General features: G+C 49.5%; 4 protein-coding genes across 7 annotated transcripts; 3 read left to right on the forward strand and 1 right to left on the reverse strand.

The window, feature by feature from the left end:
- Positions 1 to 3,848: 3,848 nt before the first annotated feature.
- On the forward strand, positions 3,849 to 19,844 carry ING4 (inhibitor of growth family member 4). 3 transcript variants are annotated; one of them, XM_049824955.1, is made up of 9 exons: positions 3,863 to 3,944; positions 9,873 to 9,972; positions 16,649 to 16,720; positions 16,916 to 17,082; positions 17,272 to 17,386; positions 17,709 to 17,817; positions 18,148 to 18,295; positions 18,703 to 18,764; positions 18,985 to 19,844. In XM_049824955.1, the coding sequence occupies exons 2-9, from the start codon at positions 9,933 to 9,935 to the stop codon at positions 19,022 to 19,024; spliced, it is 753 nt and encodes a 250-aa protein (XP_049680912.1). In that variant the 5' UTR covers positions 3,863 to 3,944; positions 9,873 to 9,932; the 3' UTR covers positions 19,025 to 19,844. The 3 variants fall into 3 exon arrangements, 2 of the variants coding, with proteins under 2 accessions (XP_049680913.1, XP_049680912.1); XR_007509089.1 differs by lacking the exon at positions 3,863 to 3,944 and having other exon boundaries at positions 9,706 to 9,972; positions 18,985 to 19,158; positions 19,252 to 19,844; XM_049824956.1 differs by lacking the exon at positions 9,873 to 9,972 and having other exon boundaries at positions 3,849 to 3,944.
- A 9,904-nt stretch (positions 19,845 to 29,748) lies between these two features.
- Positions 29,749 to 43,941, forward strand: ACRBP (acrosin binding protein). Its single transcript, XM_049824957.1, is given in 10 exon segments — positions 29,749 to 30,029; positions 32,847 to 32,941; positions 33,061 to 33,169; positions 33,297 to 33,714; positions 41,943 to 42,075; positions 42,299 to 42,478; positions 42,557 to 42,724; positions 42,797 to 42,883; positions 43,741 to 43,800; positions 43,802 to 43,941. Coding segments are annotated over 10 exon segments (1,518 nt in total). The 5' UTR covers positions 29,749 to 29,833; the 3' UTR covers positions 43,874 to 43,941.
- Positions 43,942 to 44,456: 515 nt separating this feature from the next.
- LOC126049094 (protein Wnt-4-like) lies at positions 44,457 to 47,330 on the reverse strand. The gene is made up of 5 exons (XM_049824953.1): positions 47,108 to 47,330; positions 46,515 to 46,753; positions 45,929 to 46,060; positions 45,631 to 45,773; positions 44,457 to 44,993 (listed from the first exon to the last, which is right to left on the reverse strand). The coding sequence occupies exons 1-5, from the start codon at positions 47,170 to 47,172 to the stop codon at positions 44,526 to 44,528; spliced, it is 1,047 nt and encodes a 348-aa protein (XP_049680910.1). The 5' UTR covers positions 47,173 to 47,330; the 3' UTR covers positions 44,457 to 44,525.
- LPAR5 (lysophosphatidic acid receptor 5) lies at positions 46,674 to 58,483 on the forward strand. 2 transcript variants are annotated; one of them, XM_049824952.1, is made up of 3 exons: positions 46,674 to 46,749; positions 50,154 to 50,251; positions 56,867 to 58,483. In XM_049824952.1, the coding sequence occupies exon 3, from the start codon at positions 57,189 to 57,191 to the stop codon at positions 58,299 to 58,301; it is 1,113 nt and encodes a 370-aa protein (XP_049680909.1). In that variant the 5' UTR covers positions 46,674 to 46,749; positions 50,154 to 50,251; positions 56,867 to 57,188; the 3' UTR covers positions 58,302 to 58,483. The 2 variants fall into 2 exon arrangements, with proteins under 2 accessions (XP_049680909.1, XP_049680908.1); XM_049824951.1 differs by lacking the exon at positions 46,674 to 46,749 and adding an exon at positions 48,651 to 48,688.
- The last annotated feature ends 10,286 nt before the right edge of the window (positions 58,484 to 68,769 follow it).

The following is a 68,769-nucleotide window of genomic DNA, read 5'->3' on the forward strand; positions in this document are numbered from 1 at the left end:
TCAAGTCACTGTATTCATCTTTCTAAACAGCTAAATTAAACTGAGCTGGCTTAGGTGTCTCACAGTAAGGCTTGGCGCCATCATGTAGTACTTATCTTTTGCCTTTCTTTTTCCTTTATGAATGACCAGGCTGTGTAGTGTGCAGTTTTAAGTCTTGCTACATTAGGCCTAGACAGTTATCTTGAGCCACCAAACCGACATTGCCATAAAACGGTATGTAGTTCTTTTAATGAGATCTTTTTCTTTAAATTAAAACAAATAGCATTATGTTTCTCCTCTTAGTGAAGAAGTGCAACCCGTATCAAATACACTGTGATTTTGCCAAATCAGTGTTAGGTTAACTGCCTTACAGCAACCTGGATTATCCCATTTACTTTTCAAATACTTTTTAAGTAAAAGTATTTGGTGGTCTTCTGGAACACATTCAGAGCTCCCAAGTTGTTTGGAAAAGAAAGCCCATTGCTTCAGTCTGCTTGCCAGATAATTCTTTTAAAATTATTGATTGTCAGTTTCTAGCTATGCAACTTCTAGGATGTTTTATTTAATTGGTAGAACTAAACATCTTCCTAAATCTCATTGGCAATAGGTGATATTTTGTTACTTCACAGATTTGTCTACATCATCCAACTTTCTTCCTAATATAGAATATAATTATGAGATTCTGCTTGTCTTCTATATTTTTATTGATTATTTTATCATCTTTATATCAACTAAAGGATATATATCATGTTTAGGATTTTCTTCTAATATTTTGCAGGTAATGTACCTGAAAGCTGCCCAAGTTTACTAGTGCAGTTTCAGAACATAGAATGAAATTGCTCTGTACACTTCCTTAACTACAAGATAGGTACCTGTTCAATCGTCATTTCAGGTACAACAGATTAAATTTGTGTGCATGGTTTCTTGTTTCTGTATAGTAGAACACCAAAATACTAGAGAGATGTAGTAACTTGGTCCAACAAACATTTCGATTTCATGTAGTGTCTATGTAATGAATGAAAAAAAAAAAAAAACCTGCAAGAAAAGAAATCATGACACCAAAGAACTAGAGTCTATGCCTAGTTTTGCTGCTGAATTAGGGTATGTTTTTGGAATGCGGACACAGCTATAATTGGGGGCCTTTGGCATCCTCTTTCATTGGTGAAGCTGATTAACTGGGGGGGGGCAAGTGCTGCAGATCAATTGTTTGATGTTTGAGAGAATGAAGTGTGGGTACATCTAGTCTTTCCTGAAGAGAAGGAAATGCAGAGCAGGGACCTCTGAACCGAGAACGTTAAGGAGTGAGAAGAGCTGAATGTGTACCTCTACAGCAGAAAGGGAACCAAACAAGACTCTGAAGTTGTAGGCCTCCTGCTGAGGTATGCATAAGGATCCCTCTCAAGCACTGGCCTTCACCTTGTGGGTCTTCGGGCAACTTTTAAGAGGTAACTGTAAGGTAACTGAAAAGCTGGAGGCTTAAATTTGGTTATACAGATGTTTACATTTCCGAGGGAAAATACACAGGCATCTGTAGATCAATAAAGGTTGAGAACCACTACTCTAGACTACTTCAGTAGGCTGTTTAGCTTCCCTTTGCAAGATGCGTAGGCCTTCTGGGCAGTACGCCCACTCATCAGTCAGGTCCTTCATCTAACTAGGAGGTATTTACCAGTTTAACCATAGGATGTAATGGAAGTAGCAAACTCCGGGGTGGGCGGATGGTGTGTGATAACCATTGGGGTTAGCATATGTGGCTTTGTTACTACAATAGTTACCAGAGTATCAATATATGAGGCTGGGTGAGGGATAGACAGAAGCAGTCATGTACCTCTAGAGCATATTCCAGTTGGGGAAGCATCTTCCTATAAAATCATCTGCGCCCACACTAGGACTTTACTTGCAGAAGTGTTTACTCTGAAAAATATTGCACCTCTCACCAAATAACTACCGAGGTAACACTCCATCTGCAGGTGAGGATGCTTCTGGAACCCCGAGTGATGCACTTCTCCATGAACCTCAGTGCCTCGGCTTTCTAAAGAAAGCAAAAATAGAGACAGCAAACTTTTCTAGATCGAGCTCAGGAGTGGGTTTTGCTGGATTGGAAGAGTTGCTACTGCCATGAGTCAACACAGGTACACAAAACTGCCTCTCCCCTTTGTTTTCCAACTTCACAGTGTCAGTTAATGAAGATAAAATTGTACACTAATAAGGCTTACCGTTTAGATTTTGGACAACTGTCTCCTCTTTTCACTGTCTTTTGTATCAGCAGTGGCAACAAGTCCAGAGGGAGCTTGTCTTTCCATCTCAGTGGTCTAGTATTTTGACATCTCCCTACCCTGGGCTTGGAGGATAAGATAGGATTCCCAGGTGGTCTGTTAACCAAATTGGTGATCTCTAAGGATGCCTGTTTCTTAACATCAGCTCCATTCAGCCTGGTAGCTCCAAGCAGGATGCATTTGGGGGATTCTGGAATAATACTGTGACAGGGTACAGGGAGCAGATTTTTTATTTTTTTTTATAACAGCCACATCCTTCCCCTTAATTAAGAGTGTAAGGTGATTTATACAAGAATTTCGAAGTACTTTAAAAACAAACTGAGGCTTAACAATAATGTTCAGCTAACTGAAGCCAGCTGCTTCACATAGGAACTGAAAAGAATAAGAAATGTTTTTGGAATAATTAAAAATATGTCATAAATAACTTAAATTACTATAGGAATAGGACTGGAAAACACTGCAGGCTGCTGGAAGACTTAATCCGAGTGTAGCTATATAAATAGAGGCATGGTGTCTTGGAAGATCTTTGAGAGGAAGAGAAGAAACAACTCTGATTACTTTTCCTCGTGGCCAGAATCTACCAGCACGCAGTCCTGAGCAATGATTGTTATTATACAGTCTATGAGGAAAAAAACAGAACAAGGTAGGTGAGTGGGTGGGGGAAAGGCGGATGAAATGTAACATTTGCCAGACTAACCCAGTGTGTCCTCAACAGTATAGGATGCTAAATTAATGCTGACCTCTTGAATCAATGATCCTGAATATTATTATATACAATAAGGATCAACAAAAATAAGGTAATTTTGTCTCAGTTCCTTTGTAATCACACAGGTGACCTCACTCTCTTGACCTAGCACAATACCATACCATGTCAGGTGCAATTACTAGCAAAGGACAGTCTGGGGAAGGGCTCCTGAACTTTGTAGGAAGAGGATCTCTTAACCTCGAGCTGACTTGTGGTATACAGTCATGAAAGAGAGTCTGGCAAGATGGAGAAGAGAGAGCACAGTCCCACGTTTAACTTAATTGCTTTGTTGGTTTGTTAGCTATGTTACGTTTGTGCCATAACTGTTTTACAGTAAAGGCAGGGTGTAGCACAGCAGCAGCTACTCGTCACTGGCAAATTATAGGGTGAATGGAAAGATACAGTGCCATAACAAACTAAACAGCACTTCTTCACCCAAACTATCTGGCGGGAGCGCCCAGCCAGGCTTCTGAAAATTCTGTGAAGCCAGGAAAGACGAAGCCTGTTTCTTTTGGCGCGGAGATGAAGGCAGCAGGTACTTGGCTCTCCCGCAGCTCAGGGACTCGGACCCAAGCAGCCTCGGGGCCTGCTACCCCCGTGCCCTAGGGCCGGGGCCCTCCTCCAGCCGCCTCCTCCCCGCAACCAGTAGCGGAACGGGCCGCGTCGATCCCGCAGGGCACCCTCCCTCCGTCAGCCCGGGGGCCGGTGCCGCTGAGGGACCTGAGGCGGCGGGCGGGCAGGAGAAGAGACCGCCCCGCCCGCCGCCGTCCTTCTCCGAGGACGCGGACAGCCCCCTCAGAGCCCAAAATGGCGGCAGGAAGCGGGAAGGCGGGCGGAAGCGGCTTCCGCAGCCTGGCAGCGCCACTTCCGGCTCCCGCCGGAAGCGCCCGTGTGTGCGGGGCCCAAGATGGCGGCGGGGATGTACCTGGAGCACTACCTGGATAGTAAGAGCCGACGGGGACGGGGGGCCGGCGCGGTCACGGACGGACCGACCGACCGACGGCGGCTCGGGGCGGGTCCCCGCGGGGACCGAGCTCTGCCCGGGGGCCTACCGGTCCCCGGGGAACCCGCGGCCTGTTCCCAGCCTCTCGGGCGGCAGCGTTGCCCGCCTGTCCCCCGGCCCAGCCGTGAGGGGTCCCGTCGCCGCCCCGTCCTGCGGCCGCGCTGGGAGGCCCCGTCCGCCGCGTAGAAGGCGTCTCGGGGCCGTTTAGAAACGGCAGCGGTCTGCGGCGGAGCGCCGGTAACGGGCTGACCCTCCGCCGTAGGATCTCCTGCCGGGAGCCCGGCTCCCGGCCGGTTGTCCCCGGGAGAAGGAGGCGGTGCTGGTCCAGCCGCCTTTGGGGAGCGGCAGCTTGGCTGTCGGTGGCTTTCCCGGGATGAACGGCGGGGCCAGTGAAATAAAGCCAAAGATGACTTTTTGTATCTGTAGGGAGGCGGTTTTGATAGCTTCCTTCGCTGTCGTTTTACAATTGCGGTCCTGTTTTGCTGGTCGAAGAAGAGCTCTGTAAATACTAAGGGAGTTGGTAACGTTATCGGAGCCCTCCTATGATGTCGGCCTGCCTTAAGGTGCTTATAACTTGGTCAAACTCTGCCCTTTGGGGATAAGGCTTTCAATGCGTGTTTTACCCCTGCGTGCTTAAAACAGCCAAGTAGACTAATCAGAGGGGTTGTTTTTGGAAGAATGTACTAATGAGTAAAGATGTAGTAACCTGTTCTTTTGTGAATGCTCTCTTCCTGTGTTCCTTCTGATCTGTGTGTCAGCACAGGGGAGCATGTTGATGGGGTGGTGTGTTTAAAGCGTGGTAGTTCTGGTAACATGTCTTTTACTTCACTATACCTGGCCAAGTTAAATCTCTTGGTCTCTTTTTGCATATGCTTGGAAACATTGGAGCTTGGTTCTTCAGCAGTTTTGCTGCACTAGGTTTCCTCCAGCACAGAGCTGATAAGGTGTTGATATGGAGACAAGGGGTCTCATTCCTCGTGTCTGCCGTGCTCCTTTTGTCAGTAGGAAAGGAAACTTCTTGTGAATTAAGTTAACAAAGTTCAAGAACCATAATAAATTTCAGCAAAAGCTGGAAAGAAGCTGGAAGTGAACTGGCAAGGGTCTAGGAGCTGTGAGGAAGGACAATGCAGAAGCCAGGAAGAAGAGTTGGATGAGGAGGCAGGTTGTTAGAGAGGAGCAAGGATTGCTGAGCAAAGATGTATGTTCTGCTCTTCTCATTCTGTTGTGGGAGACTGCAGTTGACTGAGGCTCCTCAGCAAAGATGGCCGAGAGTTGGGAGGATGGGGGCTAGACAAGAGGAGAAAGAAGCAGATGGACAAGGAGTAAGTGCATGGGTAAGGATGCAGGGTTTTCCTACTGGGAGAGCACAAGTGTATTTTGAATAAGAGCTGTGGTGTGAAGATGAAGGAGTGAAAGACTGGGATTTGCAGATGGTAGGCAAAGATGACAAAGATGCAGTACTGAGTGTGCAAAGGTATGGCAGATACTAAGTTGGAGAGAAAGGAAGCTGTAGAAGAGCTTTGTGGCTAGACAGTGCTTCCACCAAAGTGAAACACTTCTGGATCTTGTTGTTACTGTCAGCTAAAATCAATGAAACTCCTCTGTTCCACTGAAGTACAAGTGTGCAGAGAAAATGACAAACTCTTTATTTTCTCTCTCAGCTGAGGTGTGTGATCCAATTAGACATTCTCATCCTGTTGAAGGTAGATATTAATATGGTGGTGTAGACTGTCATTTTTAAGGTATCTTGCTTAAAAAAAAGTAATGTGCACAATCTAAAAGTACTTAAATCTGGCTACAAAGTTGTTAGGAAGCAATCTTGGCTGCAATGGTTTAGCCTTTTTTGCATACCCTGAGAGCTCTTACAGCCTTCTTCAGTTTTGTCTGGTGTCCTGTATAGTATATGCAACATTAGTTCCCTTTGTTAGCTAATTGTAAGACAGTTGCTGTGCTTAATCTAGAGTTTCTTTCAAAAAAGCACATCATATGAATTGTAATACTTACAGTCAAAGAGCATCCATCTCAGTCTTCAGTAAGTTAGTTTGCTGATAGGCTTTCCTGTCTTGGTTTTGTGACTTTTGTCTGTGGTTAATTTTCACAGTTCCAATATTTAGTCATTGCACCTGTAAAACCTCTTACTGCCATGTTGAAGTGTCCCCTTATTAAAAGTTTATTCCCTCTGTTTGATTAAATCTTAACCTTCTTTCTGGTAACTTAGAGAAAAAAAAAAGGCCTGTGATAACATATTTTTCAGTTTTCTCATTACCCATATTGTTCTTCTGTAAGCCTGCTCTAATCTTTTGACATCCTACTTGAACTTCTGACTCTCTGAAAATGCATACAGTCCTTTAGTAACCAGTCTTCTTCATGATACTAACTAAAGAAGTCAGGTTACCGTTCTTCTGTTGGGTGTGCCCTTATCCCTGTTTGCCATTGCATTTCAGCTGGCAGCTCATATTTGGGTAACTCTCTACCATGATACTGATATGATACAGTCTTTCTGTTTCTTAGAAATATGGTCCAGCATCCTTTATTCATCACTTATATTGCTCATTCCTAACTGTATTACACTCTGTAAGACCTGGTGGAGAGTATCAGTTTGCCGTCAGGTTGTTTCTTGCTGTCCCGGTGGTCTGTACCTTCTGTTCTCATTCTTCCAGTCTGCATGTCACTTCCAAGTGACTAACTTTTCTTTTGTTGGATTGAGAATGGCTTCTGTGTGATTTGCATGAGTGGTGCAGCCACTGCTAATAGTTCTCTGTATTGCGTTCTAAAGCCTTATGTAGCTGTTAAAGTACTTTTAATATATCTTGTGTTTGCTTTTTCCTTATTCTAGCTTTTTACACAAGATACTTTCTGATACTACACCAAGTATTTGGTGCAAGTTGTAGTTTAATCACTTCAAAAAATGATTTTCACTAATGAAGTGTATACTCTTACCAAAAAATGTCCAGTCTGGCAAGTTTAACACTTAATCTATATTTTCACCCTCATTTAATTCTTTGAGGTTATCTCAGATCAGCTATTCTATTTCTTTTCATGCCTGCCTGACAGCATTCAGTTTTCCCCTCACTCCTTCCTCCCCCTTGCTTTTTTTTTTTTTTAACATTATTTCAGTATTTTAAAAACATTCAGTTCATTTTTGAAGTAGTTCACTAATGTTCCAAAACTTCCTGAAAATTTATACAAATAGTCCAGAACCTTTGGTCAGCTCTTTTAAAAATGTCTAATATTTACATTTACTTCTTGGAATGGAATTCTTTTCATATTATAGTGCTAATGCAGACACGGTTTTCAGTTGAAATTTTTTTTTTTCCTCCCACAGAGATTCTCTTTCATATGGTTTACTGGCTGGATCTGCTCAGGGAATGAATGAGGAGTGTGTGATGAAAGAGGGCAGTTGTTTGTAGGACCTCTTCATGTCTTTGAAGAAAGGAAGGTGTATAATGAATTAAGTGAAGACTGTAGGAAGAAAAAAGGTGGCCTCATGTTTGAGGCAGTTGAATACCACTCTGACAAAGTGAATTTGATGTTTGTGTTTATTTTGGGGGTCACACTTTTTACAGGTTTTCCTTGCACAGATTGTGCTTTCCTCAAATAATGAGTAAAAATTTGTAGTCAGAGGAGCAGATGTGCAGAATGCTCATAGCTGCAAAGGAAGTCTGCTTTGAACAGATAATTCTGAAAAGTCAGGCTATGTAGCATTTTTAGACATTTCAAGAGATGTGTTTGTAATTAGCTGGTCTTCTTGGCTTTAATCTCTTTGCCTCAGTAAATCTCTTGACCTTCATTTTATTGGTAAGGGAAGTGGGCTACTCCACAGCAGCATTGTGAAGAAGCATTCTAATGTCACAGTAATGAACACCCTGAAAAGCTGATTACCAAGTCAATTTTTCAGATCGGGTTTTGGGTCGTTATGTGTGACTCTGTATTGAGCAAAGAGAAGAAAATAAAACTTTGAATCACTGCTCAGTCACTGGGAATGAGAAATGCGTTGTATTAAAATCTCATGCGGTTAGGTAATTAAAAACTGTGTTAAAATGCGCGAACAGTCTGACAAAGCTATGCATACAGCCTCAGTTGGTTTGCTTCATGAATTTTGAGTCCTCTGCTTCGGACATCTAAAGTTCTTTTCCAGGAGATTTTTGTGGAATAGCCAAGTTAACAGTTCTCTTAGTAAGAGGTGTTGGGCAGCTTCTTAGGTCTGGTATTTCAGTAGCTTTCAAGTCATTGCTGTAATTTGAAACTGGGTTTAGACCTAAGATTAGACGTGCCCTTGCCTTTGCTCTAAGCTGTTAACTGGAAAGCATATCTGTCTGAAATGTGCTATGCTCCTAGCAGATGTTTTTGCAGCAGAAAAATACACACGTTCCTTCTGTGCTGAATGTCCTGACAGAGGGAGTCCGTATCTTGTCTACTGATCACCTTCCTTCTTTCATCCAACTGAAGCTGCCCCTTCAATGACTACTGAGCCAAAGGATTTGGGGAAGGGGAAGAGGAGGGATATTTCTTGTTCCAGTTCTCTTCCCAAGTGTTCTACTTTGAGCATGGCTCTTTCCTCAGTTCTCTCCAGTGGCTGAAGTTAAGCATGAAAAGATTTCCATCTCTTCAAATATTGTCCTCCTCCTGGTCTGTCAGCCATTTTATGCCTGCTTCTGAGGGGAGAGAGCAAGATGCTGAAGTGCTTTCCTTCATGCCAAGAAAGCCATGCAGCTTTAGTAGGGGAAAAACTACAGGTGCAAAGGAGTTAGAGATGTAGTAAGGAATGGGGGAAGAATAAGAAGGAAGAAAACATAGTGTTTTGCGATGAGAACATTGAATGTGCATGAAGACTCATTAGAGGAGCTTGTGCTTGCTCAAACTTGAGTTACTGTGCTTGGCTCAGTATTTGTGCTCATACTGGGTTAGAAATACTGTAGTGGAGGCTTTGAGGGGGAGAAAGGAAGGGTGACTAATAAGATTTTCCAGCAGATGAGATGCAAACACTGAGTCTTCTTCATGTTTGGAATTTTCGAGAGTATTGCAGAGCTTCTTTGCAATAGGCATCATTGAAGTACACATATTCAGAAAACAGTCCCAAATAGTTTTCTACACGTCTCTGTTTATATGTGAATGTGCCATGAGTGTAGGGATTGTCTTTTTAGTAGAGGGAACTGCTGGGCAACCACATGTATTTTCTACCGTCAGTGCTTCCCTGTTTACCCACCTAGTGGGTATCAGAATAAAGTAAGTATACTTAGTGACAACATGCAAATTTATCTTTTATGGCAACGGAACCAAGGCATGTGCCTCTTCTCAACTGTCTGGTGCCTGAATTTATTATGAAATGGCCTCTCTGCTCACCTACCTATGCTTTACTGGTGAGGACATGTCTGCCCCATTGCTCAGCTGGCTGAGGTGAATGGAAGGGTCATGTTTGTGGGTGTGCTTTCTGAAGCAATCAGACAGCACCTTCCCTGCTGGTTCTTGCTGTCACTGTCCACCATGTATGTTCCTGCCTGGACTGATGAAGCTGTTGCTTTATTTGTCTTGCCAAATGGGGAGCACACGTTGTTCCATTTGGGAAGTGTGTGCCAGACTGGAAGGAAGTTCGGATTTCCATGTGGTTGAACTGGTCTGTTACTGAATAAATGTCAGCATAAAATGTTGGCAAGGAATGGTAACAAAACAATAAAAAGTGTTTCCATCTTCCCCCACCCCAGACCTCTGAGGAACTAGGTTCTGCCAGCATTTGGTCTAAATTAGACCTAAACGCTTGGGAGACTCATCAGCAGAGGGCTAGTAACCTTGGTGATCTTGAGAGGTAGAAGGATGTCACTGGCCTGTCTACTCAGATGGCTGCTTGATATTAATTCCATTGTCTTGGAAGCCACCAGTCAGGACCTGTTCCAGGAGCAGACACTAGGACATATCTGCCTCAGTGAAGAGGATGATGGAGACAACAGACTTAGATGAGGAGACTTCAGCTGGTAAGTTAACATGGTACTGTGTAGTTGTTTTCTTTTGGGGATTTACCCTTTTTTATACTGATTAGGGAGGCATGAAGTTTCCTTTTCTCCTTCTGTTTGCATATGTCAGCAGGCACATAGAATTGCACCAGTTGAGGGTTTGTCAATACTAGAAAACTTATGCCAGCATAAGCACAGAGCAACGGAAGCAGCATATGCCCTCTTGAAAGTCATCTTTCTCCTACAACTGACATGGGAATGTCCTTTCGTTCCTTGATAACATTAGTTAACCCAGTAAAATAGGATTATTCTTTCAGAATAGCTACATCTGTCTGGATTTTCCTCTGTATAGCTTCATCAAATGAGGGTATGATGTGTATTGACATCTTAATACTCTGAGAGGGCATGGGTGTGATGTCAGAACTTGCTGTAGGCTAGCCCATGATTCCTTCTCAGTCCTGGCTGCATTCCACATTCCCCAGCAGTTCTTTTATCTCTCACTTTACCTACCATGATTACTCTTATCCTGTCCCCAATGTAGCATGCACCCATACCCTCCTGTTCTTGCCTCTAAAGTTTCTCACGTCATACTTCAGATACGCAAATCTCTTAAAAAATTATTTCTATATTCAATGCCATTTTAGCGAAAGATGCCTTTCACCTCACTGGGACTTTGGATTAGTTGCATCTGTTATACAGCACACGTGATCTGTGGAAAATTACAACAGATCTCATGCAGGGGAGAGAATTTGGTGATTCATAGGCATCATTTGTTCCTGTGTGATAGCTGCTGGCACAGCCCACACTAAGCTAATACATTTATTATTATTAATGACCAGTTCATTTAGAATTGATTTTGTTGTTGACCAGTATTTTTATCAGAGTTGATACAAGATGGCTTTACAAGACAAAGCATACTGCATTTTCTCCACATTTCTTCACTTACCCAACAGCAAATCTGATGTGACCTTTTTGGCAAACAGCTCTGTGATCTCTTTGGTGGTGGTCCTTGCCTTTGAAGACCTGTGACAGGCTCAAAATGCCTGCAGTGGTGCGAGTATCATTTGATACGTCTGTCTTCCAAGTTGTCATGGTTTAACCCCAGCCAGCAACTAAGCGCCACGCAGCTGCTTGCTCAGTCCCCACCCACCCAGTGATGGGGGAGAAAATCAGAAAATAAAGACAGTTTAATAGGACAGAAAGGAAGAAAATAATGATGATCATGATAATAATAATAATATGACAAGAATAAAAGAATTGGAATATACAAAACAAGTGATGCATGATGCAATTGCTCACCACTCACCAACCGATGCCCAGTTAGTCCCCTAGCAGTGATCCACCTCCTCCCAGCCAGCTCCCCCCAGTTTATATACTGGGCCTGACATCACGTGGTATGGAATATTCCTCTGGCCAGTTTGGGTCAGCTGTCCCGGCTGTGTCCCCTCCCAGCTTCTTGTGCCCCTCCAGCCTTCTTGCTGGCTGGACATGAGAAGCTGAAAAATCCTTGACTTGGTATAAACACTGCTTAGCAACAACTGAAAACATCAGTGTGTTATCAACATTCATCTCATACTAAATCCAAACCACACTGTACCAGCTACTAAGAAGAAAATTAACTCTATCCCAACAGAAACCAGGACACAAGTCCTCCAAGCTTCTGAAATCAGGGTTGATCTTTAATGCAGCAATAAAGATCCCTTTTCTGAGACTTGGCAACATTGCCTACTATCTTGGCTGTGGATGCTGTAGCACTGAACTAATGTAATAAGAAGACAAAAAGAGCCCTCCCTCCCCAAGAAAAGGGTCCACTCTTTGGGGGAGTATTAGGTTTCCGTGGCTGTTACATTGACTTTCATTGCTGACTGGTGTCTGTTTCTTTGGACAGTACCTGAAGTAGATGTGCCTGGGTGGACTAGTGTGCAGTGCACTGGCCCAGGGCTTGGGGTATATGACGTGGGCACAGAATTTCTGGGTGCTTGCGGCTAAATCAGCCTACCACGCACCCGAGTACCCCATTTGTAAAAATGTAGGTAGTATTATCCCTTACAGAGCTGTTGTGAGGATAATGTTACAGGGTTAGGATGCATATAATGCAGTAGGGCTGAGCCATATAGGAATAGAGAGAAAGGTATATATTATGCTCATGCACCAATTTCAATAAACTGTGTAGGAAGATAAATAATTAGCTGAGAAGAAAGGACTGAGTAGAAGCAGCAGTTTAAAAGGGTTATACCCTCTAAAAGGAGGCATGGAGGGTTATAAAAGACATCCTTCCCCCTAATAAGATCCTGAAGACTGCTATATGTCAGTTGACCTGCAGTATACTTCAAATGCTACAGAATTATGAGAATCACAAAGTACCAAAAAGTCCTATGCACTTCCAGTGTAAGATCCCAGCCAATTTCCTATCTCAGGGAGCAAGGAACTTACCCTCTGATTGTGGCAGTCCCTGGCACAAGCAGGATTTTTTTTTTTAATTACCTTCAGCAATGTGATGTTTAAAGTGTTTGCTGAAATCTGTACCATTCAATAAAGCGACCATGGTTAAGTTTAAAAATGTATTTTCACTTTTTTTTTTTAATAAATTTAAACATGCATCTGAACATGGTAGGTGAACAGTTTTCTCAGGAAAGGCAGCTTGTGTTTGTATGGTGCTTGGTGCAATGGATCTCTTTCTAGGAATTCAGACATTGTTACAGTAGCTGAGTTTAGATATCAGTTGTCTACACTTGGCACCCCACATGTGTTTCTAAAAAGAAATAAATAAAATTATAATAATTGGAGGGGAAGAAGGGTGGTGGTGGATTCTGACTTTCGGAAAGTGAGAGTCCATGGTTCTTAAGGGACAAGATGGCATGCTTGTGGGAAGGAATTAAAAGGGAACAGGAGAATAAAAGAGATGAAAGAAGAAGGGATAAGAATTGAGAAAAGGAAAGATGTAAGTAGACTTTTAACTTGTGATAAGAAATGAAAACAAGGTAAGAAAAGGAAGGGGTGGGAAAAACTTAATGAGAGACCTGTGCCAATGATTTTCAGGGTGATGGTACTGTGACAGGAACGAATGGGGCACGGTGGGGCTGCACATGGCTCTGAGTGGATCTGTGCAGATGGACACAGTTGTGTTAATGCCAGCCCACGCTTTGGGCCAAGCTGCTGGCCTTGCTACCACTTTCTTCACTGTACATCTTCACCATCCCTCTCTTTCTGCTATGCCATTTGTGTCAAAAGATACCCTTGCTTTTTCTTTGTTTTTCGGTCAGACTATTGCCTGTCTGGGACAGAGTGACTGCCATTCACTGCCCTCCTCTCTAGTGTTTGAGGATGCCTCTAGAGTGTTTTTTCTTTACTATGGTCCATTTCAGAATCTGACAATTATTTGGGTATTTTACAACAGATAGCATTTAGTTGTGAAAAGTTTAGGTGCTTCTTACAATAAGAAGAAAGAGCGAGTGAAGTGTAAAGGAAAAAAGAGAAATTCAGGAGGAAACGAAGTTACATAAATAACACGAACATTTTTAGAAAGACTGAGGGAAAGTGTGTTGTGTTAGTGGGAATGAGGAAATGGAAACTTAAATCTTAGATATTTTTTATTTATTTATTTATTAACGGGACTCTTAGGGTAGTGATGTCTGATAGCCAGCATAGCACAGGCCAAGCAATTTCAGCAAGTGTTCTGACTACTGCGATAAATTCTGTGATCCAAAGCATCACTTTTGTTTAAGGGTACGCCAGAGTTTTTGAGTTAAGCTGCAGAAAGTAGAAAACTTCCCCGTAGTTAGATTAAACTATATACCATACAAATAGTTGGATGCTCAGTTATAATTTGCTTAGCTGCAGCTTTATCTGTTATGTATTCTTGCCAAACTCTCTCTGGGTCATAATTTGTAATGGTGTACTCAGCTTCTTTCCACTTCCAGTTGACTAGATAAAGCATCTTTATAACAGTTCTGATTATAAAGTCGTTGTACTGTCACTTGTTTCGTTTTCTTCCGATTTATTAATGAAGCAATTGGAGAATGTTGGTCCGATAATAGACTTGCAGAGTGAAACATTTTGCTGGGGTTTTAAGAAATTATTTTGCTGGTTTTAGCAGGGAAGGAATTCAAATGACGGGGGCTTGTCTCGTCAGTCCCGGTGGAAACCTGCCCAGCTAATGAGCCTCTGGAAGATCATTGCTCATACATGCTTGACTGGTAAACAATTTGCCGATTGCGTCTGTGCTGAGCATCTGCCAGGCCAGCGCCAGAGCTGGATAACGCTTCTCCCTGCGCTGCTGGGAGCAGGGAGCTCCGCACGTGCGGAGGCAGGTAACGAGGCAGGGGAGCTGCTGACCTGGCTGAGAGGCTGGCATTGAGGGGAGGAGGCACTGGGAAGAGAGACTTTCCGAAGGATAGATGACATGGGCTGAAAAGGTGAGACCAGGCACGTAGAGGCAAAGGGAAGAGAGAGGCTTTCCAGACCAGGGCATGTGCTGGCATTAGCGGTAGTGGCAGATTTTTACAGTAATGGCTGTAAAAACTAGAGCACAGTCCCTTTCAGGTTCTGTAGCAGAAACAAACTGCCGCACGAGTTTCTCCTGCTGCGAGAACATCGCTGTGAAATGTGGCCGTAACCTCGTGTGGGGTTGTTCTGCCCGGAGAATAGCATCCTACTGGTTTTTGTGCTAGCTCAGGTACTCGCTCTATCTAAAGGTTTCTAGCCCTGCTGAGGCAAAACTGACTGTACCCGGTGGATTTTGTGCTTTTACCGACTTTCCTTTTTAGAAGAGAAAAAGAAATTACGTTAATCTTTTTTTAAAACTACAAAGTCAAGAATTTAGAAGTCGAGATCTTCCAGGATTAGTAAACTCGGTGTAAATTTGACATAATGTGTGCAGTGCAAGAACAGATACTGTTTTCCTCTGGAGGATACCTGTCTTATCTTCTGCAGGCAATGCTTTGGAGAGGAATGAAAAGTAGCGTGCTGCAGTATGACCTGTGTTTCATTTGCTGTATAAATTGAAAGGTTTGGATTTGACGAGGCTGGGGATTGCAGGAAGGAAAAAGGCATGGTCTTGAGATTCCCAAGCTGGATTTCATCCCTGCCTTAAGTTCCCTTTGTAAGCAACGATAATTTTCAGCAATGTGTCCCGGTTGTCTTCTGACATGCTTTTTGAGCCGTAGGGATATAATCTGGTAGTGGCTGCTTGAACCTTGTGTGAAGTCCCTCATGCTGGACAAACATGGAAGTACCAAATTCAGGAATGTGCAGACAGCCTTAATTTTGCCACTTACTAATTTTTTGAGAATTTGATTTTGCACTCTTAACTGTCCTTGAATGCAGGGGGGTGATGTGTGTGTGCTGTGTGATTATGTATCTAGGTACTCAAGGACACCTACCATCTGAGCATTTCTCAGATATTTAAATTAGAAACAGCAACAGAAATCTATTGAAGCAATAGCTTGCTTACTTATAAGGATTCTGTATGTAACTTCCTATATTCTGTTTGTGCAAAAAAATAAGTTAAAGGAACAGTATTGGAGCACAGTAAGGCCCACAGTTGTTTTTACCTCTTAAAGGAATTAATTTCATGGCCCATGTGTAGTACTTGTTAAAAGCTGCCTCTTGCACACAGGCCTTCCCTGCCGGCTGGTTGCTTTTCAGGGAAATGTCTCTGCTGTAGAAACATGTGGCACTGAAAAGAGAGGCTGCTGCCAGGACTGATGTGTTAGTTTTGATTTTGGGTAGGCACACCTTCATTTACAGTCCCTGTGTGTTGGAGAGTGGGTTCAGGAAGCAGACATGCTTATGGTGTGTTTCTGAAGAGCATTTCTCCCCACCCTTTTTTTTTTTTTTTTTAAACCTGCAAGAGATATATATTTTTTTATAAGGTATAAAGGTGGACTTCAGGTTAATGCAATGACACTAGATCTCAGTTTGATTAGACAGGCATGGAAAAATGAGAATTGTTTTTATCAGCTTTGTCAGTTGAGCATCTGGTGATGCCTAGGGGGTGAGTAGCATAGTGCATTGAAAATTAATTGACTATCAACTTCACATTGCTCATTCAGAGCCCCACAAACGTTTATTATTCATGATGTATAGCATCCTTCCAGGTGTTGGCCAGACCCCACTGAGATTACGGTGCAGAAGGCAGGACAAGGAACACGTGACGGGGGTTAAGACTGCTGTTGACTGCTCGCCGTCCTGTCTCAGACTTGCTCTTTGGCTCTGCACAAAGTGTCTCCTGTCCTTTATATGTAAAATGGATGCACTAAAACAGACTCACTTTTCAGTGAATTAGCATTTGATCAAATTTAATGTTTACATCCTTGTGTAGAAATAACTAAATGGCATTATTTACCAGCTGTTGTACTATTTTTTCATTACTGAATGCAGTTCTTGGATGGATATGTTGTATTATAATGACTGACTTTATTACAAATTTTGGTTTTCTGCTTTCTTAATGTAGGCCTTTCTGCATGGCAGCAGTTTTCTGTTAACTAGTATGTATTATAGAACTATGCTTCTGGATTAAATGTATCGCGTTTTTATAGTCCGTCTCCTTTGGAGTTGACAAGAAATGGAAGCACGTTGATGTGCACCAGGAAAGGGCGTTGGGAATCGCTGGACTGGTGTTACCGGTTAGCTTTGTTCCTGCCTTGCGATTGTGGACAGGAGCCTGACTTCTCCATGCATCCTCCTTTCCCTGCAGGTATTGAGAACTTGCCATTTGAATTGCAGAGAAACTTCCAGCTCATGCGAGATCTGGATCAGAGGACGGAAGGTGAGGATTAGAGATGGTTTTGTTGACAAGACAGGAAGGATGCAGCTTGACCAGCTTTTCTTTCCTTTGCCTTTATCAGGGGGATCTCGGGGCAGGGGAGGAAGCTTTGATCCTTCAGTCTCTCTTAATGGAGGGCACTGTAGTGTGTGTGTATATGTATGTGTGTTTATGTATTTAATGGTAAACTTGTTTCAGACCTCAAGTCAGAGATCGATAAGTTGGCCACGGAGTATATCAGCAATGCGCGGACTTTGTCTTCGGAGGAGAAACTGGGGCTTCTCAAGCAAATCCAGGAGGCCTATGGGAAATGCAAGGAGTTTGGCGACGACAAGGTTCAGCTGGCTATGCAGACCTACGAGATGGTATGAAGGGAAGTGTCTAGTGCTTATCGCATGAAAGGCGGTACTAAAGCCCCCAGTTTTGGAAGGCCCCGATCCCTCTTTTTAGGCCCTATCCACTCCTGCTTCTCAGCACGCAAGCCCCGTGCCCTCTCCTCTTTGCCCTCTTGGGCTCTGTTCTGTGGTAACTCCTGGTCACTGTCATTTTTGCAGGTTGATAAGCACATCCGTCGGCTGGACACAGACCTCGCTCGCTTTGAAGCAGACCTGAAGGAGAAGCAGATAGAGTCGAGTGACTATGACAGTTCTTCCAGCAAGGGCAAGAAGAGTGAGTACCACCACTGGGCTGCAGATTGATACAGGAGGCAGCCAAGTGACTATGGAAGTGGTGGGGATGAAGGCAGGCACTGGAGTGGTACAGATCAAAGACTGTTACGCTGGAATCTGAAGGACAGGTAAAAAGATGGTGACCTGGGCTCTTCTTGTGTGAGCATATTCAAGGCCGCTAGATAAAATTAAGATGGGGTGCACGGCCCAAAGCCAATATACACTCCGAAGTTGGAGTGTATTTTAGTGCTGGAGAGGTTGTTACTATCAGGTGTCTGTTTTGATGGGGTGGCAGATGCAACACCTTTTTCTCTTCTTACCAGAGGGCCGAGCCCAAAAAGAGAAGAAAGCTGCCCGTGCTCGTTCGAAAGGGAAGAACTCTGATGAGGAAGCACCAAAAACTGCCCAAAAGAAGCTGAAGCTTGTCCGCACGTAAGTGTTTATGAGATTTGTGGGAATGAGGAGCAGCACTACAAATCAGACCAAGGGAGGCCTAGCCGGACTTCCCTGCGAAGGATCTGATACCCACGCAGCCTAGACGGTGTCCCCCCCTGTCCCTTCTTGGGAAACAAGGAGGAAGGAGACCTTTTAATTCTTTCAGGGGAGTGTGGCATGAAGGGGAAAGCAGGTCACTTCAGTGGGGTGTATGTGCTTAAAAAAAAGAGAAGTGGCTGTCTCTGGCAAAGAAGGGCATTGTCTTGGGAGACATGAAGGGACTTGAAGACAGTTATTTTGCTGACCTACTTTATTCCTGTCCTGCAGTAGCACAGAGTATGGGATGCCTTCAGTCACCTTTGGAAACGTGCACCCTTCGGATGTATTGGATATGCCCGTGGACCCCAATGAGCCTACTTACTGCCTCTGCCACCAGGTCTCCTATGGGGAGATGATTGGCTGCGACAACCCAGATGTAAGAGCCTGCGCTTGATGGAAATGGGGGAGAAGGGAGTGGAGGGAGCCTTGGTATGGAAAGTCTTGTCCTGCGTGGGTGGGGCCTGATACAGCAAGCAGTGACAAGAAGGCGGCTTACCTCCAATAGTTTGGAAGGGCAGAGGGGTGGCTTGCTAGGGCCTGTTAAGTGCATTGTTCTTCAGGGTTTTCCTTAAAAGGACAGGTTGTTTTCTTGCCCCCACAGTTAGCAAGGGGGGAGGGGAGTTCTCCTTGCTAACAATGTGTAGGTTGGGTGTGAGTCTGCATTCCCTGATCGCTGCTAGGGATTTAGGAGTTTGTGATCAAATGTTGGGAAACTCCGGTAGCCCAGAAGCAATGATTTCAAAAGAAAGCTGCTCTTCAACTGACTGCTTTCCATCCCAACAGTGTTCCATTGAATGGTTTCATTTTGCCTGCGTGGGTCTGACAACAAAACCAAGAGGAAAATGGTGAGTGAACAAGCAACCTGGAGGGCCCATTGGTCTTTGGAAAAGGGAGGTCCCGGGTGGCAGAAGGGAGAGTACTGTATATACACACTTAGAAGACCTCTTAAAAAAGAAAATTTGAATTAAGGCTTTGTCTGGGACCTTGGAAAAGGTCCATTGGGACTGTATGTTCAAGGTTCATGTCATGCCCTAAATGCTGGCTTTTTGCTTCCCTTTCTACCAGGTTCTGCCCTCGCTGTTCCCAGGAGAGGAAGAAGAAGTAAAATCCCGTGAGCCCTCAGTACTGCTGCAGGAGCTCTCTTCCCCCTGCCAGGGCTTCGTCCCAGCTCCCCCAGCCCTTGGGGCCTTGGCTGGGGGGAGTCTTGCCCTGTTTGTGGTTTGGGCCATCCCTGGAATGGTGTGTACCCTCACAGCGGTTCCTGTGTGTTCTGTGTCCCTGGTTGCTTCCGAATCCCTAAGGGAGGCCCTCTCTGTGTACTATTCCAAACAGGTCTCTGAACCTCAAAGGGAATGAATGAGGGCACCAGGGTAGCCACCAGATTCCCAGGGATTCAGGTAGCCCCTGATTTTCCTTGGCTTTCCCTCAGCCTCCTCAGAGTTCATTGCCTACTCTCTGCTTAGAGAACAAGGCTATGGGATGGGGGAAGGAAAGGAGGTAAGTCTTCAGCATTTTAGGTCTTTGATTTTCCTGGATCTTGTTCAGGAGAGAGGGAGTAGCCAGGCCACTTCTTAATCTAGTGGGCTGGTTGAGAGACTGAAAACCTAATGTACTCCCTATCTTTAACCATTCCACTACTGGCATTGAGTGGCCTCTTTTGTTGGGGAGAGGAGGAGGAGGGAGTGTTTAGAGCTAGCTTTGTCTCTCTTATTCCTGGGGTAAACCTGCTGGTCTGGGAAGCACATTGTATGAAGGAGGAAGAATTTCTGACCATGTGGGGAGAAATGGCTTGACCTAGCCTGTCTTCCGGCTCCAAAATTCTGCCTTCCTTTTGTGTGGTGGTGCTTCTCCATTATGTTGATGATGGGAAGTTTGGGGATTCAGATCCCGCTTGTATAATACGGAATTAAATAAAGTTCATTGAAACAAAAACTCTGTTTGCCTTGCTGTCACCACCAAAGTAAACTGCAGCAATTGGTCTCTTTAGTTATTCTTTCTCTCTCAGCTCTGCTTTTATTCTAAATGGTGAATGCGGTACAGCTTTTTTTCTTGTAGCAGTTTTGAGCAGTGTTAGCAAGTGATGTTCTGCCTAAGTCAGACTTGAAAGTGTACCTAACATACTTGCAAAAGATTACTAAGCTTTCTAGTGGCTGTGAAAGATATCTGCCCCTTCAGTTGTGCCCCCACAAGAGAGTGGACGTTTATTCACATTTTCATTGGATCATTTACTACATCTGTTGTCTTCTCTTAAATGAGGAGAGGTGGAGGTTATAGAAGGCCAGCCCTCACTGTGGCTGTTGGGCAGCTCAGCTGAGAAAATCAGCCGCCAGGACAAACCACGTGCATCCAAGAATGTGGATAGGTTTTCCAGCTATCCTGATAACTTGCTTCCCAGTGGGTCACTTTCACCTTGGATCACCTTGTTGCCAGAAGCTCCAGCTGCTGTTACTAAAATAATGTTAGGCTCCAAAACAGTTACTGAAGATGTGTCTCTCTTTGTAGTGTCTGCAGGTAACTGTGAGGAGATGATCCATACTGAAGCTCCCCTTTATCAATTCCATTGGCATGGCCTGGAGATTAATGAGCTTGAGTCTCTTCTTCCCGCTTGTTCTCTGCTATTCAGGAGGGTTTAAGCTTTTCACCTGAAACTTGGAATGTTTTCCTCACACAAATGACTTGTAAGAGGATCAGTGGAGCATTTTTGGTTTTGCAGTCCTGAAGCCAAAGCTCTTCTAGGGCTTCATTATTAAAACGTTTCAGAGGACTCTGTAGGTAAAGAGCAATGCTGCTCTCACCTTGTAATTGTACAGGGACCCTGTCAAAGCCATCAGCTTAGAAGCTGGTGTTAAGTCTTCTGTTCCAAGTGAGCTAGCATTGAGTCAGTCTTTGCTTTTGCTTCGAGAAGGGGTGCTCGGTTTTCCCATTCTGCACAGAAAAAAAATAGAGGTAAGTTCTTACCCAGGCTGTGGCTTGCATGGTTTGTGGTACCCCTGCCACGGTCTGAGTCTCAGTCCCCAGACTGTCTTAAACCATTTTCCTGGGGCTTCCCTCCTTAAACAGAGAGGAAGTAAATCCTGGAAGGTGTCGGTCGCGTGTGTGGTACAGTCTTCATCATGGGAGATGCTGTGCCATCATCCAGTGGGTGAGAACAAATTTCTTCAGCTGGGGTTTATCCAGATGGCAGCTGGGTGCTCAGCTAACAGAACAAACGGAGGAGGTGGTCTGAACTTGAAAATGGGCTTTGGGCAAAGCGACGAAGGATGCAAACGCTCCTTTAAGTGGTTTGGTTTTGATGGGATAGGACACTGGATTGTAACGACCACCATTGGCGGCAAGCTTTCTAGGAACCGAGGGCTAGAGAGGTGTTTGAAGTGGTGGCCCTGTAATGAAGCTACTGCTGATGAAGGATAATAAGTAGCTTATAAATGCATGTGGTGTAATGTGAAAGAAGTGTGAGCGGGTGGGGGGGTGTTGCACACCAAACCAGGAAAGAAGATGGCCTGTTACTGTTCAGGTGCTGCTTACTGCGCAGCAGTAACTCTGTTCGGGGTAGCTCTGGTTTGGGAAACACAAGTCTCGGGTCTTCTGCGGTCAGCGTAGGACGCTGAGAAGGGGAGGGAGACCGGAATACTCCCGGTTTTAGACTAAAGCTTGGCTGCAGGGTTACCATTGTGCCTCTTGGCGCACCAAGAATTGGAACAGTCTGACGAGGCTATGCAAAACACACGAGAAACACCTAGGTGGGCTCCGATGCAGTGCGAGATGACGGCGGGGAGTGCTAGGCGGGCATCTCCGCTTACCCGCCATTCTGCCATTGCGTCCCGCTCCTGTCCGACGAAGGGGGCTTCAGCCAGCAGCGTGGAGTGCGCCGGGGACGTTCGCTGCAGCTGAGGGAATGCTCTGACGTGTATCTTTTTGCCGTCGTTCTGTCGGCGTACAAATAGCAAATTAATGGTCCTCAATCCCTGTTACAAGAAAGGCTTGGTATAAGTGGTTCTAGCAGGTTTGAGCAGGACTAGCCCAGTTTGAGGTAAGTGAATAGTGAACAGTTAGTCGTTTGGGTTTTTTTTAAACTGAGTTTATCCATAAGAAATGTGTTCAGTAAGCTGACTTGGTGTTTCATGCTTACTGGACAGCAAAACCAGTCTGCGTTCTGCGTCTTTAAAAATGTGTGTAAAACTGACTTAAGTAAGTCAAAGTTAAAAATCACTTGGGTTTTGGGGTGGGGTTTTTGGTTTTGTTTTTTTTAAAGATCACTCTTAATAGTTACCTGTATCACTGTAGTGATAATGGGATCTGAAAAGGAAGAGGGAACTTAGACAAAAATATGGATAAAACCTGAGGATTTTGAAATGGCTTACAAGCATAAATGCAAATGAAAGGGCGTTGAAAACTAACCTTGGAAGAGAGGGAATAAGGACAGTAACTGGGCAATATTTAATCACCAAAGGAGGAAAATAAACAGTAGAAGCTAGAAATCACAAAGTACAAAACTGAAGCCAGTGGGAACAAAGCCTGTAAGCGACAAGGCTAGAAACATAAGCAGCTTTTTTTAGAATGGCTTTTGTTTTTGATATAATTGAGCATGGCACATGTCCATTACCAACTGCAGATAGCAGAATTGTTTGTAATGAGAGGAGGGGGAAGTGTTCTGTAAATATTTATTCTGTGTTGGTGCTGGTGTCATATGGGGATGATGTACTTCCTAGGCAAACAGTAAGGAGGATTTTAAATAGCATCTATTGGGGCGAAGGCTTTTTTGATCAGCAGTCTTCATTCAGTAAATGGTGTTTGTCGTCCTGTGAAAGCCACCCGAAGGCGTCTGTGGTCTGCTCTCTGTCAGGCTCTGGACTGCTAGGGAAAGCCTACAAGGCTGGAAAAAAGCCAGCTCTGTGCTGGTCCTTAACGATGTCAGGAAGGCTGCCGTAGCAGTCCAGATGTGAAATACTGAAACAGCAGAGAAGTAAATTGCTTCTCTCTAAACCAAGCAAGAAATCCAGGGCAACAAAATAAAATCAGTTTGACTGGAAGCAGCAGAAAACGGTCAGTCAAAAATTACTTTTTTTTTTTTTTTTTTTAAAGATCACTGTTAATAGTTACCTGTATTACTGTAGTGGTAATGGGATCTGAAGATTTTACTTCTCCTAGAATTAAAGCGCTTAAAGGGGGGATACACTAAGTTAAAGTAATCATGAACTTCTTTAAAGAACTGGCTAGCTTGCAGATTTCCCGGCACAGCTGTCAGTGCAACATAAACACTTTCTAAAATGGAGCTGGAGAAATTGCCCTTTTAGAGTGACTGGAAATAACCTAGTTGATGAGTGAAGTCAAGTCTGAGTTTCAGGAAGCTGGAGCTGTACAGCACGACAAGAGAGAAGACTTCTGCCAGCCTCTGTCAGCCCATTTATGAATAATAATTGGTCGTGCACGTAAATGACCAGTTTATCTTGTCCAGCTGCGATTGCCTCAACTGCGGGCATCACTCCTAGGTAGCTGGGCAAGCGTGATCGATGAGGTTGCTCAGCAAAGGATTCCCTTTTCCAGCGGGCAGACGCGCTCAGCGCCGGTCGCCCGGGCTCTGCCACCACCGTGTCTGCTGTGTGATGTGCAGAGAAACCGTCCCAGGAACGACCGTCGCCTTCCACCAGTGGGACAACCTTCTTCATCTGTTACAAACATAGCAAGCGATTAAACCAGCCCCATAGCTCAGCAACGGTCAGCCTTTCATTAAGCGCTCTTAAGGTATTATTTACCTAACTATACCCTCAGAGCTGGGTGGTAGACGGTCTCTTACTGTCTGTTAAAGAGTTCACGTCAGGCTTCTGTGCTTAAGCAGACTATCTGAGGCTCAATTGTAGAGTGTTTCGGTGATAGTCACTTAGATTATTTGGGATCAAATCTTAGGAGGCAATTACTGCATGTTAAATATCTGTATCTTAGAATCGGCAACACTGATTGGAAGGGACACCTGGAGGTCATCCGGTTCAGCTTGCCCTTCAAAGCAGGGCTGCTGTCTGTCCTAAATCAGGTCAGATATATGCTGGGTAGCAAGACGCTCTGTAGCAGAGACAAGCGAGGATAAGAAGCAGCAGTTGCGTGGCTCCAGGTGAAGGGCGATGTTGCCGAAGATCTGAAGGCTCAATTCAAATGCTGGCCAAACCCGTCCAGAGATCTCAAGTTGGCAGCGGAGAAGAAAAACATTTCCAAGAGATGACTTGCTTATACTGGCTGAAAATAACCAGGTCCTCCCAGGATGTTTCTCATTGCAGATACGCATTGTCAAGAAGTGGTAGTTACAGGTGACAGCAGGATTGCTCCCCTTTGACATCTTCAGAGAAACAGGTCGCACTTCTTCCAAGTCCCAGCAAGGAGGGATACGGAGGATATCTAGTCGTTCACTTGGCTAAGTGACACACACCAGGACGTTGAGGTGACTGAGACCAGACCACGACGCAGCTACGGTGAACAGTCTTGTGCGAACTGGCAACAGGAATTCTAATATTTCACGTCTCCTGGAGCAGGGCAGGGCACACCCGTCGTGTACCGAGCGCTCGTCGGCAGATCGTTTCACGCAGTGTGATTATCCAAACTCCTGAGCAAGCTTCGACTGAGGGCCCTGCACGACGCAGACCTGGCTGGTTTGACAGTTTCTGAGTCGTCGTCGTCGTCCTTCGTATAATCAACCATGGCTCTACTTTTTCCCTGCCACGTGAACCAGGAGGACAAACAGTGGAGATGTTGACAAGCTGAGTGGCAACATCTGGGGAGTGTGCAATCCTTGACTGCTCTAAAGCAGCGACAGTGGGCAAGGACAACTGCAGCGTTGAAAGCGTTAGAGACTAATAGAAAGAAACAAAATGTCCTATCTTTCTTTCCAAAGGCAACTGAAGGAAGTTTCTCCAACTCCGTTGCCTAGCAGTTACAGTATCAGAAGAAATATAGCTGTTTCTATCAAATAAAATGCATTTCATTTATAAAAATAGTCAAACGTCTTGATTAATTTATGCTAATTTATGTTTATTCTTCTGAATGCATAAAACAAATGTGTTTGTTAGTTTAAAAAAGGCATTTTTGCCCCAGTCTTAAGGACAGACAAACCTGTGACAAACACTAAGCTCCTAAAGCCTAGTGTGAAAAAAGCATTCAGCAAATTGCCCACTTCGGTCTGTTTTTGCAGATGTACAATTTAATTTCAGAGGTTTGGGTTGCTGCCATCGAAGGGAGAACTCATTCAAAGCTGAAAACCAGGCTGGGAGGAGAAAAGGCTGGAAGTATTTTATTACACATTGACAAGCAGCAAGAAGAAGAAGTGAGAGCATGAGATTTCCTCGTTCCGAACGCCTGAAAGGACCTGGTCATTGGAAGAACCCATTTACTTACCACAGAAAGACTCAGGTGGGAAGAGACCTCTCTGGAGTTCTGTAGTCCTAGCCCCTGCTTGCACTAGGGAGAACTTTGTGGTTAAATCAGATTGTTCTTGCACTAAACAAACCTGCCTAAAAAGACTAGAGCAGTTCATTCAAGCATGCTTTTATGAATCCACTTCATTCTAGGTTGTATTATTAATTCAAGAAACCACCTTTAAATGCTGTTTTTGCAATCAATTAAATATTCCATTTTCTAAATGACAAGCAAAAAATGCTTCATTCACTACTTCCTAACAAAATAAAATGTAAATGAAGTATCTGAATTAATGCATAACTGTACAGTGCTTGTATAAATGTGAATAGATTAACATATCCACCAAGTTAAAACGCCTGCCAATTTTAATGTAAAGTCTATATTTATCAGCATATTCGCATAGCTCTCAGCCAGTGGCAGTAAACCTACCAAAATAAAGTACAACTGCAGAATGAAGATTATTTAACCTGTGATTAAAGTCAGCAATTCATATCATTCTGGTTTAAATCAGAACGCTCTCTAATGCTTTTGTCTGTGGAGGTGGAGACCTCAGCTCTGCTCTGAGCGGGCTGGTACACGCAGCCCTTCCCACAGGGCCATAGCTGCCGGGATGAAGGCGTTCAGCGTTGGGCTCTCGAAGTGGTTTCTGCTTCACGGACGACGTAGAGCTGAACTGGAAGAGGACCTCTCCTTGGCTGCTGTGCGATGGCTCCGATGGCTTCTTGGCTGGGCTGTCCACTCTTCCGTTCGTACCAGGTGGCAGCCGGTCTTTGGCTTTGCCGGTCGTGTTTGTGAGCGTGGAACGTGGAGAGTGGAAAATACTGAGACATAACGGAGATGTTGAGGACAACAACAAGACTAACTTGGAAGAGGAGCTTGCCTGCCAAAGGGTGGTCCCTCACAAACCAGACAGGCTCTTCCGAAGCTCAGGATCGACGTGGCAACCGGATAGCAGCATGGAAAACGCAGCTCCTTCCCTTGTAACAGCAGCAAGTTGTTACCCTGCTGTTACCCATCCCTGCTGCTGGCGTCAGGCACGCCGTAGGCCTGGGGGTTACAGCTGTGTACATCAGCCCGCGAACACCGTCTGCGGGAAACGCCATTTTCTGGCGGCTCCGAAAACAAGGTTGCAAATCTGCTTCATTGCAAAAATTATACAGCTTGTAATGCGTCATCGGGGTACAGCCTTAAAGGTGCCAAGTTACCCCTCAGAAATCAAAATACTGGAATTAACATCACCCCTGTGCTGCACGTTACTGACCACCGTAATTGCTTGATGCAGCAGCGGGGAGTAGACTCCCCCCGCAGCTTGCGGCACCGATGCCTCCTGTCCAAACTGCTGCTGCTCCTGTCCTCATCCCTTTCCCAAAGATGACTTCTTTTTTTGTGGAAACTCACAACACAGGTGCCCCACAGCCACCTGGCACAAACCTGCCCGAGCAGCCCAGCAGCGTCTCCCGACCCTGCCGGGTGCAGGCTGCAGACGAGCTGGCTTCTCAACGCGCTTGCGGACCGTAAGAGTTCCCTGAAGGATTTTTGACAACCTGAACCAAATCCAGGGTATGTCACAGTGCATGGTAAGTGCTAAGCAGCCAACCTGTCCTCACGTCACTAACCGCCTTCTTTCCAAATATACAGCAGCTTCCCACAGGCGTTGCTACTAGAGCATCAGCCGAGGATGACTTCTTTGACAGCTCCTCCGTCTCCTACCTTGTGTTTGAGGTCTCAGTGTACGTCTGGGGACTCCGGTCCGTTCATTCTTGTTTCCTGTTTTCGTATCCCATAAATCTCTTGCTGGCACGTGTAGATGCAGTCCGTGTAGCCAGCACCTGCCAGACATTAACACCACCGCGTGACGTGCCGCGTCAGTGTGCGCTCTTAGGTCGTGCATTTCCATCAGCCGCCGAGGTCAGCGCTGAGTTCCCCTGGGAAGCTGCTCAAGTCGGGATGACAGAAATCAGCCTGGGCTCCGCGGCCGCTGGGGAGCAGAGGGGATTAACCGAGTTGGGAGCTGAAGGCCCTGGAGTGGTCTAAAATCAGCTAATGAGCAATGCGTCTCAATGCGTCTCCATGCGTCTCAAGCTAAGCAATGGAAGACTAGGAATTGGCTAAAATTTTCAAGCCCCAGCAGCATTGCCTGTTTTAATGTGAGCGGCAAGAGCTAGCTGGAAAATGTCTCCCGCTCACTATCTTTCCAAGAAGCTGCAAAAAAAAAAAAAAAAAAAAAAAAACAAAAAAACTAAAATTCAGTGCTGTTAAACGCTCAGACTTCAAGCTTCTCAGAAACCTTACCTTCCAACAAGACATCTTAGAGCAAACTACAGCTTGTCTCCTGCAAGGGCTGGCAGAGCTACGTGCTGTCGCCCGACACCTTTTTAACAGACTGCACGGCTGGAGCGATTTGAGCTTTCACCTTGACAGCCCCTACGGCCGCTCAGGCTACGGGCGGGCGACGCATCAGCCTCCCAGTCGCGGCCGGCGCATCCGCAGCGCGCTCTGCAGCGGTTGCGTAGAGCAGAGCTGATCGAGTCTCCCGGGATTCGGGACAGAAGCGACCTCTTCAGCAGCATCCCGCTACGCTGTTGGAAACTTTTTGCCCGCGGCTCCTCTTGGGTTCTGCAAGGGTGTCGTTTCGCAGCCGAGCGGAGGCCGTGGGGTGATGCGGCGGGTACGCAAAGCCGCTGTGCCACCCTGCGTTTTGCTTACGGCTGCAGTTCTGGGAGCTGCTGTGCCAAGCGTTTTCTTTCCAACCGCCCTGACAGCTGCTTGCCCGCCGTGGTGACGGTCGTGTCTTTCCCTCTCGCGTTCAGAAAGCGCCCAAGCGCTGCGTCGGCTGCGATCCGCGGGGCACGCGTGTGGGTCGCTGAGTCCATACCCCCCACTTCGGTCTCTGTAGTAAGAACCGGGCACGTGGGTGTGGGGGTCTCCCTCAAAATCAGCCCTGTGGGACTCTGGGCACCTCCGTGCTGGTGGTCCCAAAGCCTCTTTTGCCGGCACCATTCCCGGTTTTTCCTGAGAAGGCTTTACCACGCGGAGAGAGGCACTCGGGATGCCCGTGCCAGAGGCAGGAGAAGACCACCCGGTGCTCCCGAGACTCGCTGGGGGTTCAGAAAGTGGCACGGCTGCCCAGGTGAGACCAAACCAGCTTCCCACCACGTCCCGAAGCAAGCCGGTGCTGGGATGCTCCCTGGGGAGATGTGGGGTGCGTCTCCATCCCCTGCGGGCGGAACAGATTTTTTATCCCCTTTCCCCCGCAGAAGAGCACAAAAACACTTTGGGGTGCAAGGTACCCCAAAGGTACCGCTTTTGGGGTACCCTCAGCCCGGGAGTAGCCTGACAAGGCGTCAAACGCTGTTGCGGGTTGTTGCCAGCCACTGTCGTGTCCCGGAGCAGGGGGCTAAAAAAAAAAAAATACAACCCAAAAAAAGCAGGTTGGCTCGCACTCCTCCTGCTTGCCTTGTTCCCACGGCCCCGGCTTCTTCCTTCCTGGTGGGACACCCACCTTCCCTGGCGAGCCCGTGCCTCGGCTCCCCTCCGCTGCTCCCCCCGTGTCCCCCGGCACCCCGACTGTGATGCCATCCCCTGCCCATTCCGCCCCGCCAGGGCTGCCCTGCTGGGCCCGAGGGCAGACATGGCCAGGTTGCCCTGCCTGATGGGTGAGAGACACCTGCCCGTGGCCACCAACCGCCCTCCCGGGGCTACCTCAGGGGCTGCTGAGCACGGGGGGGGGGGGGAGGCTGGTGAGGAGGGGGCCCGGCTGGAGGGGATGGAGGGGATGGAGGGACGTCCCTGTGGAGCGTGGTGCAGGGGACGGCTCGCAGGGGCGGGCAGAGGGGCCTACCAGGTGGGTGAGGCTGGTGTTTTGGGGTGGGGGGGGGACAAAAAAAAAAAAAATCCCTCCCCCAAACCAAGCCCAAACAACTGTCACTCAACCCACAAAAAAATCCCCCAACTTTTAATTTTTTTCTTTTTTTCCTTTTTTTCTTTTTTTCCTCTCTTTTCTTCTTTCTTCTTGTTTTTCTTCTTTTTCTTTTTTATTTTTACATTTTTCTTTTTTCTTCTTTTTCTTTTTGAATTTTTTCTTTCTTTTTTTAATTTTAGTTTTTTCTTTTAATTTTTATATGTTTTCTTTTTCTTCATTTTTCTTTTCCTTTTCTCTTTTTCTTTATCCTTTTTTCTTCTTATTTTCCTTTTTTCTTTATCCTTTTTTCTTTTCTTCTTATTGTCCTTTTTTCTCTTTTTGATTCTTTTTTATCTTTTTTTTTTTTCTTTTTTCTCTTTTTTTTTCTCTTCTTATTTTTTCCCTGCCTTTTCATTCTTCCCCCCTCCCCGCCTTTTGCCCCAGAGCTCCCGGTTCCCCCAGGGCCCTGCAAGCATAGGCGATGGAGGGAGACCTCAGGCCAGCTCACCCCCGTGCCCCACCAGCTTCTCCTTCACTTCCACCGGCCGCTTGCTCCCGTTAAGGAGGGTTAACCGTTCTCTGCCTTCTCCCCCAGGGCTGCTGACCTTGCTGATGTCCTCTGTCGCTCCGCCGGTGCCTCCCGCTCCGGGCAGCCCCCTGTCAGACAGGGAGTACCAGCTCTTCTTTGCCAGCCTGCAGCCCCCCTGGAAGGCAGAGCTGTCCTGCCGGCTGCGCCAGGCGCGCGGCTGCCTCAGCCCCGCCGTCCTGCCGCGGGACCAGGAGGAGAACCACGGCCGCGTCCCCGGAGGTAGGGGCATCGGAGGCGGGCAGCGCTCCAGCTGGAGCGGTGCCGGCCGTTTCTCTGCCCCAAAACGCCCGCAGGACGGCGGGACCGGTGGTGGGATGAGGCCGTTTGGGGGTCTCGAGCCCAAAGTTCGGCTTGGAGCCGGACGGAGCACCCCGGCTTTGTGCGAGGGAGTTGGGCTTTGCCGCCTCTCTGGGCACCCCTTCCAGTGCTGCACCGCTTTCCTGGAGAAAAAAAGCTTTTCCTAACGGCCAGCCCTAACCTCCCACGCAGGAACTGGGAGTTTTTTCCCTCTTGCGCTGTCCGGCGCCACCAAGAAGAGTTTGACTCTGTCATCTTGTAGCTTTCCTTCAGGTCCTCGCGGGCTGCCATTAACTCACCTCCCCGTCTCCTCTTCACCCAGCTGAGCTGCCCCGGCCTCTCTTCGCGGGTCACGGGCCGAAAGCCGTGGCCGCTTCGGCGGCCCTTCGCTGAGCTCTTTGCTTTCTCCGCATCTCCCTTGGTAGGGTGGCGGGGGGGAAAAAAAAAAACGGCCACAGTTTTCTGAAGCTCATCATCTCTTCCTAACAGTTCATCGTACGACTCGACTGGCTCCTTCCAGCTTGATCTGGGGTTTAATGCAGAAACTTGGCTCACGGGCTCTCATGGGCCTTTAAGAAAGCTTGAGCTGATAAGCTGCTTTTTTTAAGTGTTTAACATTTCAGGAGCCAAGAAACATCCCAGTTCAGAAAGCGCCATAGCAACAGCACCCTTTAAATCTCTGCAGTCATACTTTCCCTGCACCCCTGCATCAGAGAATTTAAGTGGCATAATTATATCTGCGCAGCTGAAAAACTTGGGACTACTTCTGTTGTATTTTTCTTCAGAGGAAAAAAAATAGGACCAATTTTCTCATAAAAAAATATGTCTTTATATTTAGCTATGAACGTCAATGAACTGAATGATCAGCCAACTCTGCTTATTTGGACTGCAGCTTGAGGGCAACTATTTCTTGCTTGTTTCTGCAGCTGTGTCAGGGGAACGGGTCCCACCCAACATCACCAGACCCAGGGATGGGTCCTGGGCTGCTCCCTCGCTCGCGGGTACCTGCAACCCACCATGCCGTGGCACTAGGTGCCCCCGGGGGCTGTCCCCGGTTCCTCTCCCAGTGATGCCCAGTGCCCTGGCACTGCTCTCTGCCGTATCCCACCACTCTCCCGCTGCTGCTGCCTTCGGAGGCTCAGCTGCCAAGAGCAGGAGCATCTGGGAATGGCAGGAGATGGGACAGTTTTGCAGGATGCCCTCTTTTCCGGCTTCTCCTCCGTCCGGCAGACTTTATTTGCCTCTGTGTTCCCTTTTTTCCAGTTTTGGGGCTATTTTGGCAGGTGTCGCAGGCAGGCTGAGAGGCCGAGCGGACGCGGCACAGCACGTGCCCTCCCGTGTTTTGCCTCTACTGTCCTCACGGACAAATGGCAGTGCTGTCTACGTCCAAATATGCACGAGCATTAATTGTGCCTCTTCAGGCGTGGTGCTGAGGAAAGCAGTTACCTTGCGTTTTAAACAAGGGAAGCCTACGCGTAGCCTTTCCACACTCTTTGGTGTGGAATCTGAGAGTCAGGAGGATGCTTCCTGATGAGCGTATGCAAATATCTTGGCTGGCTCCATCTTTTGGTGATGATGTAATTGTCAATTAATTGCCTGCCCCTCTCCATGCTGGGAGGTCCTGTGGATGGAGCTGGCCATGAAGCCCAAAGGGATTCCTTCCTTTGCAAGCAGTGGCCGTGCGATGGAGCGTAACTCTGCGGCTCCCAGTCTGCGAGCACGGGCGTTGCGCTGGCCGAGTCCCTGTCCCCCACGTTCTGGAGGGATTTCACGGGGCATCGCCAAAGGACAGGGTGGGGAACTGGCGTGTTCCCTATAAGTTGGGCATTTTTCTGGGCTGGGATCCTGGTAGATACCTGAAATTCTGCTTTTGCCGGTGAATCCGCACGCTCGGCACAAGAGAAGAAGCGCGTACAGCGTAAAAGATGGTGTACAAGCAACTAACGGGAAGGCGGTGCGATTTCACTGCTAACCCCCTCCATCTCGGCCAAGCGCTTGACCCGCTTGGTGCGTGCAAAGAGCTGGCTGTGCTATAGCTGGGGCAGGCACTCGTAGAGCAGGGGCAGCACGAGATTACCCCTCTCCCCAAACCTCCCAGGGTTTTTGGCTTTCCTGCATGGCTTTGGCTATCCTGTGATCGCTGCGGGAGGAGCTGCAGCTTTTGAGCCTGTAGCGTCGGCAGCGCTGGGCAAGACTACGGCGCACGTGTGTGCGGGCACAGGCTTTGCCGGCAGCATCTCAGTCCTGTGGACTTTCCTCCATCCCCTGCACGGCTGGAATCGATGTCAAAATATTTTGCCCTGAAGAGGTTGTCTCCTTTGGTGTTCCCAGGCCCGGTCTGGCCATCTTTTTAACCCACCACATCGCTGCTTTTTTTTTTTTTTTTTTTTTTAAACTCTTCAGGGACTAATAACAGAGTCCTCATCAGATCCTAGAAACCAGAAGTTTGAGTCTCTGTAAAAGGGAAGATAACTGTGTGAAAAAGGGCAGAAGACTGAACTGAAACCCTGGGTGGTTTGGAGGGAAAGTACGCGTGGCGCCCGAGATCGGGAGCTGTAACAGCACAAGGCTGCGATCTCCTCCTGGGGACAGACAGCTTTGACTTGCCCTTCAACCACAAGCCGCTCTGAAAACAGCCATCGGAGAGGTCCCCGACTCTTGTTGCACCCGGGCCAAGGGGGCAGATGCCAAAACTTGCGGCCTGGCCCCATCCTGCGTCTCTCCCTCACCCCTCTCCAGGGCCAGTCTGCACTGACGTCCCAGAGGCACCGTGGTTTCAGACCTTCTGCCAGTTCGCCCAGTACCGCTGCTTCAAACGCCAGTTCTACGCCAAGGTGGGGAGCAGGATTTGGGACAGGGAGGGGGGGAAGCATCTCTTGGGAGATGGAAGCGGTGAGGAGGAAGGGAAGGTAACACAGCGGGACTCACGTTTCTCCCTCTCTCCTCCGCTCAGCGTATCCCGTGTCCGAGTTCGTCTCCTCCGAAAAACCTTCTCCTCCCGACGGAGCAGCCCCACGTTGTGGTCTTCTGGACAAGGGGCAAAAGCCCCCCTACGGAAGAAGGTACGGCTGCACCGAGCGGCGCTGGGTGCCCCTGCTTGCCCGTTGATCTCCCGTAGCTACTCTCCCCCCCCCCCCCCCCAGCAGCTTGCTGGCTGGCCTCAGCCCCCCCGTCCCACTCTCTCCCCAGCTCCGGGGCAGGCTTCTCTCTTGCCCGCCGATGCCCTGCTGCGCGCCAACGTGGATGCTCTCCTGAAGTACTCCTACGTGCTGTCGGGTCAGAAACCGGTGCCGAAGAATCTCCCCCTGCCCACCCCGGGGGTGCCGAGACCCCCGCAGGGCAGGGGGCTGCCTGTGCTCCCACCGACCCTGCCGGTGCCGGCTGCCCCTGCCTCCTCTCCTCCCGGGCTGGGATTCCCTGCCCAGGCGGAGCAAACCTGGGAGCAACGCCTGCGGAACAGCGTCTGGCAGCTGATCCGCTTGGCCCTCTCCTTGGAGACGTCCCTGGGCACCGAGGGCTCTTCTCCGGGCTCCAGCAGCAAGTCAGACCCAGGGAGCACGTCAGGGAGCACCGAGGAGGGGGTGCAGGATACGGCCCCCCCCGGCAGGTGAGGGGAAGACCGGTGCGGGGCTGCCCTCACGCGCACCGGCCGGTAGCCCCGCGGCATCCGTGTCCCTGCCCCGAGCAGCTGGCAAGGTTTTCTGGAGCAAGCCGTCCCGTACGGAGCAGGAATGTACCTGGGGAGCCCCTCAGACACCCCCCGGCCCAGCACAGAGCGAGCAGGGAGAGGGTGACCCAGCACCGCTAGTGCCTGACGAAGTTACTGTCCCTGTGTCCCGAGCAAAGTGCATTTAGGCTGGGCTTTAGCCATAGGCAGGGCTTTATCCCACGCACGTGTATCCCCGCGCTGCGGCCATCTGCAGCGTGCCGTCACCTCTCCGCTCGTCCTCCTCCCAACTCGCGTCTCCCGGGAATCCGGACGACCTGCAGAAATAGTTTCCTTGAGAACACAGGTCCTTGGGACGCTGGAGTAAACGCGTGTCCCGCCGTGCTCCTCTCCTCTCTGCATGCAATGTGAAGCAGACGTTTCCTAAAATAGTCTGACCTGAGGAGCGCTCCGAGGAGTGCTCCAACCTCACCCAGGTAGAGCAAAAGCAGCCCTGGGCTGGGAAACAGCGCCGGGAACACAGAGCCTTGCTCCTGGCCGCGCTGGACCGCTCCGTCTCCGCGAGCACGTGCACCTCTCCGCACTCCGGATCCGTGCACTGCTCTTCCCGGGGGGTTGCTGGTTCCCGGTTCTGGCTTTGAAAGCAGCCGCGTGCCTGTTCAGCACAGGGCCCTGCGACAGTCCGGCTTGCCGCAATCCTTTTACACGCCCGCCTTAGTTCCTCTGGCCTAGGGATGCTTTAGGGGCTTGTCGAGCATCTTGAGCTCTTCTCAGCTGATCTGCCAGGATCCTTTCACCTCTGTCCTCAGGCAGCTGGGGCTGGGGAGCCCAGACAGAAATAGACCTGCGAAAGGATGGTATGTTTTCACTCACATCTACTTTTCGATCCTTCAGGACTTTGTGACTGGGGACCGCTTGCTTTGCCTGAGGTGCGAAGATTGTTTTGCTTGCCAAGAGCAAAAAATATGCTGTCTAGATGTGGTTTTCATGGAGAAGTTATTTTGGCTTTGCTCTGTTGCCGGCTAGTGCTGTTCTTGTAAGCGCACAGGTTTTGTGCATGATTGCACATCTGTGGTTTCTATCAAAAACGCTGCGTACTGTACAGTCGAGCCAGAGATCCCACTTCTGCATGTAAAAATGAATTGCATCGTGTTGTTAAAAGCTATAACTGTTCTCTTGCAAGGCTGTAACTTATGTCATCCTCCTTCCTAATATTGTAGGAGGCTTTTACTGCCTGGCAAATTTTTCCTGGTGTATGTACTCTAAGGCAAAATTCTGTTTCATTGAGGACCTGTTCGTTTTCCCTGCCTCTGAAATTGAGCCTTGCTCTGATTTAGTTACATTGGGATTATTGAGGGACTGCCGTGATTGCAGATGACACTCGCTATTCTGCTGCAGAGTTTCTCAAAGACACTAATGCTGACTCTGTGCCTGTAACCCGGCAGCCGAGCCCCATCAATCATGCTAAGCAAAGCTTAAACTCGAGTGAGGATAAAAAGGCGAGATAGACCGCGCCTGTCAGCTTTGCTGCTCGCCACATCCCGCCTCCTCTCCAAGGGACTTCAGAACACGAGGGGCAAAAGGCTTTGAGGCATTTCCATTCCAGCAAGGGGAGCAGTGCTGGGTGGCACCGGTCGGTCGGTGTGCACAGGTACCGTTCAGCGTCTGGTTTAAACACAAGGTACGCGCGGTCGTGACGGGCACGGAATCCAGAGCTGCGTGTCTTCCCTAGGGTCTTATGTCCAGCGGGACATCCATCCCTTCTCGCTCACCCCTGCTTGTGGCAGCTCTACCAGCTTCCATAGTACCTGACGAAGCTAGCTGTGATCTTTAGAGAGAGACAGGACAAAGGTAGTAATGTAACAAGGTGAAGAACTTGCAGCACGCTTTTGTGGTGTTTCTGCTAGCAGTGAATCATTATGGGGGGGGGAAAAAATGTCTCTTATTGCACTTATTTTCAATTTTTAGTCCTTATTATGCTTTCTGCCCCATGATTAAAGAGCCATTTATTTCCCAGCGTTTCTTCTTCTCTAACTTACCTATATACCACAATTCAGTCTCGCAATAAGCTAAAGAGAGCTCTGCAGCTCTTACGTTATAAAGCCCGCACAACTCTCATTTTCTGCGGCAATTTTCAGTGTCCCTTTAAAACATCCACACGCTCCAGCTCTGCGTGCACCATTCAGCGACGGGTTTCAGCAGTTGGGTACACAGAAGGAGGTCAACCTCCCTTCCCTTCCCTGCTCTTCTGTTTGCACACGAGAATTGCATTTGCCCTTTTTTTCCAGGGCTTCCCGCTGTTGCGTTGTTTGTCCGCTATAACCCCTACACCCCTTTCGGCGTCACGGCTATCCCGGATACAGATCCCATCCCGCCGGTATTCACGTGTGGATGCTCGCGCTTCACACGAGCCCAGCTTCCCAGCAAGGCTGAGCTGAGCCCTCCCAGCGGCTGCACCCTCCTCCTCCTCCTGCTTTACTCCTCCAAACGGTCCTCGTGGTGCTTACGTCCTTCACCACCGGCAGCTTTAATTTTAAGATCAGGCCCTTTGTTAAAAATGCTATCCCCAGGAAAAAAAAAAAAAAAAACCAACCCCAAACCAACTCTTTTTGAATTCTCATTACCCCTTTGTAATTACCTTTTTTAGCCTGTGTCTGGTGGTGAGGGATGGGACTCGCTCCCCTGACATTTCTCAGCTGCTTTCAGGAACTAGCTGTCACTTGGGGATTATGTAGAGGTATCTTTTGGACTTTCAGTGAGGCCAGGACCCAATTTAGTGTCTCCATATCGCTACCGTGCACGACTAGCTGTGAAAGGGGAGCCGTGACAAGCCAGGTTGTCTTCTTGCCACCAGGCTAGAAGTTCACACGCTCCCAGACTTTTGGGACTCTCAAAGCAGCGGTCTTTCAGTGTCCCGGGGGGGCAGAGGTAAAAGGCTGCAATATCGTGCGGGTCAGCAGGAGAGATATATTTACAAAATACAGGTTTTTGCACCATCTGTGCCCTCCGAGCCCTTGGGCAGGTGTTAGGTTCTTGTTCTCCCAATAGCTCCTGCCTTGGGTTACCCGCCGGGTTTGGTCTGTCCAGGTACCGAGCCAGCCTGCCTGCCTTCTTGGCACACTGTCCTGGTTTCGGCTGGGATAGAGTTAATTTTCTTCTTAGTAGCTGGTACAGTGTGTTTTGGATTTAGTGTGAGAATAATGTTGATAACACACTGATGGTTTAGTTGTTGCTAAGTAGTGCTTATTCCAAGCTAAGGATTTTTCAGTTCCCCACGCTCTGCCAACAAGCAGGTGTACAAGCAGCTGGGAGGGAGCATGGCCGGCACGGCTGACCCCAACTAGCCAAAGGGATATTCCATGCCATAGAATGTCATGCTCGGTATATAAACTGGGGGGGAATTGGCCGGGAGGGGCGGATCGCTGCTTGGGCATCGGTCAGCAGGTGGTGAGCAATTGCGTTGTGCATCACTTGTCTTTTCTTGGTTTTTTTTCTCTCTCTTTTTTTTTTTTTTGTTATATTCGTTTTCATTACTATTATTATTATTATTATTATTATATTTTTTTATTATTGCCATATTTTATTTTACTTTTTAGTTATTAAACCTTTCTTATCTCAATCCATGATGGGGGGGGGGGCTTCTGATTCTCTCCCCCATCCCACTGGGTCGGCGGGGAGTGAGCGAGTGGCTGCGTGGTGCTTAGCTGCTGGGCTGAGATCACTTGTACTTTCTGAAGCTGTTAAGAGTGGTTTTTCCCTTAGCGGTTTTAGTTTCCTGTGGCAAGCCCCCTAAATCAGAAGTTACCAAGTGCTGGAAAGCTGCTGTTTGCTCCTTATCTTCCTTTCTGCTTGCCTCAGGTATTCACTCCACCTCACACAGCCAGCCAGTATCTGGGAGGTTCAGCAGCTGAAAGTTAATGGCCCAAATCCTCGTCACTGCGCCGAGGGAGAGGTGGATGTTGTTAACCAGCACGCCTAGAGATACCACTGGAGTAGGCTCTGTGTGTGTCGCTCCATGGCTTGAGATGATAAAGCAAGATAGGCTTTTATCTGAAGTTTTCTCCTTTTGCCTTTGGGCAACTACTGATCTTGGCCCACAGATTCTTCTTAATTATATTTTTTCACATTCCCTTTGAAACATTGCCTCCCAGTACCCGTTAGGCTTTTTCCAGGGCAGCAGTTAGGACATTAACGTGCAGAGGGAGGGATCTGCGTTCGGAAATGGCTTTAGACAGACCCATCGCTTTCCCTGGTGCACGGTGAAACTTCTGCACGCCCACAGACAGCTCAGCAGCGTGCCAACGAGTGCAGGGGCCCAGCACCAGTCTGTACCATTTGCCTCTGAGACCTCCGTGATGGGACACAAAGCCCACGCACTGCCCTAAGGCAGCAGCAGCGGGAGAGTGGCTGGACGCACCCAAGAGCGGTGCCAGGACACTGGGAATCACTGGGAGAGGAACCAGGGACACGGCATGGTGGGTTGCAGGTGCCCGCAAGCGAGGGAGCAGCCCAGGACCCATCCCTGGGTCTGGTGGTGCAGGATGGGACCCGTTCCCCTGACACCTCCCAGCTGCTTTCAGGATCTCGCCGTCCCTTGGGGATGATGTAAGTGTATCTTACCCAGAGGTGGTAAACCAAGTCATAAATTTGCAGCTGTGGGGCCAGAAAGCCTCACAGCAGAGATGGAGAGCCGAGATAGAGGAGGAAACGAGCGTGGCAGAGCGCGCAACAGAATTTCTCGGTACCCTCAGGCTGATGGCACAACCGGTGGTTTCCTGGGTGAGGGAGCGGATGTCAGGGACACGGTTCGCGCGCATCCGCACACACGGCCGACAGCAAAGCGCTGGTAGGGATGTGAGGGTTTTTTGATCCGCATGAGCCGATCGTATCTAACGTGGTCTGTAATTCTGAAGTTTGTGGTGCAGCAGAGGCTCCTGCCCACATCTTACTTTGTGTCTGTTCTGAACAAGTAGGTCATTAACGCTCAGCAGATGTTTTATTGCTACTTATGAAAGCACTCTTTTTAGAGAAGTTCCCTTTTACTGCCTTTTTTTGCCTGTAATCCTCTATTTGCATCTTGTTCAGGCTGCACTTGTTGGACCAGTACATGTGTTGAAGAAAGCAAAGGCTGTTAAACCCATTTGTTAGCAGTTGCTTTCTAAACCTCAGGTTGTTATTTATTTGCTATTTTTAAAAAAGTACAGCAAGCTGGACAGTTTTCTTCTTTTTTCTACCTCCGTGATGAAAACACCAGAGCTATTCATATCATTTTTAATTACTGTTAATGTGCCTCTCGCTTTACTGGCTTGATCATCCTGGTGTGATGAAGAAGCAATCAAATCACAATGTGCCACTGGAATAACAAGCAAGTAGTGGAACACTAGCCAATAATGACATATTTGTGGATAATTTTTTTCAGATAAGTTTGGAGAATAATATCAGGGCCGTTAATTGAAATCTGTGAGTCCCATCAAGGTGACCCAGCCAGTTTACCAGCTCTTGAAGGCAAAGATCCAACTGTGCCTAAACATCTGAGTGGAGACAAGAACTCCCTTCGGCCGTCACAGATTTGTCGGCAAAGTGGACCAAACAGTTGTTCTCCTGGGCTAGAACTGCTTGAGAAAGAGATCGTCCGTGTTAGGTAATCCCCACACAAAAAGCAATCCTTTACGGAAGAGAAATGCTAGGTGTGCCTTGGGGGCTGTCACGGGTCCTTCTCTCAGCGGTGTCCAGCTCCCAGTCACAGAAAAATGCTGGAGGGTTGAATCAAACAACCTTAGAGAAGATTTTAGAGTGGGATGAGCACAGACTTTTTGCTCTAAATTTAAAATTTCCTATTCTTGGTATCCTAAATGGTCTGAATGTTTACAGAGGAAATAAAAAAAAAAAACAAAAAAAAACAAAAAAAACAAATAGAAAGGATTATGTGGAGCCATGGGATGGAGGAGTGGACACGAGGGATCTTACAGCTTCTGGAAGTGCTTTCTGCAGGGTAGGTAGGCTTTGTTTCTTCTTTTTTACTAGCACATTTTAATTCTTTCCAGCTTTGCCTGAAAGGGTTGGTGTCTGTCACTGCTGTCCTCAGTTCACGTTCTTTTGTTTTCTCTGAACTCGGACCTTCCCTCCACGAACCTCTAACCGGGCTGGTGACACTGTGGTGCATTGCAGTAAGAGACCCACAGGCTTGCAAGACGTAGATTTCCAGGTTTTCAGCTGTCCTCAGTTTTTCAGTGGACGTGGTTATGTGCTGTGGGTCGGCACCACGGTAATTTGTTCAGATGTCTGTATTCACAGAATACGATTTGCAGCCTGTCCGCAGCGCAGTACAGGCGGTGTGGGGAAGGAACGTCTTTGCTTGCCCTGATGCAGGCTAGAGCAGCATCTGCTGCGCCGTGATAAGACAAGTTTGACTGTAATGCCTTTAAAAAAAAATCTAGCGCTCATATTTTCTGTGACTAAGGTTTCCCAGGTTCTCTTGCAGTATCTAAGTGAGAGAGATACCTTCAGAGATCTTGACATGCTCGTTTGCCACTGGTTAGCGTGAACTGTTTGGGTACAGGATCACTCGTGTCTGACCCGCTGCAAGCCCCTTCATCCGTGGGCCCAGGGATCTATTAAGGAGGTGCACAGAACTTCTTTCGGTTAGTAGCCCTAACGCTCACCCATGTTCTTCTATGTGAGCGCACATCCAAACCCAGTGCCAACGCCAAGCATCTGCATGATCCTGTACATACGGCGGGTGTATGATTCTCACGCGTCCGTGGTCCTGTGAACACCAAACGTTCCTTACAGCTTGATTTCTTCGCACACCGTGTAATCACAAGAGCGGGGAGGTTGATCTCTTTTAGCCTTCAGGCCTGGCAATTGCTCCGATGACTCACCCTGGCTTTCCTGCTCAGCACAGGACGGGAAGCCATGCCTGGCCAGCCCGGAGGGAAAAACACTATCGTGTGGCTGAGCTAGAAACCCTCCTCCTAAGAGAAATCTGGGATAACTTTTCGGAGTCTCCAAGCTGCGGAGAAACCACCCCGTCAGCTGCTCCCATGCTAAACACCTTTCGTGTCAGGAACACGTAGATAATTTCTGGTTTGAATGGATTTCACCCCAAATTCTCGTCACCAAAAGCCTGCTGACGAAGAGAGACTTCCAGCTGATCCTCGCCTTGGTAAAAATACTGACGGACTGAGCGGCCACCGGCTGTGTCTTTGCTCAGCTAAGTAAAGCTTTTTTAGCTTCTCGCTCTAGGTGGAAGTTTTCCAGGCCTTAAGAAATCCCATCTTCATGAACTTCCTCCTGGTTCTCCACCTCTTTTTTACCTTTTTCATGCTAATCTGAAGGTCTCCAAGAAGTTTCAGCTACTCTTAGGAAAACTCCGTACCGGTTAGCCCATGCATGGATTGTAACATAAGCAATTGCTGCTCTTATCTTCTTCTTAATTTCTGCCGGATCAAAGTTTGTTTATTTATCACTGGTTTTGTTTCCAGACACAGAAGACAAATATTTAATGAGCATTTTTACCTCTTCTGCATCATTGCTGATAATTGCCACCATCCCTGTCTAATAACAGTTCTGTACCATGTCTACAATTTCTACTGTTCCTAAGAGATGCAAAATATTGTTATTGTCCTTACCCCACTGTCCTTAAATTTTCTACCTCTAGCCCCCCGTGCCGGTTTGGATGAGCAGTTATTAACTCATTGTTACCGATTTTTTCCCCTTTCTGTCAAATGCATTGGCTCAAGCAGGAGGGAGGTTTCATAAGTTACATGCTCCAGACCCAAACGCGGCTGCCCCATGGTCCACACTCAGCAGACCTCTAACAAACATCTCCTTGCTGTGCACTCAGATGGACAAAACTAGGCAGCAGCAGCTGCTGCAGGGCCCCTGGGACCGTTCCTCACGCTGTGCTCCTCGTCCAGTCCCTCTCGCGTGCTCCTGAACGCACACACAAAACCCGTAGCCTCCGTGTTACACCGGCACGTACGGACTCTGCAGATGCCCCCGTTCCTCCGTGCAGTTTGGCCAAGAGTCCAAGGTCTCTTTGGGAAGGGGTTTTTTTTGCTATGCTTTGGGGTTGTTTTTTCCCCCTTTCAGTTTTTAACTAAAGGTCTATCTCCAGCTTGTGACAAGAGATGCGACTTGACTTTCTCTGTCCCTTTCTTTGCCAGCCTTTTAGCCCTGAAGAAGGACGAGGCAGTGATAATCCTGTGCTACGCAATACTGGAGGGAAACTGCCTCTCGTCGGTGGTCACCCAGGCCTGGAAGGAGGTGGAAGAAAGAGTCCTTGGGTTCGGAGATTCGGTAAAGATGCTGGCATCCACCGTTGATCCCCGGTGTGTGCAGGGCTCCCTGCAGTGCTGACCACAACGCTCCAGCGGCCGGAGCTCGTCAGCGCTGTCCTTTCGGGTGCTCCCTCCCAGGAGAAGCTGACCTGGGTGACCAGGGAGGCAAGCTCCAAAACAGGGATATGGGAGCTCCTCGGTCTCCTTCTTCGCCCCTGACGTCCCCGCCGCATCCACCCCAGGTGTGCGACAGCCTTGGGCGGCATCACGCGGACCTGTGCCCTGACTGCGCTTTCTGCTCGCTCAAGAGGGAGCAGTGTCTGAACATCAGAAACCTGAACCGCGTTCACTGCCAGGCAGGCAGCTTCACCGCCTACATCAACCCCCAGATCTTAGCCCAGCACCGGGCTGCGGGCAACGAGGTACCGAGGAGGAGGATGGACTGGGTGGTGGGGAAGGGGAGGAAGAAGCACGGCTCTCTTTATCCCAACCCTTTGCAGACCAGGTCCCCAGAGACCTCGGGGTACTATGGCATGGAGGTTTTCAGAGGGCTGAGGATGGAGTACTGGTGCAGCCGGATTGCCACCCACGGCTGTGAGGACCCTCGTGTGGCCCTCTGGTTGAAGGCAGAGTACGCTGCCTTCCAGGATGGAGATGCCCCGAGCCAGGTGGGTGCCCAGTGGATGCTCCCAGCCCTCCTTCTCCTTTCCTTTCCCTGGCCTTCATTCCCATCTCCACAGATATGCGACTCAGACGGACTTCAGCACCCCAACTACTGCGTGTTCAAGAGCCACCAGTGTCTCCAGCAGAGCCTCTACAACCAGAGGGTGAGGAGCAGCCCGCACTGCCCTTTACACAGCCTTCTCCTGCGTGGCTGGTCGCTCCACAGCCAGCCCCGAGTCCCTGCAGGACTCGCTGGCCCACTGCTTTTCCCTCCGGTAGGACAGAATTGGATGTGGTTTATGGGGGGCAGGGTGGAGAGGTGACAAATAGTGACCCAAGCACAGCTGGCATGTACTTGAGGCGGTGGGATTCGTAAGAGATGGCAGCAGAGACAGCCACTAACGTTGAGGAAGAGGAGCTGTGGGGAGCCTCTCACCCGCCGGGGTATCGCTGTATATCCCTGCATCCACCGGGTGGTAACAGAAACCAAAAACACCAGAGCAGGACAGAAGACTAGCACGTATCTTAGGAAACACACAGTTCAGCTATCATCCTCTCCCTCCCGCTTCACAGCTGGTTCTCCCCTCTTCCTTCTGGTGCCCCATCATCCCAGCGTCCAGGCGCCGGCCGTCATGGGAGTCCGCCGTCCTCGGGGGGGAAGGATGGGCAGCGGTATCAGTCCTGTGAACTCAGTCTCTCCTTGTAGGTGTCTCGCCGCGGCTGCCACAGAAACGAGACGTACCGGGTGCTGAGTGAGGAGGAGGGAGAGGAGGAGGTGCGGCTCTGGCGTCAGAGGTTCCTCGGCCTCACCAAGGGGTGATGCACGGTACCAGGCGGATGCGCGGGAAGCACAGGGCTCCCGATTAGGCTCTCTGGGGCTGTGGTGGGGCAGAGAACCTGGACAGACTTGGACAGCTCTTCCCAGACCCCTTGCTGGCCAGCCAGCTCATGGTGGCCAGATCTCACCTTCCGAGCACCTGCTCTGCCCTGGCGGCAGCGTGAGGGGAGCCTGGCTCAACAGCATTTCACTGTGGCACCTGCTGGAACTCCTCCTGGAAACATTTTCTGCAGCCAAAGGAGCAGCTGAACACCAGAGAAGGCATCAGCCCTGGGAATCTGGATTTAGAGCCACTGGCCCGAGCGTCCTTGTCTGAAATTCCCAGCCATCTTCTCGCCCTTCTGTAGTTCTCCCAAGGATGAGTCCTAACGTATAAAGAGCCCATTCGGCCCACAAAGCTGATTTGCTCCCTTGTGTCTGATGCCGTCGTTCCGTTAGACCCCTCAGTGACCCCCTTCATGCCCGAGGTGGGTCCCCACGCCCCCCTGCTCCGCACCCTGGTGTTTCTCACTCGCTGCAGCCCGTGTGTCCCCCGAGCACAAGGACTCCAGGGTGGCCTCGTCCCCTTCCATCCCACGGCAGGGAGCAGAGCCAGGTACCCTCCAGGTCCCAAACGCGGCGTGTGAGGAAGGAGCTAACGTACGCACTCTGCTTTCCGTTGCAGCTGGTTTATTTCTAAAGTTTAAGGGTTTATTGGGCCTGTGTCCTCCAACCTTCCATCCGGAAAAACAATTCCAACCACAGAAAGCCCAGTGAGGCTGGCGAGAGCGTGCTGGGTGGGGAGCACAGAGGAGCCGATGGCACCCCCGGAGCCAGGGCAGCAAAACCCCACATCTCCTCCGCTCCTTCTCAGGCTGTGTGTATCCCCCACACCTTCCCCTGCTTCCCCGTGTCTTTCCCTGGACCGTCCATTCCCCGTGACCTCGCAGCCCCCCCGGCAGCCTCCCACCGCCCCGGCACGCTCCCCCTCAGCGGCAACTGTGCGTCTCCACGAGGTGCCGGCACTGCTTGCACTTGACGGAGCAGCACCAGCGAAATTTGCAGCTGCACCGCTCCACCACCTCCTCCTGGGCGGTGTGGAAGCCCCTGCCGCAGCACAGGAGCTCGCAGCCGTCCATGGCCGGGGATGTCCGGTTGCACCGGCGGCCAGAAGTGCCAAAGACCCCGCGCCGGGGGTCCCGGTTGCAGAAGTCTGGGCTGGCCAACAGGTAGACCAGGTCGTGAGCCGTGTAGGGCTTGAAGCGAGAGCTCTTGGGCACCAGGAGCTTGCGGGAACCGACCTGTTTGGGGTGAACCTCCGTCGCCCCCTCGAACTTTTCCTTGAGGACGTTGCCCACCTTGCGGAAGGGAGGCATGACCTTCCAGCACGTGCGCACCTCGCAGGAGCCCGACACGCCGTGGCACTTGCACTCCACCTTCATGTGGGCCAGGAGAGCCTGGGGAACAGGAGGCAGCTGCCAGCCGGACCCGGGACACCCTGCACTACAAATTCCATGCCTGCGGGCCCCCCAGCAGCTGTCGTTGCCCCCCCACACCTCCCGTGGGGCTGGAGGATAGGATCAGCCCAGGGAAAGGGAAAGGGAAAGGGAAAAGGAAGGTCTTTTTAAGCCAGGCCAGTATGAAACAGAAGGGGATTCACTCTGTGGGAAACAGGCTGGCTTGCATCTGTAAGAGAAATCCCTGAGGCAGGGGAAGAGACGGGGATCTGCTCTGACCCACGGGGCGGTGGGGAGTGGAACAGATCTGCCCAGAGCCAGAGGATGCTCAAGGAAGGCACCAGATCTGACAACAGCCCCTGCAGAGGATTGTGTCTTTGCAAAGGAGGAGGGACTGGAGTGGCAGGGAAGCCCTTCAGAGCAGAGCGGGGAAATTTCATTTCCTTTGCAGAAAAGGCAAGGGATGTAAATCCCAGCTGGGGTCCGTAAGGAAAGGGACTCTGCACAGAGGTGGGTAGGGGAGGCTGGGACCCCTCTGGGCTGCTCCTCAGGGTAAAGGGGCTGGACCGAGGTTTGCCTAGCCAGGGAGAAGCTCCTGAAACCGGACTTGCTTCCCAACCCTTGTTCCTGCACTTACCTTCCTCCCAGCCTCATTGTTGTGGAGGTTCATGAGCACTCGGCTGGAGGAGATGCCGCGGCTCCTCTCAGGGTTGTCTACGAAGGCTTGAGAAAAGGCAATCCCGTAAGACAGGTTATCAGAGCAGCCCGACCATTGGAAACCTGCAGAGGGAAAGTGGCCATGAGATGAAGAAGGAGAAGCCCTGGCAGGAGCTCCCAAAGGGCTGAGGAGAGGGGAGGTGTCTCCTCCCCTGCTGAGCGTCTTCCCCATGGATCTTCTCCTCTGCCATCCCCTCCCTGCCACCGGCCTCCTTCACCTTCGGCGCTGACTCCTCGGATCTTGCGGTCACAGCCACACTTCTCCAGCTCCCCACGGCTGCAGGCATGAGTCACAGCAAAGGCGACGCCGGCGGCGGAGATGGCGTGGACGAAAGCAGACTCCCGCGTGCCTGCAGCGGGGTGAGAAATGGCTGTTTCGGGGGCATAGGCAAATCCTTTTTCCCTGGCCCGCAACAAAAAGGGACCGTAGCTTCAGGGAATAAGGTTTGATTTGAGCTGCTGCTCCAAAGGGCTGGGCTGGTGGCAGGGTGGAGGGGAAGATCTATCAGTATGCAGAGATGGTACCCAGAATGGTCCAGACGGGACCAAAGAGCCAAGCCTGGCCAAATGAGGAAGAAGTTTAGCCAGAATATTAATATTTGTAGCAGCATGTGCATTTGGTTCAGTTTGCTCTGTTTTGGCAGCTTTGTTAGCCCGTGGAGGAAGGCACTGGCCGCTCTTGGGCCGGTCCCAGTGTGGCACTTGCACACTACCCCAGGAAAGGCTGATGCGTCAAGGGGACCCCGTGGGCGTACCGAAGGGACCCCACGCCGACTCTGCCTGCGCCACCTCCCCCTCGCTGACCTTGGATGGCGACCTTGCCGAAGACCTGCAGCCCCTGCAGCATGGAGCAGTTCCACCGGCGAGACCGAAACTGGTGCTGGCACTCCTCGACGGCCAGCTCCGCACCTCGCTTCACCGCGTCCATGGCTCCCGCCTGCCGCCGGCAAACGCGGACCTGCTCTTCTACCAGCCCCGGCAGACCCTCGCAGCCGCTGGGGTCCCGGAGGACCTCCCGCAGAGAAGGCTGTTTGGCCAGGTACCTGTGGGGCAGGGGAGACATTCAGCTGCAGCTGGGCTAGAGCCAGGGCCGTGTCTGCAGGGGGCTAGCCCTCTATAGCCTTATTTTGGCGCAGAAACAGGGCAGGGAAAGGGATGTGCCGCCTCCTGTCTGTGCCGAATTGGACATTCCTGCTCCCCATCCCGGTCTGCGCCTCTTCAGCTTCGCCGTCCCTCTCCCTTCACGCTCCCAGAGATGCCCCTTCTAATGTGCTGCCGTCGGGTTGCCCAGGTTCCCCCTTCCACCCTTTTCTCACAGTTCTGTCTGTTTTCTTGGGAGGCAGCACCACCCCAGGTGACTTTCCAAGCCAGACAGTACAAGTGCAAAACATACTCACAGCCAGGTCACGGCAAGGACGTGCTGCGCTGGAATCAGCACCACGTACAGCCACACCATCTCCATCCCGTCCCTGGCAAAACTCCTCGTTCAGCCACGGTGCGGCAGCCGCCTGAATCCCCTCCTGCGACTTCCCACTGAATCTGCCCGACAGTTGCTCTCACGGCAGCTCCGGTCCGGCGCTGCAAAGCACGCGTAGCCCCTGCCCTGGGCGATGACCACGGCGTGCCTGCCGGCATCGGAGACCCAGCGCCCCGCAGAAACCTGCCAGGTTGGCCCTGTGAGGGCATCCACGCCGGTGCTGTTCCCCACCTACAGCTGGGGCAGCATCGTGGGAGAGCTCTGAACTAGGGCTGTGGGGCGGGAATCCGTCAGAACGAGTTCACGTGGCCGGGGACAGCATCAGCGTCAGACCCCCGGTCTCTGCAGTCCTGTCAGCAGACGATCCGGTTGCCTTCTTCCCCGGTCAAGTCACTTCAGCAGCAGGGAGCAGCCCAAGACCCAGTCAGCTGTAAACAGATCCTTCCACACAAGAAAAACTTGGCAGCACCAAGCAGGACCATCGACTCGGCATCACTTTCCACCAAGCCCTTTGGGGAGCCGGAGAGTTTCCCTGCGGTGATAGCTCTTGGGAGCAGAGAGGGGAAGACCTGCCGCCTCCCTCATCCCCAGCCGCCGTCCTTGAGGACCCTCCCTCATCTGCCTCCTCCAGGCTGGAGATTCTTCTTTTCTACCCTGCAGCCCACATAGCTACGGCAAACAGACGCAACCCTTAACTCTCTTAACTCTTCCCCTGGCAGGTCTCCCTTCACCCCCCTCATTTTCTTCCCCATGGCAAGAGGGACAGTCCTTGTCCTTCTCCTAAGCAAGCATAACGGGGTGGCTGCCCCTCTTCTCAGCGGCCAGCCCTTTCCTTAATGCCCCTGGGAGTCCAGGAAAATGTGAGTTGTGCGACTGGGGAGCTGAAATGTCCTGGGAGGAAAGCCTGCCGTTCCCCCAGCAGGCCTGGGAAGTGTCAGCTGTCCCCACTGCCCTGGAAGGTGAAGCTTCTCACGCAGCCTGGAAGTTTCTGCTTCTCCCGTCTGAATCATTCAGAAAGCGAAACGCGGCTGCTCTGGCCCTGCTGTGGTTCTTCCACCACGGCCCCGCATGTGGATTCACCCCTTTGCTGTGCTTTCCCACATTTCCCTGCACGGAGCGAGCTGAAGAATATTGGGGTTTATCAATCATCCTTTCGAACCTGAGCAGCCCCTCTGCTGTAGCACGCTTTCCACCCTTCTCCGTGCCTTCCCAGCCACCCGCATCCCTCGTTCTGTTGGGTCCTTGCTCCTGCTTTCTGGAGCCAGCACTCCGGGGCGGCAGGCGTGTTGGGATCTGCAGCATCAGGGTGTAGCCTCCGACACACACCCCGGTAATCTGGTCTTACCTGCTGGCGACTCAGAGAGCGGTGAAGAAATGCCGGGGGTTGTGCTGCTCTTCCCCCACAAGCTGAGCCTCCAAGAGACAGCGAGGGGCAGAGGTGTGAACCCACCCGGGCGGGGGGAGACAGAATTCAAGGGCTGATGCACCGAGACCGAGCGAGGTGAGTGAACCCGGCTGGGTGAGGGATGCTGCGGGGCAGCGCGGGCTCGTTGCCCGGGCTAAGTGCCACCGTGTCCTCCTTTTCTGACACACACGGTAAAGCCAGGGCTGCCAGGCTCAGCCAGGTGTGTGGGCAGGGGTGCGGGGGGCGAGGGCCGCGGGGGGGGGGGTGTGTGTGTGAAATTTCCCACGGGGGCTGTCGGAGACTCCTTTTGCAAAGGAAGAAGGACAGCCTGCCCCCGGTATATCTGCAAGCCTTAATCAGTACCAGAGCCTTGATGGGAACTGAAGAAACACAAAAAGCTGTGAGAACAAAGATCCCAGCAACTAGGAAATGAGAAAGAGGGTCTGGTTAAAAAAAGAGAGGCACTAAAAAGCAGCAGGGTGAGATCAGTAGTTCGGGTGCTATTGTACCCTCCAAGGATTTATGAGCAGCGGGAACATATATCCCTTGGCATGTCACTCCCTGAATGAGAAGGCAGTGATGGCAGAACAAGGCAGGCAGGGAGTGAGAAAGTCAAACACCAGCAGCAACAGCCAGCAGATGGAGGAGCCGGGCAAGGACGGCGGAGAGCGAGGGAGCCCACAGGCACGGCACCTTCTTCTCGGGGCAGCTGGTCCTGGGGAAGGACAACAGCAGGATTCGGAGTGTCCCCATGACCCGCGTCTTCTTCCAGGTGTGCTGGGACTGGCAAAGCAGAAACAGGACTTGAAGCAGCAGAGTGCCAGATGGGCTCTGCAGAAGGGCAGATCCCTTCCCAACTCTACTTGGCAGTGCTAGGTTGCAGATGTCCTGCTAAATCAGCCCTTGTACTTTCTCAGCATCGTGCCTCCTGGAGCATTGAACGACAGGGATTGACGTTTGTGGCAAACATGCCTTTGCCTGCCACAGGCGCTGGCAACCTCTTCAGAGCTCGGTTCTTTTTGGGTCCCTGCCACGTGCCAGCAGTGCACAGCTGGGACGCCGGGCAGGAGCTCAGCCCCAAAGCGCCCAAGCCCATGGCGGGGACTGACAGGACTCCGAGCCTTTGCACTGGCTAGTGATTAAACCAACGTTGCTCTCACTTCCTCTATTTCACTTCTACCTCTTGTTTGGCAATATTTTGGGGAGGGGATGTTCTCATTTTTCCCCTGTCAGTCCTGGGGTTGGCTGAGTTAGCATGGGAGCGAAAACGAGCGAGTATTTGGCACTATGACCCAGGGCTGGTCTCCCTCGGTTGCAAGGACACCTGGGTGTTGCTTCTTTCGTGATTACATTTGCTTTCATAGGATGTTTTTTAGCTTATCAGCTTTGGATAGCAAAGTTCATGCTTTGTGGCCAGCCAGAAGCACATCAGGAAGTGAGAGAGGAGGGGAGATGAACTGCAGCACGGCAGATGTAGAACCAGCCATGGTGCGGTAGGGGACAGCTGTGATTTGGATGAACAAGTAGCCAAAAAGCCCGCCCGGTTCTGTTTTGATTCAAGCTCCTTGCAGTCGCGGTGCCTGGATCGAGACCTCCGCAGCGACGGCGATCGCTAGCCAGCAAGCCCTCGCGCGCCCTTGGCTCCTCACCAGCAGAGAGGTAAGCAGGACCGAAACATCTGGGGGGCTGGATGGTCTGGGCGCACTGGGCGCTGGTCCCCCCCGAGCTGCTGCACATGTGCTGCCAGACCTGACCACGGGGCACTGGGGGGAACCTTCTACGCCTCTTCAGTTGCCCAGCGAACCTCGACGTGCAAGGTAAATCTCAGTATTTGTTCAAACGGAGGCTTTCCTGGGGATCCTGTGATACTAGAAGCACAGGCAGCCTGCAGAACTTACTTGCCAAGGCGCCCAGGATGGAAGTCCTCTTCCATGAGGCCCTCAGGAGATGAAGGGGGGTGACACCTCTAGGCAGTAGGCAGCAGCAGTGTGATCAGATCCCACGAGTTAAATACAAAGGTCTCAGCTTCGATGTCATGTATCTATCGTTAAAAGCAAGCCATCCTAAGTCTTGAATTAATGTCTTCACCGTTCTAATCGTCACAATAACCTAATTTCTGGGTTATAAAAAAGGTGAAAAGTGGGGCTTAAATATCACCTACAGCAGGTTAAAAGCATCCACATTTATGAAAAAATATACCTTCTATCTCTAAAGCAAAGTTGAGTAGGTTTTTTGAGGTTTGGTGTGCTCATGTTATTTCCTCTTAGTTTCAGATTTAGTAAGCGAGCTCGTGCAGTTTGCTTTTTCAGCTGCACTGCTCTGCACCCCAATGCCACATTCTCTGTCTGCATCCCCAGGGCAGCCCCAAAGCGCTCCAGAGTTTAAATAAGTCACTCTCGGAAACACTGACCCTGCGGCATACTCAGCAAGGTTTTTCTAGCTGTCTTTTTCCACCTCATTTCTCAGCCCCGTGCATGAGCCTGTATCCCACCACGCTGTGCTCCTTCGTCATTTTTACGGTGCTCGGAGGCAGCGCCCACTGGTGAGATAGCATCAGGAGAGAAGACGCCCAGGACCGGGCAACGAGATGCCAGGCACGCATCTCATCTCAGGGCACGACTGCCTGTTCCAGCCCCTGTATGCAAGTTCAGCTAGGGTTTCCCACCCCCCAAAAGAAAAAAACTCAAAATCCCCGTGGGTTTTGCATGTCCCGTGGGGTGTCCCTGCCTAGCAGCTCTTTTGCTGCCGCTGGCGAGAGGTGCCCACCTTGGGCCCGACCTCCGGCTCATCTCAGTCCGGCACCCCTCGCCAGCCAGGGACCTGGGCAATTCCCGAGCGCTTGGGGGCGTGGGGTGGTCACAGGAGGGGGGTCGGGTGGGAGGGGAGGATGGTGCATTCTTTTCAGCTAGTTTTTTTGGGGGGTTGTCTGCCCGTCCTCCAGCATCATGTTCTCCTCTCCCCTCAGACAGCAACGGGAGCCGATGTTGCCCCCGTCGCACACCTATACCAGCACCTCCTCCTCCCTCACTTCTGTGTTTTCCTTGGGTGTTTTCCTTTCCCTCTAGTTTCTGCAGCTCCACATCCCCGCAGCGGGTGCTCATGGCGTGCGTGCGTGTGTGTGCGCGCACGCACGTGTCGTGTCTATGTCATTCCCCCCTCCCAGAGCGAGAATACTAGCAACAAATCCCTTTTCCAACTGAAAACCAGAAAGAAGCATCTGCCTAGGTAGCATCTGTAGTTCAGATTGCTCTTTTCTGTCCCTGCTGGGGAAAAGGCCACGGTCTGGGCAGATGGCCTTCAGGGGCTCATATTGGTCTTCACTGAGAGGTAAAAAGATGCTTCCTCCATCTCCTGGGCCACATAAGGTCAGTCACGAACCAGAAAGTTCCTTCAGGATTTCAAGAGAGCACCTCGTCATGAGGAGGATGACGATTCAGCTGCGGTACCCCTGCCTCCTTACGCAGCTGATAACTTGAGACCTCTCAGCGGCTTTCGCGTAGAACAACGAGTACCTGAAGTTCTTTTAGAGGCAGGCACAAAGAGAGCCTGTGGCTCTCAGACGTTAACCAACAAGGATAATCTAACCAGTTTCAGCTCTTCTGTCTCCCTGCTAGCAGCCTGCTTCACCCGTAGCTTTCCTCTTCAGCGAGGGACAGTCAAACCAGGACCTTCAGAGCTCTGCAGAGGAACACTCCGTTCCCACAGCTTCCAAGGACCGTGCATGTACTCATCTCGTTACAGATCTCTGAGGTCTTGATTACAGTATCTGTTACATCAAATTTGAGACTATCCGCTTAGCTTCAATAACACCACCGTTAGCAGATTCTTACTTCTGTGTTTCCATCCACTCACCACCACCCCCCCAAAAAAAAATTCCCCTCAAAAAAACCCAATCTATTTTCCAGTCCCAGTGATCTTTGCTGCCAGTTTAGAAGTCTGCTGTTTGATGTCTCGAAGGTTGAAGGGCTAGTATGTCAGGAAAGACCACTCAGAAAAAATGAAAAGGTGATGATGGGCAAAAAACTAAATAGATGTCTTGCACTGATGTTGATAACAGGAAAGCCTGGGAGATTTCCACAGCAGAAACTCTCTTTATGGCAGCTTAAAACTGCTTTTAAAGGCTCACTGGCAGACACAATTTGAGAAAAGGCTCTTGGGGGATTTCAGACCAGGGAGCTTGATGTCTGTGCTGAAGAAATTAGTAGAAGCTATAATAAAGGAAAAAAACAATTGGCATGCAGTCACATCTAATTACTGGGGAAGAGTCATCATGGCTTTTATAAAGGGATGCTGTGTCTCTCAGTCCTTCTTTGAAGGAGTCAACAAGCATGTGAACAGTGGCCCATGTTGATTTCCAAAAGGCTTTCAAAAGGGCTTGCACCAATGGTGCTTAAAGAAATTCAGCGAAAAGGTGTCTACCTGGATAAAAGGTGCCTAAAAGACAAAACAGAGAATGCGGGTAGATGGTTGGTTTTCTCAGTGGAGTTATAAGACAGCAGTGTTGGGGCTTGGACTGTTTGACTTATTCATGAGGGATGAATAATAAAATAACAAATCTGTTGGAGACAAAAGTATTCAAGTTAGAAAAGATGAGGGTTGGTTGTGAAGAACTGCAGAGATGAAGAGAAGTGTGAGTGACTGGCCTTAAAATAACAGCTGAAATTTCATCTAGCAGTGATGAGAAAAATCAAACTGAACTGACCATTACCTCTTGCAAATGAGATCTACGCCTACTCAGCTCAGTGCATCCACATTATCAACATTGCGTGGGTTTTGAGCACCCCACTGAAGGGCTCATAAAGGCTGTAGCAGAAGTGGAAAGGTGCTGGGGCGGGCAATAAGGACGTTCAAAAATACAGAACAGCTCCTCTGTGAGGAACAACTATGAAGACAAGGACCCTTTAGCCTCAAAAAAAAAAAAAAAAAAAGGTTACTGAGGGGGAATATGATAGATGTTTATAAAGTCATCAGTGATAAGGTAAAGGTGAACAGGTATGTTTTTTCCACTTTGTCTTCCAGCACTGAACTGAATCTAGCAGGTGGTGATTCAAAAATTAGTACAAGGAAGTGGTTCTCCACCTGAGATGCGATTAAGCTGTGGAACTCATCGACACTCCTGGCACCAGATGTTGTAGATGGTAAATTATACATCGACTCAAAAAGCAACTGGAAAAAGTCATGAAGGAAAAGTTCCCCGAGGACTACTGAATACGAATAGGTCACCTCTGGCTTGGGAAATCCCTGGGCTAAAATAGGCTGGGAGCAGGAAGAGAACTTGAGGGAGCATCACTACATGATTGCGCTGTTCTTACATTATCCCTTCACCATCCATGATTTGAGATGGAATACGAATTGTAGATAGGCCACTGATCTCACACAGTGTGGACCGTGCTTACGTATTATATTCTTTAGAGGTGTTTATTGAATACCTTCTGATAAAAATAGCTTGTCTGTGGAGACAAGTCACCTTCACCTGACACCTGGCTGGTCTGGGCACACGTGTTAGAGCAGGTCGTGGTCTCTCCCAGTCTCAGTCTCACTCACTTTGCCTCGGTCAAGACAAAGGTCTCACTGGTCCAGCCTGCAGTCATTGCAGGGGTTTGGCTCTAGCAAAAGCCGGCATATCCTCTTTAGAGATTTTTTGAGGCATTTAATCTTTTCACTTGAAACCAACAACACTCTTGCACTTCTGCCTTGTCTTGCTGGATTATCTTATATTTTAAACTTATGCAAGTCTTCACACAAAGTTTTCATCTACCAAGAAGGGTGAAATCCTCTCAGAACAGCTTGACAAACCAATAGAAGTTCCTCTAAGAAACCTGTCTTGGTGGTGGACCTGCCCAACACCAAAAAAGAATGGGCAAATTGATAGCTATCTGCTCTCGTATTAGACTTCCACTTTCTTTGTTTAACTTATTGTTGCCAGAATTAATCTTTTCCTACCTGTGAGGTCAGCACACGCTTCTGTCTTTAATAGATCCTCCCTCTAGATCTGTACATTGCCCCACAATGCCATCCAGGAGATCTGACACGCTTGTCATGCCTGTCAAGTTGCTGAGTAGCTTCCTCTTACAGTAATATCAACCTTACATAAAGATTTCCTCTAGACAGATAATTGTACTTTCCTTTTGAAGTAAATCACAATCTATGTGGGCTCTGTGAGGGAGTGTCTACCTAACCCCTGCAAACAGCTGTGGGGAACTGTGTCATACTTCCCAACCTCTACTCCACCGTCACAGCTTTGAGAGCAGATGTCTAATTTTAGGATCACAGCATAATTGAGACAGTCTCTAGCCCAACCTCCCACTCAAAGCAGTGTCAACTAGCAGATCAGATGAGGTTACTCTGGACTTTACAGAGTCTGGTCTTGAAAACTTCCAAAGATGGAGACTCCACAACCTCTCTAGAAAACCTGTTGCAATGCCTGACTGTGCTCACCGTGCAAACATTTTTCCCTATATCCAGACCGAGTCTCCATTACTTCAATTTATGCTGAGTGCCTCCTGTCCCCCTGCCATGCCTCACTGTGAAGAGCTAACTCTGTCCTCTTCCAGTAGCCACCTTGCAGGTATGGGGAGTGCGGTGGGTTGACCTTGGCTGGATGCGATGCCGGGTGCCCACCGAGCCGCTCTATCCCTCCCCCTCCTCAACAGGACGGGGGGAGAAAAGTACAACAAGAGGCTCGTGGGTCGAGATAAGGACAGGGAGAGATCACTCACCAATTACCGTCCTGGGCAAAACTGACTCAGCTTGGGGAAATGAGTGTAATTTATTACCAATCAAATCAGAGTAGGATAATGAGAAGTAAAACCAAATCTTAAAACACCTTTCCCCCCATGCCTCCTTTCTTCCCAGGCTCAACTTTACCCCCAAATTCTCTACCTCCTCCCCACCAGCACTGCAGAGTGATGGGCAATGGGGGTTGCGGTCAGTCTGTCACGCTTTCTCTCTGCCGCTCCTTCCTCCTCACACTCTTGCCCTGCTCCAGCGTGGGGTCCCTCCCACAGGACAGAGTCCTCCAAAAACTTCTCCAACGTGGGTCCTTCCCACGGGCTGCAGTCCTTCAGGCACAGACTGCTCCAGCATGGGTTCCCCTGCGGGGTCACAAGTCCTTCCAGCAAACCTGCTCCAGCGTGGGCTTCCCACGGGGTCACAGCCTTCTTCGGGCACCCACCTGCTCCAGCGTGGGCTCCTCCACGGGCTGCAGGTGGAGATCTGCTCCACTGTGGACCTCCCTGGGCTGCAGGGGGACAGCCTGCCTTCTCACCACGGGCCGGAGGGGCATCAGCCTCCAGCTGATTACATCCCCTGGAGCCTTCTCTTCTCCAGCAGAACAAGTCCAGTTCTCTCAGCATCTCCTCTCGGGGCAAGTGCTCCAGCCCCCAGACCCTTTTGGTGGCCTTCCACTGGACTCACTCCAGTTGATCAACATTTGGCAGGACAGTGCTACCATTAGTATCTAAAGTGGTTACCAGCCTCACACTACTTTGGAGTCACAGGTATGTTTGTCCACACGAATCCCATGGCCCTTCCTTCTTTACTGTGCGCTCCCTTCCCTGGCTGTGCTGCTCAGCGTTTGTGGGACATGGGCTGCGACATGCTTTACCGTGTTGTAAGCGGGAAAATGATCTGAGGACATGCAACCCAAATAAACACCACTGGTCCCGTGCAGGTGAGAACACTAAAGGAACTGTATGAACGTAAGAAACGTAAGGAATTCCAACTAGCTGGGACTCGGGTATTTGTGGGTTGTTTCACCTAGGAAAAGGAGCTAGGGTGGAGTCAAGTCTAACTGTAGCGTAATTCTTTTTATAATTCTTTTTATCTCCAATGGATGTACAAAGTCCTGTTTCTCTGATATAAAACAATACTATGCAGTTTTTATTTAAAGTTCCTTCCAGTCAGCATTTTTCCCTCAAAACGCTTGCTCTCTTCTTTTTCTTTTTCTCTCTTTCTTTTTCTGGAGCTGGCTTGACTACTTCCCCTGTGTGCTCTTGTGCTGTCCCTTTCTTGTATACATGTGCTTCCAGCAGTGATCAAAGCAACGTGCATTTTCTGGGCTGAGGGATAAATGTTTCTGTACAACAATTACCTCCTCTGTGCCCTGGCTTCTTCTGCCATATAATTACTCACTTTTCTACTGTCCGTTTTTCTTAGTCTTCTGGTTTCTTTGTGAGCTCTTGCTGCAGAAGCCACCATGGTGGGATTTTAACATTTCAAGAGATTTCCTCCTCTAACTTAAACTCTTCTGCCTTGCTCTTCCACTCTGACCAGGAATTGTGCTGACAACTGGCAATGACCCTCCATCGCATCAGCATCCCCATAACCACCGGAAAGAATTGCTGAACCAGCGGCAGAAGCTGACTCTAGGTGACTACATCACCACCCCTGCCAGATGACCGCGGACCAGCAATCCAAAGCAGCACCAGTCAAGAGAGAGATGTGCCCATCCACCTCCCAGCTGCGAATGAGGGGAATGACCTGCCTGTCGCTTCTTAGAGGGGAATGACTTCTCTCAGTGCTTTTCTCTGTGCCTCCTCAGCCCACCAGCAGGCTCAACCATCTCAGCAAGACCCTCCCCTGATTCCCGCTGGGCATGTCAGCTTCCAATATGTCTCGGACATGCAAGGATTACAGCTTCCACCACCACCTCCTCCTGCCCGGCTACATCCTGATATTCATTACAGGTTTGATGCTGAACGTGATGGCCCTATGGATATTCATCCGCTACCTGCGCCTGAAGTCTGTAGTGATGATCTACATGGTCAACCTGGCTGTGAGCGACCTCACCTTCACGCTCCCTCTGCCGCTGCGACTCTACTACTATTCCAACCACCACTGGCCTTTTGGTAACACCCTGTGCCAGGTCTCTGGCTCTGTCTTCCAGATCAACATGTATGGTAGCTGCCTCTTCCTCATGTGCATCAACCTGGATCGCTACGTTGCCATCGTCCACCCGCTTCGCTGGCGGCATCTGCGGCGCCCCAAGGTGGCCAAGCTCCTTTGCCTGATCGTCTGGGTTGTGATCTTCATGGGCTCCATCCCCACAGCCATAGTCCACAAGCAAAACCACTGCGAGGTGCAGAACAAGACCATTTATCTGTGCTTTGAAAGCTTTAGTGACAACATGTGGCAGAATAACCTCTTCCCCCTCGTCGTCCTGGCTGAAATCTTGGGTTTTCTCCTGCCTCTCAGCTCTGTGACATACTGCTCGATTCGGATCTTTCAGGAGCTCTGCCAGGACAGCCAGACGAAGACCCTGCGACAGCAGAAGACCATCCGTCTCCTCTTGGTCAATCTGGTCATCTTCATCATTTGCTTTGTGCCCTACAACACTACCCTGGCAGTTTATGGGATGATAAAGGCCCGGGTGGTGAAGGCTGAGCAAGAAACACAGGTCTCCGTGCGCCAAGTATTAATTATAACAATGCTGTTGGCCAGCATGAACTGCACGCTGGACCCCTTGATCTACTACTTCAGTACCGAGGGTTTCCGTAACACCTTTAAGAAACTGCGGCGGGGACAAGCCTGGGACTCGGAGATAGGGACGCTTAAGCAGCAGGTTGTGCACAGTAAGTCAGCCCGAGGCCACGCTGTCTCAAAAGTGAAACAGTTCCCGCTGGGGGACCTCATCTGTCCCAATGAATCTTTGCCATCGCTTCCTACTGCAGTATTTTTGAATGGCCCTATCGAGGACTCGGAAATATAACCACAGAAAGGTCACACCGTTGCTGAGTTGCAGAGTCACCCATTCAATAATTACAGCAAGACTGTGGGAAACAGCTCAGGGTAACTTAGCAAACTGTTTGAGGGAGCGCAGCAGACTGTACGTGGGTGAACGTGATGATACAAAGCTGAAAGATGAGAGGCTGTTTTGAATAAACGGAGATGTCTTGGTGACGTGGTCTCACCCGACTCTTTTGGTACAGGAAACATAGTGGGGAACAAGGATTTGAAGCAAATCTAGTGCGTCCAGCTCTGGTCAGCATAGATTCCTATAGCAAGTCCGCTCTGCCTGAGCACCTCCTGGCTGCCCTGCAGCGTGAAGCAGTTCTGGGGATAATCGGAACACAGCTATGGTACTCGCTGCTGACAGAGTGAATTTAGTCGTAATGACTGAAGGCAACTGTTGGTTTTTTAACTAGGTGCTTCGACTGGAGTCTTAAGTCCAGCTTGGGGCGCCTAAATAAGAGTCTTAGTTTTGCAAAAGAGTTGAAGTACTTAGCAACCCTTGTTGGGGTCAAGGAGAATAGCTGAGTGTTTAGTACTCTTGCAGAAAAGAGGTTCCTAATTGTATAGTAAGTCACAGACCTTAGCAAAACAACCTTTAGGAGGTATGTCAAATGCGCTTGTGCAGCTGTACACACACATGCCACACAATGGCTATACATTTACCTAAAGCAAAGCGTCTTGGGAAACGCCAGCGTACTTAAAAATACACCCGACATTTGTAATGGCCCCAGAAAAAAGACAGGACACCAACACTGTCGTCATTTCTGAAGTTCCCATTAAGAGTAGTACTTTGGACTTCCTTGTCGCTTGGCCACAGGGTGATTGATTTCAGGTCTGAGTGATTCACACTGTTAAAAAGAAATGATGTCACAGAATGAGGCTGCGGTGAAATATATTTGCTTGCACTGTTTGTACATGCTTTTTCAGCCCACACTGTATGGGAAAGCCCTATAAATCTCCCCAGCAGCGAGAGATCGAGCTGTACAGCGGCAGTGCCAGAACCCCCAGTTATGCACTCCTGCTAGCGACCAAGGGTTGCCTTTCCACTTGCACTGCAAAACAGCCCCTCTGTGGCTTCCAGCAGGACTCGGGCTATCCCGGAGTGGGTCCATTAGGGTGTATTTGAATTTTTTTGGAAAATGTTAAAAGAATGGTAAGGGAAAGTGACAAGAAAAGCTGTTCAGAGTAAAGGCCTGGTTCTTAGACTTCTAAACGAGCAATGAATCTTATTTCAAGTCCCTACCTCATCACTGCTGCGGGAATAAATGGATTGCAATGCATCGTGGTTTAGTGTTACAATACCATTTAGGCGATGCGGGGTTTTAAATCCATCTTTCCAGTCTCCCTTGCAGACCCCTGCTACAGATGACTGTAGAAGCAGGTCTTCGAGAAGACCTGTAGAAGATGATGAGCCTCTCCACAGAGAGATCCTTGTGTCACAGGCTGCCTTGGGAGACACACACCCCGGGTAGTCCAGCTCTGTGCCCTTTCTCGGCCCGTGCATCACCAGCAGACCAGCCTTGAAATATGTCTGCAGATGAAGGACATTTAATTGTGTCTGAGACATGCAGCGAAAGAGGTGGAGGAGGGCTTGCGGGGCAGCAGGTATTTCTGTTTTGAAAACTCAGGACTGCCATGTGAATGTGAGTCATTTGTGACATAGTGCAGCTGCAGAGGAAGCGGAGCTGTGCGCGTACCTTCTGCTAGGGCCTGATGTTACCCTTTTGTTCCGGGATTTACGGGGTAGTGGAGCGATATTACAGCAGCTGCACTGCTGTCCGTTTCCGCATCTTCCTCCACCTTCCTATTTCCTAGACCCCTTTCCTTGTCCCTGTTCCTCTGGTCTTTTCTCCCTTCCCCAGATCTAATACGCCATGCACCCGAGCACCCAGAGCCTTCACCGCTATGTTTTGCCCTGCCCAGAGAAGTTGAATTTTTCTGTCCTTTTAACTTGGCTAGAGCACTGTCATAAATTCACAGAAAGATTTGGGTGGGAAGGGACCTCTGGAGGCCTCTACCCCAACTCCCTGCCCACAGCAGGCCGTTGGGGTCCGTGGGGGCTGGCTGCTCCCCAAAGGAACGGCAGCCAAGAGCCAGCCCTGGTGAGAAGGCAGAGGAAAGGGCTTCCCCAGCAAGGGGTAGATGTGGTTGGTCCAGTGATGGCAGCCGGGTTCAGCCGAGAATCTAGATTGCCAGACAAGCCTGTGGTGACGAGGCAGGTCCAAGGTTAATCTAAGAAGTCAAGTCAGCATCAGGGTCAGGTCTGGAGGCAGTAACCGGGTGAGCCACAGTCCGGCGATTGCCAGACGAGTCCGTCGTGACAAGGCAGGTCTCGGGTCAAGCCAGGAAGGTTGTCCATGGGTCTAGATCGACACAGTGCGCGGCCAGGCACGGGCAAGACTTCTCGGGGAGGAGGCAAGGGCCAGAGCACCAGCTTAAAAGCAGCTCCTGGGGCAGGGGACCAGCCCTGGCTGAGGGTCCAGCAGAGCTTTCCGAAAACTCTCCCCAAAGTCACCAGAGGGAAGGGGCAGCCTCAACTGCCCCGTCTCTGACCTGGCCCCGAGCTCACACAGCCAAAGCCCCGGGGGCGGGGAGGATGCACTCAGGACCCCGAGCTAGTTCAGGTTGGCCAGGGCCTCGTCCAGGTGTCTGCTGAGCACCTCCAAGGATGGAGAGAGGAGAGGCTTTTCCTAATGCCCTGCAGGAATTCCCCTTGTTGCAAGCGCCGGCTGTTGCCTCTTGTGCTTTCTCAGGGGCCACCGCGAGCAGAGTCTGGCTCCATCTTCTCTTGGCAGGTGTGAATGAAATGTCAGGTGGCGGACGCCACCCTTTTGGAAGAGGCTGCTCCTCCCGCCCCCCGCCAAAACACAGCTTCTCCAAAAGAACATCAGAAAACATCATCTCTTCTTATAGTTTAATTCCTGAAAATAGCAGAACTATTTTTACCTGGAACATCTTATAAATATTCCACCTCCAGCAGAGAAAATTTTAGCTCAAATATTTTGACAAAATTATAAATAATTGAAAAGCTCATCTCTTAATGAATCGCATCAACCGGTTTAACAATAATGGGGACTATTGGTCATGCCACACACAGCAGAAAAGTTCCTGACTTTGGGTTTCTGATGGCTTTCCTTAATTGTTATATATAGGCAATGGTGTGCCCAGTGTGGGCTGTTGCATTTTGTCCTTTGGGTTTTCAGTCTGTTTCAGCTTGCATTGGTTTTGTTTCATTTTTGAGGGTTCTAGTCAAATTTAATCGCTTTAGATTCTGGAGGGGATTTTGGATGTTTTTCATGTCTGCCAGAGAGAATCGGTGTTCGCTAGGTCTTCTGCTTCTACGTTTTTGCCTTTGTTAGCCGGAATTTTTTATTCCGTCACGCGGTGATAAAGAAGAGAACATGCATGTACTGTCTCTCAGTGAAATGAGTCACTCACCCTATCTTGCTTTATAGCTTCTGTTTAACAAGTATGTATTAAAAAAGCCAAACAAACAAATCTGAAAGTCCTAGGGTACGATGGTGTCCAACAATACCAATTGCCACAAAACGGAACCACTTTAAAGCCTGTGTTTAAAACAACAGGAACAAACTACGTAAAGCAATGGCATTCGAGAAAGGAAAGTTAAATGAGAATATAAGCTGAGCAAAGCCTTTTCAGCTTCTATAATTGACCCTCTACGTCCTACTGCGATCATTCTTGAATTAGTATTCCTGCTAAGTATGTCGGGGGTAAAAGATGCCATTTGCTGCTTCCCTGCGCTGTGTCACTCTCAGATGTGAACATCAAACAAATGTCTTCCTATCAAGTAAGACTAAACAAGTGAAAGGTCAGAGAGATGGCAAAGGAGCACAGAATGCTTATTCTATATGGATCAGACAAGGGATCTGCAAAAATGCGTAAATACATTAGGATTTCAAGTCTTTGGGCTTCCAGAACAGACATGCCAGTCGCTTCCGGAAATGGTGCCTTATCTGGATGATATCTCGAAACATATTGTTACGACTATTAATCGTGATCTTAAATGTATTTTACACTTTCTAGAAACCCACTGACGCTCTGTGTTCTGTAAGTCAGCTTGAAAAGATGTTTCAGAAGTCCCAAAGCAAGCCAGACTTAACCTTCAAATTCTTTTTATTGCTGTTTGTATTCCTTCCACCACGTACTGGCTGTATGCCTCCCACCGCTTGATGTATCCCTCCAACGAGACATGTCTTTTGGATTACAAACACCCTGAGCAACTTAAGCTGTGCCTGCTTGGAGCTTGGGAGGTTATTCCCTCTCACCCCCAGTTGCGGGGAGTTGAAGCAGATGTCCTCCAGAGGTCCTTCCAACCTAAATAATTGTACGATTCTCTGACCTTGTGGTTTAGATGCTGATCGGATATCCCAAGCATTTTTCCAGCTTCTTCAGTATCATTCCCTCCTAGAGCTGTTCTGGCTTGGATTATACTTTGCGTACCCTGCCTGCCTTCCAGCTGCAGCCCGAGTCCTTGATCCTGTGACCGAGAGCGGTCAGCCTCAGCTTTGCGTTTCATGAGTTGCTTTTGAAGCCTTCCTTTCAAACTCGTGTGTTCTGCAGTGCTAACGGAATCTCGGCAGAGGCCAGGCTGCTGCTGCGCTGATACCGCTGTACGACCTGCTGACCAAAATCATCTCAGGGTTTCCTTGCGGTTTCCCACATTTCCATGCCATCCGTTGTCTCTGCTCTTACACTCGAAGAGATCTTTGGGCGTGGATCATTTTTTGTTTGGCTTGCGTAGCATCTTGCACGGCGAGATAGCGGTCTCTAAGGGCTCCCCAGCAAAATAAGAAGAAATAGCGTCGTATCACTGAAGAACCTGCTACGCTGCTGATTTTCTCTGAGGACATTTGGGAGCCAGACATAGCTGTCACTGCTTTAACCTCGTTCACTCAGCTAGTAACAGTGACAAGGCAGCGGCGATCTAGCCTTCCGTGCCAGCTGTAAAACCTCCCTGCCCCGCAAATACCAGCGCCTGCAGCGCAGGCAGTCACTCCCCGCTTCACTCCCTGAAATACAAGGGAACAAGAAAGCACTTTTCTCCGGGAAGGGAAGGGGCGGAGGGAAAGGATCAAACTTTTCACCACAAAGTGATGATGAAAGACCTTTTCTGACTCTGGCTGGGAAAAAAAAAAAAAAAAAAAAAAAAAGAAAAAAAAAAGATGGGGGGGCTAAAAAAAAAAAAGGAGAAAACCAGTACAGACATCACCGGGCTATAAAGCAACCTGTCGCCGCACCAGGGACGGACAGAGATGACAGGACCAAACCGGGAACGGCCTGTCCCGGCGTCAGAGGGACCCTGCAGGGTGGCGGTCTCCCCCCCTCGCCTTCCAGGGGTGCCTGCGTGGGCGAACCCCCCCGCCGGCCGCCAGCCGGGGCGACCCGCACCGAGGGGAGCGCTTTCCCCCAAAAGCACGTTTTTGCGTCGTTGTGACCAACGTTACCGCCGGTTTTCTGATCCGGGTGGGTTCGTTGTTTTTGGGTTTTGGGGTTTTTTTCATCTGAAACAACAAAAGAACGTCCAAATGCAGACCGATACGGAGAATCACGGCTCCCCCCGCCCCGCCGCTCCCGCCCCACTCGCGTTCTCCGCGGCCAACAGCGGCCCCCGGCGGCGGCTGCGGGACTCGGGGCCCAACCGAGAAAATTTGGGGGGGGGGGGGGGGGGCTCCCGTTAGACGGCCGAAGGGGAAGGAGGAGGGGGGGGGGGTGTCAGCTCCCCGCAGCGGCGGCCCCCTCCGAGATGTAGCCGTGAGGGGGACCCTGAGGGCGCAGGGAACTGGTTTTACTGGGCGGGGGGAGCGGGTACCCCGGGCGGGCTGGGGTCGGGGGGAACCCCCAGTGTCCCCCGGGGGGGGGTTAGCGGCTGCCAGCCGGGGGGGTCGTGGCCAGGATTGCGGCCATCAAGGCTAATTGCCCTGCGCTATCGTGCAGCAGGGCACGGCTCTGATTCTTGCTCTGTCCTCCTCTCAGCCTTTGGGGAAAAGCAATTTAAAAAAAAAAAAAAAATTGGTAATAAAGGGAAGAAGCTGTAAACCAGAAGGATGTAAAGGTGCGAGTGCTTCTTGCCCGGGAGCGGGGGGAGAAGGGGAGTCAATTTTGCCGTCAGGGCAGCAGCACCCCAGTGCGAGGTGAAGAAGAGAGCAGCACCACCACTAAAAGGATCGGAAAGTCATCTCGCCCATCACGCAGGGCAGCGTCTTCCGCGAGGGTTTTGCCTGATCAGAGCTGAACTCGCACATTTAGGGAGCGCTGCCATAAACGAAAACACGCACCCGCAAAAAAAAAAAAAAAAAAAAAAAAAAAAAAAAAAAAGGTTTCGAAGCACTGCACTTTGGGTTCAGAAATGCCAGACTTAGTTTTCTCCTTGCGGGCTCCTTGTGCATAGGTGTCACGGTTGTCCTTGGTTACGCAATGACAGATTGTTTTCCCCACGAAGTCCCTTCTTTGTTCCCCGCGTAGGAAGAACACCACTCAGAAAGAGAAAAAAAAGTAGCTATTTGCTATTTTTCTTCTTTTTTTTTTTTTCCCCCCCCACATGCAGTATACAAATCCATCAGCTATTTACTGCACGCACATAGCTGAACTCCATTCTGGAAACGGGGCTACTGATCTTCTCGTGCTTTTCTGTAGTATTTATCATCCCTGCATCCAACAGCTTCATAAATTTGAATTAACTTCTTTCACAAGAGGCCCATAAGCCGATATGGTATTATTACTATTTTATAGGCAGGAAACAGCAGCTAAAATGTATGTTCTGAATTACTCTGGATGTCACTTTTCGGAGTGCTATACAGCACAGATACATTCTTTGTGTCGCTCTGACTGATTTCAGTCACAAACACAAGACCTAAGCAACTCTGCGAATCAAAGGCCAAAATCTCAAGCCGAGAGCCTTTGCAAGAAGGGGCAAAGGATTGGTGACTTGGGGAGACAATTTGGTGCATGTGCTGATGCCCGGTATCACCTGGGGGCTCTGGGGCAGAGGCAGGGGCGGCGAAGGTGGCGGCGAGGGGTTCACAAACGCTGTGTTGCGAGGAGATGAATTTTTTCAGATGCTTCTATGTCAGTGTGCAACATCTAGATAATGAGCAAGGGGAATTAGGCGTTCTCATTGACGAGCATGCATTTGATATAATTAGCATTACAAAAAACCCGGTGGGACGATTTGCATGATTGCAGCGCTCAAATCCCCCGGTTAGGGCCTATTCAGAGGGGACAGGGAGGTTAAAAAAAAAAAAAAAGAAGTGTTGGGGAAACATGCTGCTATGGCTTAGGGACAGCAGTCGCTGCTGCGCAGCTGCTGAAAGCATCGCCGTGTGCCCGGCAGGCTGCGGAGCTGAAGGGGCGGCCGGGGCGGGGGGATGCTATGGGAGACCTGAATCTGGGTGCTACGGGCGACCTTAATCCGGGAGACATGCGAGAGACTCCTGCAGCCGCAGTAAGGGTGCTTCGTTAGCACTTGCCGAAATTATCGGTGACAATTTGTGAGCGGGGAAAGGACCGGCGCTGCCCCAAGCTGGCTCCGTTTCGGGGTGCGTTGCAATGGGTAGCGAGGCATCGGTTGTTGGCCTGGGAATCGGAGGTTGTCTTCGTGACCTGGTTGCCTTCTGTGCGCATCTGGAGCGTAACCTGAACCATTGGTGCTCCAAAAGGACCTGCCGCCAGAGGAGGGAAGCGATGCGGGGAATTGGGAAGAAACACAGTGATAGAAAAATACCAGTGAGCTCTGGCAGTTGGTTGCACGAAGTTTATTACCTGGCCAAAGAGCCCACGGCAATAAGCAACGAGGGGGAAGTGCCATCTTAGTTCAGAGGTAATATGAATGAGAAATTTAGAAAGTAAAAGAGTAAGACAGACAGAAAGGTGACACGGGTCATTCTGTCATACTGCACTTTGTACTTTCTAAAGGCGAGGAAAAGGAAAGCCAGTGGGTGAGACACCGTGACTTACTGGACAAGGAAGAATTAAATATAGGAGAAGCAATAGGAAAATTCTCTGGCTACTTAATTTAGAAATGGTATTTATTGACTTTAGCTGTTTCAGAGTAACTGCCAGTAGCAATATATCATCAATCTGATAAGTAGATCATTGCCACAGGCAGGGTGACATCAATGCTTCAGAGGGAAATGGTCAGGCTCATCGCTTGAGCTATTTTTGAAGCTTGAGAAGGCCCTGTCGTACACAGAATTCTCCGTTTTGCGTTCTTCAAACCTGACCCTGTGCTACTCTGTTCCCTCCATGCTGTCCTTCCTCATGTCATTTTCTAGACATGCAGTCTGAAAGTACTAAGAAAAACTACTCTCTTCCAAAAACCTGAGGCACTTTGCACCAAAACCATAATTCAGCTGGGAGAGCAACTTCCCAGGGACACCAAAACATGAGATGAAGCTGATCGTGCCTGCCTTTTCCACCACTTCTCTTTCTATCGGGCTGACTTCTGCAGCCCTCTATAGGGGGTAGCCTTCACCAATTTAAAAAATAATTTAAAAAAAAAGGTCTTTCCTACTGGCATGGGTTTAGCATGGAGATGGCGTTAGTGGTCCTGAGAAATAACCTCCTCAGCGCTGATGGTTTGATCCGTCCGAGCTTTGTATCGCTTTTCCTGCCCGTCGGGCTGAGTGGGGCGGTGGGTGGGGGTCTCAGAGTCTGGCAGGCAGCTCTTCCCCGCGCAGAGTTCCCGTTAGCGGCTCAGTGCTGTGGAGGGTCGCTGTCCTGCTTTCTAGTTCCAATTGCCAGGGTTGCCTGTGAGACGTCAGGCACTGCACTGCAACAAAGCCCGAAGTGAACACGAGACCTACCGGAGAAGATGCTTGTGCTCCTCCCCACCAGAGGAACACTTTGAGACAGCGGCAGCACAGCGACCCTACCAGTAACACAGGATTTCATAGCACCGTCTCTGTGCTTGGATGCCAGGGAAAATGTCCAGAACGGCCTTTTGTCTCGGCTCTTTGGACACATGCCACAGTGATGGATGCTTTTGGAGTCTGGGATGGGGCTTTGCTTGTGCCTGAACCTGCAGCCGCTTGGAGCTTGCAGCTTCCCCATCTCGTGTAGCTCACGAGTGCCAGTTAATACCCCTCGTCCTGCACCAAACCTGCATCAAATCCAGCTCAAGTTCCTTCCCCAAATAGCCTGGGGAGTGATTCCCAGGCTACAGTTTTGAAGAGAGAGATGGTCAAGGAAAGTCAGCATCTCTTTCTTATATTTTGTTGCTCCCACAGCTTTTCGGAAGGGGGAAGTGGAAGAAAGAAAAAAAAAAAAAAAAGCCCGAGCATCCATAAAAGGGGTCAAATTACAGAAAGAGAGATTCCACTTGGCTCTACACACAACTCCTGTATGGAAACTTGGTAAGGTACAATATCCTTGTTTTGGCTGGCTGGTGGATTTTATTCAGCTGTTGACGAAAGAACCGGTTTAAAGAAGATGATAACACAAAGACTTGAAGACCAACTTTAACGTCAGACATTGTTCCTATGAGCAGCTCGGGGCGGGGGGGGGGGGGGGGCGGTTCTTATTGCCATGTTGTTTCTACTTCAAGTCTAGGTGACTGCATCTGTCAGCAAACATATCGGGTGTTGCTGGAGAGAGAGCAACATGTCTGGGAATGGCACGCCTTGTAGGGCTCAGTCCCTCTCAGCTTGTCCCACTGATGCCATCCTCCGTGGCATCACGGTTTTTGAAGGCGATGGGTAGCAGAGAAGAATCACAGCCTCCAGCAGATTTTGGATGGACCCCATCCAGCTCTGGCATCCTGGTCACCTGCCCCATCAGCAATTCTGGTGAAACCCCTTCCAGCCCGGGCAATAAACCAGTGTGGAGGGCAGGTATGGTAATTGTAAGGGGAAGCAGGCAGGGCGCATAGGAATTAGGAAGAGGTACAGCACAGACCTTGGGAGCACCTTGCCCTTTTTTACATCAAGAGGTTTCTAGCTGGTCTGCTAACTCCCCCCCCCCCCCCAAAAAAAAAAAAAAAAGTGTAGTATTTGTTAACCAAAGACTTCAAAACAGATAAGTCTTCATTCATTTGGTTCAGTCTCTGTGACATTACCAAGGAGTCCGGAAAGGGAGCGGATGAGGATGTTCATTCATGGAGTTGTTCTTAGTAAAGGGCTGTTCATTTTAACATACACTTTAACAGCCTAAACCAAAATGTTTTTCTCTGGGTTTTTTTTTCCCTGAGTAGATTAAATGTTCAGGCTGAAGCCATATTTAAAAAGAAAAAAAAAAAATTATAAAGAATCAGGTGTAGGCAGACAGCCAGAATGGAAAATTTCAACTCCAATCGTAAAAGTTATAAGCAACTGAACGGTTTACAGCGGGAATGCCCAGACAGTCTAATTCCAGCTCCGCTGGTAACTTTCTCCTTGCAAAAATCTGCAGCTTGAACTCGCCGCTCTGGGATCAGTCACATCGCTGTCCCT

The sequence above is a fragment of the Accipiter gentilis genome, chromosome 21, assembly GCF_929443795.1.
Source record: "Accipiter gentilis chromosome 21, bAccGen1.1, whole genome shotgun sequence".
Classification (NCBI taxonomy): Eukaryota; Metazoa; Chordata; class Aves; order Accipitriformes; family Accipitridae; genus Astur; species Astur gentilis.

What these genes read in the sequence shown, in the direction of transcription:
- ING4 (XM_049824955.1), top strand. Translation starts at nt 9,933, where the DNA reads ATGATGGAGACAACAGACTTAGATGAGGAGACTTCAGCTG. An exon ending in AGATGAGGAGACTTCAGCTG is followed by an intron (nt 9,973 to 16,648) that starts GTAAGTTAACAT and finishes CTTTCCCTGCAG; the next exon opens with GTATTGAGAACTTGCCATTT. An exon ending in TTCCAGCAAGGGCAAGAAGA is followed by an intron (nt 17,387 to 17,708) that starts GTGAGTACCACC and finishes TCTTCTTACCAG; the next exon opens with AGGGCCGAGCCCAAAAAGAG.
- LOC126049094 (XM_049824953.1), bottom strand. Translation starts at nt 47,172, where the DNA reads ATGGAGATGGTGTGGCTGTACGTGGTGCTGATTCCAGCGCAGCACGTC. An exon ending in GTCCTTGCCGTGACCTGGCT is followed by an intron (nt 46,754 to 47,107) that starts GTGAGTATGTTT and finishes CCTGCCCCACAG; the next exon opens with GTACCTGGCCAAACAGCCTT. An exon ending in ACAATGAGGCTGGGAGGAAG is followed by an intron (nt 44,994 to 45,630) that starts GTAAGTGCAGGA and finishes CCTGTTCCCCAG; the next exon opens with GCTCTCCTGGCCCACATGAA.
- LPAR5 (XM_049824952.1), top strand. Translation starts at nt 57,189, where the DNA reads ATGTCAGCTTCCAATATGTCTCGGACATGCAAGGATTACAGCTTCCAC.